Here is a 70,939-nt window from a genome sequence, read left to right on the forward strand (position 1 = left end):
CACTTCACTCAAACTGGTAAAATAATGACACAAGTAGACTGTGATAAGTTATGCACAAATAATGCAATATATAGAGAAACCACTAAAACGCTATAAAAAGAGACACACTCAAAAACACTATAGAGAATTATCACTACTGTACCCCTCTCTCCCCACGGCCTGAGAGAGCAAGAGTGCCCGAATCAGCCGCTGCTTTTACCCCTTCTTCTATAGGTGGGGAACAGACGTCTGTGGGAGGTGTACATGCAGAGGCAGAGCCAAAACCAAAGCTGAACCTCAGGAGCCATGTGAACAAAGACAAGAAAGGGAAATCTCTCCCAGCAGCCTCAGGAGCAGCGGATTAAATCTCCACAATCAATTTGATGTACCCTGCATCTGAGGAATACCTGAATAGACAATGAATCATCCCAATATCAACACAGTGGACTTTGGGAGCAACAGTAGACTTGGGGTTTGCTCTCTGTGACTGATTTCATTCTGATTTTTATGTTTCTCATAGTTTGGTTTTTAGCATGTGTTACCATTGGTGGATTTGTTTATTGGTTTTGTTGCTCTCTTTTTTATTTTTTTTAATAAATAAAAAAAAATCTTTTTCTAACTCATTTTTTCCTTCTTTTTTCTCCCTTTCCTTCTGAGCTGTGTGGCTGACAGGGTCTTGGTGCTCCAGCCTGAGCCTCCAAGGTGGGAGAGCTGAGTTCAGGACATTGGATCACCAGACACCTGCCGGCATCACATTATATCAATCAGTGAGAGCTCTGCCAGAGATCTCCATCTAAACGCTAAGACCCAGCTCCACCCAACGGCCAGCAAGTTCCAGTGCATGATGCCCCATGCTAAACAATTAGTGAGACAGGAACACAACCCCACTCGTTAGCAGAGAGGCTGCCTAAAATCATACTAAGTTCACAGACACCCCAAAAGACACCACCGGATGCAGCCCTGCCCACCAGAAAGACAAGATTCAGCCCCACCAACCAGAACACAGGCACCAGTCCCCTCCCCCAGGAAGCCTACACAAGCAACTGAACCAACCTCACCCACTGCGGGCAGACACCAAAAACAATGGGAACTAACCTGCTTAAAGGAGACACCAAACACACCAAGTTAAACAGAATGAGAAGACAGAGAATTATGCAGCAGATGAAGGGGCAAGGTAAAAACCCACCAGGCCAAAAAATTAAGAGGAAATAGGCAGGCTACCTGAAACAGAATTCAGAGTAATGATAGTAAAGATGAACTAAAATCTTAGAAGTAGAATGGAGAAATATAAGAAAGGTTTAACAAGGACCTATAAGAACTAAAGAGCAAACAAACAATGATGAACAACACAATAAATGAGATTAAAAATTCTCTAGAAGGAATCAATAGCAGAATAACTGAAGCAGAGGAACGCATAAGTGACCTGGAAGATAAAAGAGTGGAAATAACTACCACAGAGCAGAATAAAGAAAAAGAATTAAAAGAATTGAGGACACTCTCAGAGACTTCTGGGACAACATTAAACACATCAACATTCGAATTATATGGGTCCCAAAAAAAGAAGAGAAAAAGAAAGTGTCTGAGAAAATATTTGAACAGATTACAGCTGAAATTTCCCTAACATGGGAAAGGATACAGTCAGGCAAGTCCAGGAAGCACAGAGAGTCCCAGGCAGGATAAACCCAAGGAGCAACATGACAAGACACATATCAGTCAAACTATCAAAAATTAAATACAAATAAAAAATATTAAACCAGCAAGGGAAAAACAACAAATAACATGCAAGGGAATCCCCATAAGGTTAACAGCTGATCTTTCAGCAGAAACTCTGCAAGCCAGAAGGGAATGGTAGGACATATTTAAAGTGATGAAAGGGAAAACCTACAACCAAGATTACTGTACCCAGCAAGGATCTCATTCAGATTTGATGGAGAAATTAAAACCTTTACACACAAGCAAAAGCTAAGAGAATTCAGCACCACCAAACCAGCTTTACAACAAATGCTAAAGGAACTTCTCTAGGCAGGAAACACAAAAGAAGGAAAAGACCTACAATAACACACTAAAAAGATTTAGGAAAATGGTAATAGAAACATACATATCAATAATTACCTTAAATGTAAATGGATTAAAATTTCCAACCAAAAGACCTAGACTGGCTGAATGCATGCCAAAGCAAGACCAGTATATATGCTGTCTACAAGAGACCTACTTCAGACCTAGGGACACATACAGACTGAAAGTGAGAGGATGGAAAAAGATATTCCATGCAAATGGAAATAAAAAGAAAGCTGGAGTAGCAATCCTCATATCAGACAAAATAGACTTGAAAATAAACACAATTAATTACAAGAGACAAAGGACACTACATAATAATCAAGAGATCAATCCAAGAAGAAGATATAACAATTGTAAATATTTATGCACCCAACATAGGAGCACCAAAGTACATAAGGCAAAAGCTAACAGCCATATAAGGGGAAATCAACAGTACCACCATAATAGTAGGGGACTTTAATGCCCCACTTTCACCAATGGACAGATCATCCGAAATGAAAATAAATAAGGAAACACAAGCTTTAAATGATACATTAGACAAGAAGGACTTAATGATGTTTATAGGACATTTCATCCAAAAACAACAGAATACACTTTCTTCTCAGGTGCTCATGGAACCTTCTCTAGGATAGATCATATCTTGTGTCACAAATTGAGCCTTGGTAAATTTAAGAAAATTAAAATCATATCAAGTATCTTTTCTGACCACAACACTATGAGACTAGATATCTATTACAGGAAAAAAACTGTAAAAAATACAAAAACATGGAGGCTAAACAATACACTACTACATAACCAAGAGATCACTAAAGAAATCAAACAGGAAATTTAAAAATACCTAGAAACAAATGACAATGAAAACACAATGACCAAAAACCTATGGGATGCAGCAAAAGCAGTTCTAAGAAAGAAGTTTATAGCAATACATTCCTATCTCAAGAAACAAGAAACATCTCAAACAACCTAACCTTACACCTAAGGGAATTAGAGAAAGAAGAACAAAAAACCCCCAAAGTTAGCAGAAGGAAAGAAATCATAAAGATCAGATCAGAAATAAGTGACAAAAGAAATGTGGGAAACAAGAGTAAAGATCAATAAAACTAAAAGCTGGTTCTTTGAGATGATAAAAAAATTAATAAACCATTAGCTGGACTCATCAATAAAAAAACAGGGAGAAGACTCAAATCAACAGAATTAGAAATGGAAAAGAAGTAACAACTGACACTACAGAAATACAAAGGATCATGAGAGGTTACTACAAGTAACTATATGCAAATAAAATGGATAACCTGGAAGTATTGGACACATTCTTAGAAAAGCACAACCTTCCAAGATTGAACCAGGAAGAAACAGAAAATATAAACAGAACAATCGCAAGCACTGAAATTGAATCTGTGATTAAAAATCTTCCAAAACAAAAGCCCAGGAACAAATGGCTTCACAGGCGAATTCCATCAAACATTTAGAGAAGAGCTAACACCCATCCTTCTCAAAATCTTCCAAAATACAGCAGAGGTAGAAACACTCCCAAACTCATTCTACAAGGTCACCATTACCCTGATATGAAAACCACAAAATGATGTCACAAAAGAAAAAACTACAGGCCAATATCACTATGAACACAGATACAAAAATCCTCAACAAAATACTAGCAAACAGAAACCAACAGCACATTAAAAGGATCATACACCATGATCAAATGGGATTTATCCCAGGAATGCAATGATTCTTCAATATATGCAAATCAATCAACGTGATACACTATATAAACAAATTGAAGGATAAAAACCATATGATCATCTCACTAGATGCAGAAAAAAGCTTTCAAAAAATTCAACACCCACTTACAATAAAAACTCTACAGAAAGTAGGCATAGAGGGAATTTGCCTCAACATAATAAAGACCATATATGACAAACACACAGCAAAACAGCATACTCAACTGTGAAAAACTGAAAGCCTTTCCTCTAAGATCAGGAACAAGACAAGGTTGCCCACTTTCAACAATATTGTTCAACATAGTTTTGGAAGTTGTAGCCACAGCAATCAGAGAAGAAAAAAAATAAAACGAATCCAAATCAGAAAAGAAGAAGTAAAACTGTCACTCTTTGCAGATGACATGATACTATAGATAGAGAATCCTAAAGATGCTACCAGAAAAATACTCGAAGTAATCAATGAATTTGGTAAAGTAGCAGGATACAAAATTAATGCACAGAAATCTCTTGCATTCCTATACACTAATGATGAAAAATCTGAAAGAGAAATTAAGGAAACACTCCCATTTACCACTTCAACAAAAAGAATAAAATACCTAAGAATAAACCTACCAAGGGAGACAAAAGACCTGTATGCAGAAAACTATGAGACACTGATGAAAGAAATTAAAGATGATACCAACAGATGGAGAGATACACCATTTTCCTGGATTGGAAGAATCGATATTGTGAAAATGACTATACTACCCAAAGCAATCTACAGATTCAATGCAATCCCTATCAAATTAACAATGGCATTTTTTACAGAGCTAGAACAAAAATTTCACAGTTTGTATAGAAACACAAATGATGCCGAATAGCCAAAGCAATCTTGAGAAAGAAAAACGAAGTTGGAGGAATCAGTCTCCTGGACTTCAGACTATAGTACAAAGCTAAAGTAATCAAGACAGGATGGTACTGGCACAAAAACAAAATTATAGATCGATGGAACAGGATAGAAATCCAAGAGAAAAACCAACGCACATATGGACACCTTATCTTTGATAAAGGAGGCAAGAATATACAATGGAGAAAAGACAGCCTCTTCAATAAGTGGTGCTGGGAAAACTGGACAGGTTCATGTAAAACATTAAAATTAGAAAACTTCCTAACACCATACACAAAAAGAAACTCAAAATGGATTAAAGACCTAAATTTAAGGCCAGACACTATAAAACTCTTAGAGGAAAACACAGGCAGAACATTCTATGACATAAATCCCAACAAGATTCTTTTTGACCCACCTCCTAGAGAAATGGAAATAAAAAGAAAAATAAACAAATGGGACCTAATGAAACTTCAAAGCTTTTGCACAGCAAACGAAACCATAAACAAGACAAAAAGACAGCCCTCAGAATGGGAGAAAATATTTGCTAATGAAGCAACTCACGAAGGATTAATCTCCAAAATATAAAAGCAGCTCATGCAGCTCAATATCAAAAAAACAAGAAACCCAATCCAAAAATGGGTAAAAGACATAAGCAGGCATTTCTCCAAAGAAGATATGCAGATTGCCAACAAACACATGAAAGGTTGCTCAACATCACTGATCATTAGAGAAATGTAAATCAAAATTACAATGAGATATCACCTCACAGCAGTCAGAATGGCCATCATCAAAAAATCTACAAACAATAAATGCTGGAGTAGGTGTGGAGAAACGGGAACCCCCTTGCACTCTTGGTGGGAATGTAAATTAATAGAGTCACTATGGAGAACACTATGGAGGTTCCTGAAAAAACTAAAAAATAGAATTACCATATGACACAGCAATCCCACTACTGGGCATATTCCCTGAGAAAACCATAATTCAGAAAGAGTCATGTACCACAATGTTCATCGACAGATGAATGGATAAAGAAGATGTGGCACATATATACAATGGAACATTACTCAGCCATACAAAGAGACGAAATTGAGTTATATGTAGTGAGGTGGATGGACGTAGGGTCTGTCATACGCAGTGAAGTAAGTCAGAAAGACAAAAACAAATACCGTATGCTAACACATATATATATAATCTAAAAAACAAAAATAAATGGTTCTCATGAACCAAAGGGCAGGACAGGACTAAATATGCAGACGTAGAGAATGGATATGAGGACATGGGGAGGGGGAAGGGCAAGCTGGGATGAAATGAGAGAGTCTCATGGACATATATACGCTACCAAATGTAAAATAAATAGCTAATGGGAAGCAGGCACACAGCTCAGGGAGATCAGGTCAGTGCTTTGTGACCACCTAGAGGGGTGGGATAGGGAGGGTAGGAGAGAGATGCAAAAGGGAGGGCATATGGGGTTATATATTCACATATGGCTGATTCACTCTGTTATACTGTAGAAACTAACACAACACTGTAAAGCAATTAAACTCCAATAAAGATGTTAAAAAAAGAAAGAAAGAAAAAAACACTATAAATAAATCAATTCTAAAAAATATTCAAGTAAGCCACAGAAGGCAAGAAAAAGAAAATAGAAAGACGGCTTCCTTGATGGCACAGTGGTTAAGAATCCGCCTGCCAATGCAGGGGATACGGGTTTGAGCCCTGGTCTGGGAAGATCCCACATGCCGCGGAGCAACTAAGCCCGTGTGTCACAACTACTGAGCCTGCGTTCTAGAGCCCACGAACCACTACTACCAAGCCCGCGTGCCATAACTCCTGAAGCCCACGTGCCTAGAGCCCATGCTCCACAACAACAGAAGTCACCACAATGAGAAGCCCGCGCACCACAATGGAGAGTAGCCCACACTCGCCGCAACTAGAGAAAGCCCGCACCCAGCAACCAAGACCCAACACAGTCGAAAATTAAATAAATAAATAAATAAATTTATTAAATAAAAAAAGAAAAACAAATAATTGGAAAACAATTATAAAATGGGAGACTTACACAATTTTATAGCCTGTGGAAGGAAAAACACATTCACAGACAGATGGACAATATGAAAAGGCAGAGAACTTTGTATCAGATGAAGGAACAAGATAAAACACCAGAATAACAACTAAATGAAGTGGAGATAAGCAACCTTCCAGAAAAAGAATTCAGAATAATGATAGTGAAGATTATCCAGGACCTCGGAAAAAGAGTGGAGGCAAAGATCGTGAAGATGCAAGAAATGTTTTAAAAAGACCTAGAAAGAGTAAAGAACAAACAAACAGAGATGAACAATACAATAACTGAAATGAAAATTACACTAGAAGGAATCAATAGCAGAATAACCGAGGCAGAAGAATGGATAAGTGACCTGGAAGAGAGAATGGTGGAAATCACTGCGGTGGAAAAGAATAAAGAAAAAAGAATGAAAAGAAATGAAGATAGCCTAAGAGACCTCTGGGAAAACATTAAACGCAAGAACATTCACATCATAGCAGTCCCAGAAGGAGAAAATAGAGAGAAAGGACCAGAGAAAACATTTGAAGAGATTATAGTCGAAAATTTCCCTAACATGGGAAAGGAAATAGACACCCAAGTCCAGGAATCTCAGAGAGTCCCAGGCAGGATAAACCCAAGGAGAACCATACCGAGACACATAGTAATCAAACTGACAAAAATTAAAGACAAAGAAAAGTTATTAAAAGCCACAAGGGAAAAATGGCAAATAACATACAAGGGAACTCCCATAAGATTAACAGCTTATTTCTCAAAATAAACTCTGCAAGCCAGAAGGGAGTAGCATGATATACTTAAAGTGATGAAAGGGAATAAACTACAGCCAAGATTACTCTACCTGGGATAGATCTCATTCAGTTTCACCAGAGAAAACAAAAGCTTTATAGACAAGCAAAAGCTAAGAGAATTCAGCACCACCAAACCAGCTCTACAACAAATGCTAAAGGAACTTCTCTAAGTGGGAAACACAAGAGAAGAAAAAGACCTAGAAAACAAACCCATAAAAATTAAGAAAATGGTAATAGAAACATACATATCGATAATTACCTTAAATGTGGATGGATTAAATGCTCCAACCAAAAGACACAGACTCGCTGAATGGATACAAAAACAAGACCCATATATATGCTGTCTACAAGAGACCCACTTCAGACCTAGGGACACATACAGACTGAAAGTGAGGGTATGGAAAAAGATCTTCCATGCAAATGGAAATGAAAAGAAGGCTGGAGTAGCAATACTCATATCAGATAAAATAGACTTTAAAATAAAGAATGTTTCAAGAGACAAGGAAGGACACTACATAATGATTAAGGGATCAATCCAAGAAGAAGATATAACAATTACAAATCTATATGCACCCAACATAGGAGCACCTCAATACATAAGGCAACTCCTAACAGCTCTAAAAGAGAAAATAGACAGTAACACAGTAATACTGGGGGACTTCAACACATAAGTTACTCCAATGGACAGATCATCCATACAGAAAATTAATAACAAAACACAAGCTTTAAATGACACAATAGACCAGATAGATTTAATTGATATTTATAAGACATTCCATCCAAAAACAGCAGATTACACTTTCTTCTCAAGTGCATATGGAACATTATCCAGGATAGATCACATCTTGGGTCACAAATCAAGCCTCAGTAAATTTAAGAAAATTGAAATCATATCAAGCATCTTTTCTAACAACAATGCTATGAGATGAGAAATCAATTGCAGGGAAAAAAACGTAAAAAGCACAAACACATGGCGGCCAAACAATACTTTACTAAATAACCAAGAGATCACTGAAGAAATCAAAGAGGAAATCAAAAAATACCTAGAGACAAATGACAATAAAAACACGATGCTCCAAAACCTATGGGATGCAGCAAAAACAGTTCTAAGAGGGAAATTTATAGCAGTACAACCCTACCTCAAGAAACAAGAAAAATCCCCAATAAACAATCTAACCTTACAACTAAGGGAACTAGAGAAAGAAGAACAAAGAAAACCCCAAGTTAGTAGAAGGAAAGAAATCATAAAAATCAGATCAGAAGTAAATGAAATAGAAACAAAGAAAACAATAACAAAGATCAATAAAACTAAAAGCTGGTTCTTTGAGAAGATAAGCAAAATTGATAAACCTTTAGCCAGACTCATCAAGAAAAAGAGGGAGAGGACTCAAATCAATAAAATCAGAAATGAAAAAGGAGAAGTTACAACAGACATGGCAGAAATACAAAGCATCATAAGAGTCTACTACAAGCAACACTATGCCAATAAAATGGACAACCTGGAAGAAATGGACAAATACTTAGAAAGGTATAACCTTCCAAGACTGAACCAGGAAGAAATAGAAAATATGAACAGACCAATCACAGGCACTGAAATTGAAACTGTGATTAAAAATCTTCCAACAAACAAAAGTCCAGGACCAGATGGCTTCACAGGTGAATTCTATGAAACATTTAGAGAAGAGCTAACACCCATCTTTCTCAAACTCTTCCAAAAAAATTGCAGAAGAAGGGACACTCTCAAACTCATTCTACGAGGCCACCATCACCCTGATACCCAAACCAGACAAAGATACTACAAAAAAAGAAAATTACAGACCAATATCACTGATGAATATAGATGCAAAAATCCTCAACAAAATACTAGCAAACAGAATCCAACAACACGTTAAAAGGATCATACACCATGATCAAGTGTATGGTTTATCCCAGGGATGCAAGTATTCTACAATATACGCAAATCAATCAATGTTACACACCATATTAACAAACTGAAGAATAAAAACCATATGATCACCTCAGTAGATGTAGAAAAAGCTTTTGACAAAATTCAACACGCATTTAAGATAAAAACTCTCCAGAAAGTGGGCATAGAGGGAACATTTCCTCTAGCGTAAGGAACAAGACAAGGATGTCCACTCTTGCCACTATTATTCTACAGAATTTTGGAAGTCCTAGCCACGACAATCAGAGAAGAAAAAGAAATAAAAGGAATACAAATTGGAAAAGAAGAAGTAAAACTGTCAATGTTTGCAGATGACATGATACTATACGTAGAGAATCCTAAAAATGCCACCAGAAAACTACTACAGATAATCAATGTATTTGGTAAAGTTGCAGGATACAAAATTAATGCACAGAAATCTCTTGCATTCCTATACACTAACAAGGAAAGATCAGAAAGAGAAATTAAGGAAAAAATTCCGTTCACCAGTGCAACAAAAAGAATAAAATACCTAGGAATAAACCTACCTAAGGAGGTAAAAGACCTGTACTCAGAAAATTATAAGACACATGAAAGAAATCAAAGATGACACAAACAAATGGAGAGATATACCATGTTCTTGGATTGGAAGAATCAATATTGTGAAAATGACTATACTACCCAAAGCAATCTACAGATTCAATGCAATCCCTATTAAACTAGCAAGGGCATTTTTCACAGAACTAGAACAAAAAATTTCACAATTTGTATGGAAACACAAAAGACCCCAAATAGCCAAAGCAATCTTGAAGGAAAAAAATGGAGCTGGAGGAATCAGACTCCCTGACTTCAGACTATAATACAAAGCTGCAGTATTCAAGACAATATGGTACTGGCACAAAAACAGAAACATAGATCAATGGAACAGGATAGAAAGCCCAGAGATAAACATATGCACCTATGGTCAACTAATCTATGACAAAGGAGGCCAGGATATACAATGGAGAAAAGACAGTCTCTTCAATAAGTGGTGCTGGGAAAACTGGAGAGCTACATGTTACTCCCTAACACCATACACAAAAATAAACTCAAAATGGATTAAAGACCTAAATGTAAGGCCAGACACTATCAAACTGTTAGAGGAAAACATAGGCAGAACACTCTATGACATAAATCACAGCAAGATCCTTTTTGACCCACCTCCTAGAGAAATGGAAATAAAGACAAAAATAAACACATGGGACCTAATGAAACTTCAAAGCTTTTGCACAGCAAAGGAAACCATAAACAAGACCAAAAGACAACCCTCAGAATGGGAGAAAATATTTGCAAATGAAGCAACTGACAAAGGATTAATCTCCAAAATTTATAAACAGCTCATGCAGCTCAATAGCAAAAAAACAAACAACCCAATCCAAAAATGGGCAGAAGACTTACATAGGCATTTCTCCAAAGAAGATATACAGACTGCCAACAAACACATGAAAGAATGCTCAACATCATTAATCATTAGAGAAATGCAAATCAAAACTACAATGAGATATCATCTCACACCAGTCAGAATGGCCATCATCAAGAAATCTAGAAACGATAAATGCTGGAGAGGGTGTGGAGAAAAGGGAACACTCTTGCACTGCTGGTGGGAATGTGAATTGATACAGCCACTATGGAGAACACTATGGAGGTTCCTTAAAATATTAAAAATAGAATTACCATATGACCCAGCAATCCCACTACTGGGCATATACCCAGAGAAAACCATCATTCAAAAAGACACATGCACCCCAATGTTCATTGCAGCCTTATTTACAATAGCCAGGTCACAGAAGCAACCTAAATGCCCATCGACAGAGGAATGGATAAAGAAGATGTGGTACATATATAGAATGGAATATTACTCAGCCATAAAAGGGAATGAAATTGGGTCATTTGTTGAGATGTGGATGGATCTAGAGACTGTCATACAGAGTGAAGTAAGTCAGAAAGAGAAAAACAAATATCGTATATTAATGCATATATGTGGAACCTAGAAAAATGGTAGAGATGAACCGGTTTTCAGGGTAGAAATAGAGACACAGATGTAGAGAACAAACGTATGGACACCAACGTGGGGAAAGTGGTAGGGGCATTGGTGGTGGGATGAATTGGGAGATTGGGATTGCCATGTCTGCACTAATATGTATAAAATAGATAACTAATAAAAACCTGTATAAAAAATAAATAAAATAAAATTTGAAAAAACAGGGATACAGGCTTTAACGTATCAATAATTACATTAAGTGAAAATGGTCTAAATACATATTTTTAAGAATAAAGATGGAAAGAGTGGATTAAAAAGCATGACCAATTTGTATGTTGTCTACACTTCAAATATACAAATATAAGCAGGTTGAAAATAAAAGGATAGAAAAATACACTGTTATGGGCTGAATTGTATTGCCCCAAGTTAATGCTGATGTTCTAATCTGCAGTATCTCAGAATGTAACAGTACTTGGGGATAGGGCCTTTAAAAAGAAAACTAAATTAAGAGGATCATTAGGATTGGCCCTAATCCAATATGGCTGGTGTCCCTAAAGAAGAGGGAATTAGAACACAAAAATACACAGATGGATGACCAAGTGAAGACACAGTGAGACTTTGCAGCCATCTATAATCAAAAGAGAGAGGCCTCAGAAATAAACAAACAAGCTACTACCGGGTCCCAGACTTCTAGCCTCCAGGATTGTGAGAAAATAAAGCTCTATTTTTTTAGCCCCCCAGTCTATGATATTTTGTTAAAGCAGCCCTAGCCAATGAATATAGATACCAAGCAAATACCAATCTAAACATTAATCAAAGAAAGCATGAGTTGTTTTAATACCATCACATAAAGTAGACTTCAGACCAAAGAATATTACCAGACACAAAAAAGGGCATTATATAAAGATAAAAGGGCCAGCCCAGAAAGACATAGTAATCCTAAATGCATATGCATCAAACAGCAGAGCTGCAAAATATGTGAAGCAAAAACTGACTGAACATGAAGAAGTAGAATATTTCACAATTATAGTTGGAGACTTCAACACCACCTCTCAAGAACTGAAAGAATAACTAGATATAAACTCATCAAGGATACAGAAGAATTCAACAACACTATCAGCCAACAGGATATAATCAACATTTATAAAACCCATAAATAGCAGAATACACATTCTCATCAAGTTACCACAAAACACATTTCAAGACAGACTATATCCTAAGCCATAAAACAAACTTCAACACATTTAAAATAATGGAAATCATATAGAGTATGTTCTCTACTCACAGTGGAATCAAACCAGAAATCAATAATAAAAAGATAATGGGAAAATCGTCAACTACTTAGAAACTAAACAACAGACTTCTAAATAAACCATGGATCAAAGAAGTCTCAAATAAATTAAAAAATATATTGAGCTGAATAAAAATTATGTCAGAATTTGTGGGACACAGCTAAAGCAACATGAAGAGGGAAATTTATAGAAATTTTATGCATACATTAGAAAACAGGAAAAAACTCAAATTAGTTATCTAAGCTCTAAACTCAAGAATGTAGAAAAAGATGAGAAAAGGAAACCCAAAGGAAGCAAAGGAAACCCAGGCCAAAAGAAGGAAGACAATAATAAAGATAGGAATTGAAATCAATGAAATTTAAAACAGAAAAACAATAGAGGAGATCAAGGAAACAAAGAGCTGGTTTTTTGAAAGGTCAACAAAATTGAAAAACCTCTAGCAAGACCGACCAAAAAAATAACAGAAAAGAAACAAATCACCAATAACATAAATGAAACAAGGGCTATCACTACAGGCCCTGTAGCCATGAAAATGATAATAAGAACAAACTAAGAATAACTTTACAGAGATAAACAGATAACCTTGACATTAGATGAAATGGACAAATTCCTCAAAAAACACAAACTATCACAACTCACACAATTTGGAATAGGTAATTTGAATAACTCTACAACTATTATGGAAATTGAATTCATAATTTAAAAATGCCTCCAAGGGACTTCCCTGGTGGCTCAGTTGTTAAGAATCTGCCTGCCAATGCCGAGGACATGGGTTCAATCTCTGGTCTGGGAAGATCCCACATGCCACAGAGCAACTAAACCCGAGCACCACAACTACTGAGCCCACGTGCGACAACTACTGAAGCCCATGTCCCTACAGCCCGTGCTCCGCAACAAGAGAAACCACCACAATGAGAAGCCTGCATACCGCTACGAAGAGTAGCCCCTTCTCACCACAACTAGAGAAAGCCTGCGTACAGCAACGAAGACCCAACACAGACATACATAAATAAATAAATAATTATTTATTTATTCAAAAAAATGCCTACAAAAGATTACCAGGCACAGATTATTTCATTGGAGAATTCTACCAAACACTTAGAAGAGAATTAACATCAATTCTACACGATCTCTTCCAAAAAATGAAAGAGGAGTGAATATTTCCAATTAATTTCATGAAACTGATATTACCCTGATACCAAAACCAGGTAATGACTACAAAAATAAAACCACACTCAAGAGTACAGATACACAAATCCTTCATAAAATATTAGAAAATACAATTCAGCAACATATAAAAGGAATTATATATTATCACCAAATGGGGTTAATTTCAAGGGTGCAAGTCTGATTCAACATTAAAAAATCAATGAATGTAACCTACCATATCAATAGGCTGAAGAAGAAAACTCATAAAATCATATCAATTGATCCAGAAAAAGCACTAGATAAAATTCAACACCCATGTGTGAATAAAGCTCTCAGACATGTAGGAAGAGAGGAGAAATTTCTCAACTAATAAAAAGCATGTACAAAAGAAAAAAAAATCCCTACAAATAGAATCATACTAAAGGGAAAAGGCTGAATTGTCCCCACTAAGATTGGGAAGGACAGAAGAATGTCTACTCTCTCCATACTTATGCTACATAGACCTAAAGTTCTATCCAGGTCAATAAGGCAAGACAATGAAACAAATTATATACAGATCAGAAAGGAAGAATTAAAACTGTCCCTGAGAACCCTCTTGCACTGTTGGTAGGAATGTAAATTGATACAGCCACTATGGAGAACAGTACGGAGGTTCCATAAAAAACTAAAAATAGAACTACCATACAACCCAGCAAACCCACTACTGGGCATATACCCTGAAAAAAACATAATTCAAGAAGAGTCATGTACTACAATGTTCTTTGCAGCTCTATTTACAATAGCCAGGACATGGAAGCAACCTAAGTGTCCATCAACAGATGAATGGATAAAGAAGATGTGGCACATACATACAATGGAATATTACTCAGCCATAAAAAGAAACGAAATTGAATTATTTGTAGTGAGGTAGATGGACCTAGAGTCTGTCATACAGAGTGAAGTAAGTCAGAAAGAGAAAAACAAATACTGTATGCTAACACATATATATGGAATCTAAAAAAAAAAGCCAAAAAGGTCATGAAGAACTTAGGCACAGGATGGGAATAAAGACGCAGACCTACTAGAGAATGGATTTGAGGATACAGGGAGGGAGAAGGGTAAGCTGGGACAAAGTGAGAGAGTGGCATGTACATATATACACTACCAAATGTAAAACTGATAGCTAGTGGGAAGCAGCCGCACAGCACAGGGAGATCAGCTCGGTGCTTTGTGACCACCTAGAGGGGGGGGATGGGAGGGTGGGAGGGAGGGAGACGCAAGAGGGAAGAGATATGGGGATATACGTACATGTATAGCTGATTCACTTTTTTATAAAGCAGAAACTAACACACCATTGTAAAGCAATTATAGTCCAATAAAGATGTTAAAAAAAAAACTATCCCTGATGCAAGGATAAAGAAGATGTGGCACATATATACAATGGAATATTACTCAGCCATAAAAAGAAATGAAATTGAGTTATTTGTAGTGAGGTGGATGGACAAAGAGTCTGTCATATAGAGTGAAGTAAGTCAGAAAGAGAAAAAAAATACTGTACGCTAACACATAAATATGGAATCTAAAAAAAACAAAAGGTTCTGAAGAACCTAGGGGCAGGACAGCAATAAAGATGCAGATATAGAGAATGGACTTGAGGACACGGGGAGTGGGAAGGATAAGCTGGGATGAAGTGAGAGAGTGGCATGGACATATATACACTACCAAATGTAAAACAGATAGCTAGTGGGAAGCAGCCGCATAGCACAGGGAGATCAGCTCGGTGCTTTGTGTCCACCTACAGGGGTGGGATAGGGAGGGTGGGAGGGAGATGCAAGAGGGATGGGACATGGGGATATATGTATACATATAGCTGATTCATTTTGTTATACTGTAGAAACTAACACAACAGTGTAAAGCAATTATACTCCAATAAAGATGTTAAAAAAACAAAAAAAAACCTGTCCCTATCTGTAGATAACATGATTGATTATCTATGTAGAAAATCCCAAGTAATCTTAAAAAAAAAAAAACCTCCTAGAACTCCTAGAACTCATAAGTGAGTTCAGCAAAGATGCAAAATTCGAGATAAATATACAAAAATTGTTTTTATTTCTATACACTATTTTATTTCTATTTACTAGCAAGGAACACAGAGACACCAAAATTTTAAATATACCATTTAAAATTGCTGAAAAAAGAGAAATAGGTGCAAATCTAACTAATATATATATGTGTGTATATGTGTATATATATATATGTATATGATTTGTATGCTGAAAACTACAAAATGCTGAGGAAAGTGATCAACGAAGATTTTAATATATTGAGAGACATACTGTGTTAATGAGTTGGACAACATAGTAAAGATGTCAATTCTCCTTCCCCAAATTGATTATAGGTTTAATGGAATTTTTATCAAAATCTCAGTAATATGTTTGTAAAAATGAAGATTATTCTAAAATTTACATGGAAAGGAACTAGAATAGTTGAAAAAAATTTGGAAAAGTAGAATAAATTGGGAGGAATTAGTCTACCCAATCTCAAGATTAATTACATACCACAAGATTAATTACATAGCAAGATTGTGCAGTGCTGACAGAGGGATACAAACACAGACCACTGGGACCAAATAGAGAACTCAGATATCTGATTAGGGGTTAATATCCAAAATATATAAAGAACATATAATAACTCAATAGCAAAAAAACCAAATTTTAAATGGGCAGAGGATCTGAATAGACATTTTTTCAAAGACATCCAAATGGCCAACAACTACAGCAAAAGAAGATTAACATTACTAATCATCAGGATAATGCAAATCAAAACCACAATGTGGTATCACCTCACACCTGTGAGAATGGCTGTTACCAAAAAGATAAGAAATAACAAGTGTTGGAGAGGAGGTGGAGAAAAGGAAAACCTTGAGCACTGTTGGTGGGAATATAAATTGGTGTGGCCACTATGGAAAAAAGTATGGAGGTTCCTCAAAAAAATTAAAAATAATAAAACTAACACACGATCTAGCAATTCTACTCTGGAAATTTATTTGAAGAAAAATGAAAACACCAATTTGAAAAGATATATGCACCCCCATGTTCACTGCAGCATTATTTTCAATAGCCAAATATGGAAAAACCTGAGTCCATCGATGGAGGAATGTATAAGAAAACGTGATATATATCTATATATACCTGTGATATATACTACACACACACACACACACACACACACACTGGAATACTATTCAGCCACAAAAAGAATGAAATCTTGCCACTTGCAACAATACGGATGGACTTTGAAGGTATTATGCTAAGTGAAATATGTCAGAGAATGACAATGTATGATCTCACTTCTATGTGGAATTAAACAACAAAAACAAGCCAAGCTCACAGATACAGAGAAGAGATTGGTGGTTGCCAGAGGTGGTGGATGGGGGACAGGAGAAATGGGTGAAAGTACAAAAGCTACAAACTTCCAGTTATAAAATAATTAAGTCATGGGGATGTAATGTACAGCATGGTGACTATAGTTAATAATACTGTACAGTTTATTTGAAAATTGCTAAGAGAGTAGATCCTAAAAGTCCTCATCACAAGAAGAAAATTATTTTCTAATTGTATATGCTGATGGATGTTAACTGGACTTACTGTGCTGATCATTTTGCAATATATACAAATATTGAGTCATTATGTTGCACTCCTGAAATTAATATAATGTTATATGTCAAGTATACCTCAATAAAAAAAAATAGAGGACCTAGAAATAGACCCACACAAATATGCCCAGTAGAGTTTTTAACAATGGCGCAAGTGCAATTCAATGGAGGAGAGATAGGCTTTTCAACAAATGGTGCTGGAGCAATTCGATATCCATAGGCAAAAAAATGAACTTCGCCCTAACCTCACACCTTATACAAAAACTAATCCTGGGGATGAAGCTGTGGGAATGGAAAGGAGGTGATGGATTACAGAGACAATGAGGGGATATAGTCCACAGGCTGGACTAATTGTTTGTAGGGGATGGATTAAGAGCTTTAGGCAGGAGTGAAGCAAGAAGGAAGAATCCAGGATGAACTTGATTGTTGGACTAGAAGCTATTTGGGAGAGTGGGGCTAAAAGATGCTATGTCCAGATCTGGACACAGAAAGCTCCAGCTGCCTATAAGATATCCTGGTGGAAAAGCCCAGTCAACAGTTCACAACTGGGTCTAAAGCTCAGGAAAGACATATGACTGTAATAGAGATCTGGGGGTCGCTAGTCAATAGGGAGAGGATAACAAGAAAAAGGCAAGCAGTGGATTGAGTCCTGGGAACATTAACACTTAGGGAGATAGAGAGAGAGGATCCAGCCATAGGTAGTAAGAACAAATGCAGAAAGATAGGAAGAAAATCAGGATAAATGGCACCACTTCCTGAGAGCAAAAGGGAAGAGAGAGTTGTAAGAAGCATGGCTTGGTCAGTGGGGTCAAATGCTACAAAGAAGTCAAGTATGATAAGGATTGAGAAATAGCCACTGCACTAACATTGAACTTTTGCTTGATGGCTTCCATGGAGGAGTAGAGCCAGAAGCCAGTTGCATTAATTTAAGGAGTAAATGGGAGGCAGGGAAGTGGACATTTGGGGCAGAAAAGTTTGGCTCAGATATAAAGGAAAGAGGAAGGGGAGTAGCTAGAGATTGTGAAGGCATTCAAGGGTCAAGGGAAAGTTGTTAGGGGGCATTGTTTGTTGTGCTCACAGGCAGAGGGGACGATTCCAATAGAAAGCAGAAGGCTGGAGATATAGATGAGATTGGAATGCGCATATATCAAGATATCTTATAAAATTCTCATAGTCATAGCTTTTGTTCAAAGCCTGAACGAGGTGCTTTTCTACTAAGATCAGAAACAAGGTAAGGATATCCCCTCTTCTTTTCAATATCATACTGGACATTCAAACTAATGCAAAAGGACAAGAAAAGGAAATAAAAGGTATACAGATTCAGAAGAAAAGCAAAACCCTTTGTTCACATATGACATGATAGCCCATATAGAAAATTCCAAAGAAGTGACCAAAAAAATCATGAAACTAATAAGCGATTAAATCAAGATTGCAGGATACAAGGTTAATATCCAAAGTCTATTGTTTTCCCAAATAACAGCAATGAAAAATTAGAAACATAAAAATTAAAAACATAATACCATTTACATTAGCACACATGAAAAAATACTTAGGCTTAACAAAATATGTTAAGGTCAATATGAGGATGTCTACAATATTCTGATGAAAGAAATCAAAATTAAATAAATGGAGAGCTAGTCCATGTTCATGGATCAGGAAGCTCAATATTATCAAGATGTCAGTTCCTCCCAAATTCATCCGTAGATTCAATGCAATTTCAATAAAAATCCCAGAAAGTTATTTTATGGATAATAACAAACTGATTCCAAAGTATATATGGAAATGCAAAAGACTCAGAATAAGTCAACACACTATTGAAGAACAAAGTCAGAAGATTGATACTACCCAACTTCAAGATTTATTTTAAAGCTACAGCAATCAAGACAGTATGCTACTGGCCAGAGAATAGAAAAATAAATCAATGGGACAGAATAGAGAGCCAAGAATGAGAACCACACAAATAAAGTCAAATTATCTTTGACAAAGGAGCAAAGATAATTCAATGGAGAAATGATTGTTTTTTTGATAAATGGTGCTGGACTAACTGGATATCTATCTCAAAAAAATGAATCTAGATGCAGACCTTATAACCTCCACAAAAATTAACTCAAAATGGGTCATACTCCCAAATGTAAAACACCAAATGATAAAACTTCTAGATTATAACATAGGAGAAAATCTAGATGACCTTGGATAAGGCAATGGCTTTTTAGGTACAACACCAAAGACATGACCCATGAAAGAAAAAAATGAGAAGTTGCACTTCATTAAAATTAAAAACTCCTACTCTGTGAAAGACACTGTCAAGAGGATGAGAAGACAAGCCACAGATTGGGAGAAAATACTTGCAAAAAAACATATCTGATAAAGGACTGTTACGTAAAATATACAAAGGGCTGGTAATACTCAACAATAAGAAAATGAACAACCTGATTTAAAAAATGGTCAAAAGACCTAAATAGACACCTCACCAAAGAAGATATACAGATGGTAAATAAACATATGAAAACATGCTCAACATCATATGTTATTGGGGAATGCTAATTAAAACGAGACACCACAACATACCTATTAGAATGGTTATAATCCAACACCAATTGCTGGTAAGGATGTGAAACAACAGGAACTCTCATTCATTGCTGACGGGAATAAAAAATGGTATAGCTATTTTGGAAGACATTTGAGTAATTTCTTACAAAACTAAACAAACTCTCACCATATAATCCATCAATCATGCTCATGAATGTTTACAGCAGTTTTATTCACAGTTGCCAAAACTTGGAAGCCACCAAAATATCTTTCAATAGGTCAACGAACAAACTGAGGTACATTTAAACTATAAAACATTATTCCACAATAAAAAGAAATGAGCTATGAAGCCACAAAAAGAAACAGAGGAACCTTGAATGCATATTGGTAAGTGAAAGAAGTCGACCTAAAAAGCCTACGTATTGTATAATTCCAGCCACATGAAATCTCAGGAAAGGTAAAACTATGGAGTCAAAGGTCAGTGGTTGTCGCAGGTTTGGGGGGAGGAAGGAATGAATAGGTGGAGCATAGAGCAGTAAATAGGGCAATAAAACTATTCTGCATGATACTGTAATGGTGGACACATGTAATGATACATTTGTCAAAACCTGTAGCATGCACCTCACAAAGTGTGAACCCCAATGTAAACTATGGACTCCAGTTGATAATGATGTGGCAATGCTGGTTCATCAATTGTACCAAATGTACCACGCTTGCGAGAGATGTGGATGGTGGGGGAGGCTGTGTATTGTGGGGAGAGGAAGGCGGCCATATGGGAACTCTCTGTACTTTCCACTCAATTTTGCTGTGACCCTGACACTGCTCTAAAAAATAAAGTCTATTGAGAAATATGCAAAACATTCATCATCCAAGTATTTTGTTTAGGCTCCAGCAGGTGCAGGAACCGCCAGACAGAGCATACCCCATGTCAGCAGTTGACAGCACAAAACAGAGAAGGTTACCTTAGAGCACTTCCTCAGAGGCCAAAGGGGACTTTCTTCTTTGCTTATTTTTACAGCTGGTGGAAGAAAACATTTAGTTCCTTGGAGGCCCAGGGACAATCAAACGAGGCAGCTGTGGGCCAGCTTTCTGAGAAGCCTTACAAAAGCATGGCAACATCCAGACTTCTTGTTCCCAGGGCTGCCATCAACATCATGCCATTGCCAAGGAAGCCAGATGGAGGACAGATCAGCTGGCACCCGGCGTCGTGCCCTTTTCCTACTTGGTCGCTCACCTGCCCCAGCCCACTGTTGATGTGTTCCTGTTTTGGTTGTACCTTTTAAGCTTTTCCAGAGCGCTTGTCACACACAACAAGAAAACATGCTGTCACCTTCCCTCTCCAACTCTCTCTGGTCAGTGGTTCTCAACCTAGGCTACACATTGAAATCATCTGGGGGGGCTGAAAAGGCTAACACTACCTGGGCCCCACCTGCTGAGATCCTAATTTGACTGGTGTGGAAATGGGTTCCCACGTGATTCTAATGTGCAGTCAAGGTTGTAAATTACTAGTCTCAGCGAGTCCCTGGGGTTCACACAGGCTCCTACACTCCACCCAGTCATACGAAGGGGGTTGTTTCTGGTTTCAGAGACACTCTTCCATGCCCCATCCCATCCCCAGCACACACAAGAAGGCTCTAGGAAACATTCTTTCAGTCAATGTATTCACTAATCATCATGGATATGTATTGAGCACCTATTATGTGTAAGCTAGATGCTGGGAAACTACATACACTTCCCTCAAAGAGCTCAGTATAAAAACATCATCAACCCAAAGACCTCTTATACAAAGGACTAAGTTCTAGGGTCACTATCTAAGGTGACAGTTCGTAGAGATTCAATTTGACAAGTCTCTGCCCTGGCTCAGTGCTCTGTCAGCCACAAGGAGGAGGAGGCCTCTTTGTAATTCACCCAAGGTACCACACATGCTAGTTGGGGTGCTGGCCTCGTGTAGAAGGACCTGAGCCAGGCACTAGCACCATGCCTGGTGCATGGGAGGTACTCTGTATTATTCACTGAGCAACTACAATGGGCTGCACAGAAGTGTTCATAAGAGGGATTAATTCTGTCTACAGGGATGAGGTTGAGAAAGTATGAAGAGGTAACAGTTGAGCTGAACCTTGAGGAACGGCATGCCTGGTGGGGAAACAGGAGACCAGCATCCCCCCAAGATGGGTTGACCTACAGAGTGGAGAGTGGGTATCTGAGGCATTTATATCTGCTGGAGCACTGCATGGAGGGGCTGCATGAAGCAAGCAAACAAGGGAGAAGTTGTGAAGGGCTTATGATGGAGTAGGGACTTGTACCCACTGTGGAGCAGTGGGAGGATTTTCATCTCACAAGTAGCACAATCAGACCCTGGTTTCTTCGATTACACTGGTAGCCATGTGGAAAAGAATGTAGGGGACGTTGGGGCCACCAAAGACTCCAACTCAGAGTTGTAAAGGCCCTTAGGATCCTTGAGAATTCCCAAGGGAAATTTAAAGTTAGATCCCCAGGAATTCTCAGGATTTGACTCTTCCTCCCTCAGCCCCCATACACCCTGCTCACACTCTACACCAAGGCTACTAAAGGCTCCATCTGGGTTTTGTTGGCTATTAGTACCTTTGCAGTGGGTGCAGCAATGGCTTTGTCTATACTTCTTCAGATGATCTGATGTGATCAAGAGTCAAAGAAGAAACAAAGTCTTGAGAGGATTTGTATCCTGAGACTTCCCCCATCAAAGCTGTCCACAACCAACTGACAGAAGACCTTGACCAGAGGGAGAACAAATGATAAATTTTTACGGGTATTCCATTCTTCCTAGAGAGCACTATGAACCTTGAAGAAACACTTCTGCAAAACCAGAGAGAAAATATGCTACCCTACATTTCTTAGGGTGTTCCTATATTTTAGGGACTCAAGAGTGAGCAATTTCTTTTACCCTCAAAAGCCCATCAGATACCCACACAGTCTAAATATAAAGTTGTCATGTTCATTTCATGAAATTTACTGCTCAGATAAGTAGAAATGTAGGATTATTGCATGCTCTTCTTTCTACATATTCTTTCATGAATTCTGAATGTCTTTGTTGAACTGTAAAATAATTTTTAGTAGATTATCTTCTTTAATTTAAACCAACAAAAAATAAACTCCTAGGGCCCACCTCTCTTACTGAATCAGAATCTCTAGGAGCAGAGCCCAGGAATCTGTATTCTAAGGAGCTCCCAGTTGATCTAACTCATTGCCTCCCTGGCTTCAGGCATCTACATAACCTTTGCCATATTCACAGTGCCCTTTTGCTATTGTTCACTCAGGTTGTTTTAGGTCAACTTAAAAATTGTAGTCATCCTAAATAATATCCATTAAATCACGGTTTTGATGCATCGTGTTCTAAAATGGTACAGTAAAACACCTAACTATTTAAAAAATCCATTGTGGACTAGCTGAAGGCAGCCCCTGCTCCACCCCCACTAATTCAAAGCTGTAAGTTTAGAAAGAGTGGGTTCAGCTGCGTCTGGGCCCATGTGATTCAAACTTTGTAGTCTCTTCTCCCAGTACCCCTCTTCCTAGGCATGGGTGCCCTCACACAGCCCTGTGGAAAGCCCCTCACTGCCAGGATGCACCCCTGTCCTTCCCCCAGGTACCCTCTCCTGTCACCCCAACCAAACTGGCTTTTTATATCTGAACTTTGGACAGTATCACTACAGCACATTAATAAATGCTAAAATAAAATCTGCAGGTTCAACCCCTAGTAGCAAAAGTGCTTTGTTTTCCAAGAATGGGATTCTTCTCAAACGGATATGTTCATACAGCCCTTTGCATCAGCACCTAAAAACGGCACCCGTTTCTCCAGCTTCATTTCTTTTCAATCTTCCTCACTCACTCTGCCTCAGCCACACTGGCTTTTTTAGTCCTTGGAACACACCTTACTTTCTCCCTCTTAACATACAAGCTTATTCCTACCTCAAGGCCTCTGCATTTGCTGGATTTCTTCACGTCACTGCCACCTACACATTCTTTCGGTTTCAACTCAAACGTCACTGCTTTCCCAGAGGCAGCTCCTGACCAACTCAGCAAAATCTACACCAATTCCCCACAAGCGCTCCCCTCCAGGCATCCTCTATCACAGCAGTTTTCAACCAAGGGTGATATTGCCTCTCAGGAGACATTGGTAATGTCTACAGACATTTGCAGTTGTCACTACCTGGGGGGCACAAGTGTCCTCTAGTGGGTAGAGGCCAGGGATGCTGATAAACAATCCTATAATGCACAGCACAGCCCCCTACCACAAAGTGTTATCTGGCCCCAAATGCCATGCTTGAGAAGTTCAGCTCTACCGGTGTATATCATTTTTCCTTATCATTACCAGCACCAGAATTGATGGTGTGGGGTTTTCTTTCCTACTGAATTGGAGCTCCTTGGGAAGGAGTTCAGCGCTGTTCTCTGTTCCATCCACAGCCCCTAGAGGAGTGTCAGGCACACCTGACTCTCAAATCTTGCCCCATTTGCCCTTGTCCTGGGAGTCCACAGCAAGTTGAAGATGGCTGGCCTTGACTAAATGATGAGAATAAGAAAACAAGTCAATTTCCAAAATGAAAACAAAAATGTGTTTTATTAATGAGTGTACGTACAAATCAAGCTCATGATGAGGAGTCCCTTACACTTGCATGTACTCACAAAATTATCTTCACAGCCATTAATGAAAGATTGGTTCCTCTACTTTTAAAGATGTGCAAAATTTCCTAAGTTCAAATATATAGCTTTAATTATACCAGTGTCCTAAAGCCCCAAGATCGATTGTAGAAAATGAAATCTCAATGGTCTCAGAAGATCAAAAACAAAGGTAAATTCATTATATAAAATTGGTACTTTTACAGAAAAGAATTTAGTATTAACTAAGTACCTCCCCTTCCTTCCCTCTAACCCATTCTCCCTCTCAGTTATTGACAAATTTTTGTACAGTGTAAAATGATAGCCAAATTACCCAATATCAACTTTTCAAAAATAGAAACATTATTCAGAAAAATAATAAAAGGTACCATATAGCAAGAGACTTATGAATGCAACACCGTTGAAATTATTTACTGAGCACTGATGCTAGATCTCCTATCACTACCAACTCCACACACACACAAAAGAAACCTTTGCATTTCTATAGTGTTTTTCACTTTTATTTTTCTCACAAAGAATATGTCATTGGAATTACCACTATACACCAATGTATGTTTGGAAATAATTCTAAGAGGTGTAAAAAAAATTTAGCACAACCTTGTAAATCATCTCTACTTCATTAAAAAATATATTAAAAACTTAGGCATAAAGAATGATTTATCCTAATGTCATCCAATGTTACTGCTAAGAGTTAGGATTAGAACTCAGGTCCTATCTCTAATGCTGTGTACCAGCTGCTTTCTCCTAGGCTCGACATCTTGTTTCACAGAATGCTACTGGGTACACCAGTAGTCATGGTGCTCAGGGGTTTTAAACAAATTTTGGAAATGCTGGATTAAATAAAGTTGATCAAATTTCCACAACCTGTAATGTGCCATCACAAAACTCCAGGAAGGATATGGAGAATAGAGCATGCATCAAAAATTCAAAGCCCCACAAGCCACAAAGCAGGTAACAAACATGAGCCTGCAGGCAAGGCAAGGGCTGGGGGGTGTGGGGGTGGGGTGGTTAAGGGATGTGGTGCCATCTAGTGGGGCCCTGGCTGCATAGGGATGCAGTCTGATGTTAGCTCTTTTCAGAGAAGTTATACATCTTGACATTAATTTGAAATCACTATGGTTATACATGTTGTCTTGAATTTTTAAAAAAAATCCCTGTAGTTGGAACATAATTTTTTAAACTAGATCAGTCTGGTCTCACTTGAGAAAACTAGTATACAATATTTAGCAATCTTCTTTGCCCCTATAACTTTTATCCAGAGGTCCTGTTAATTTCCCAGAACTCCACAGAAGTGCCAAGAACATTGCCTTCAAAAACAAGCATCCAGCCCTCATGGACCACTTTGGTGTGAGTAGCTCTGATCACCTCCCAAATAACTCAAGCATGAGTTGTTTCAGGGTTTACTCAAATTGAAATTAATTTCCAGTCTTGTTAACTGTTCATGTAGAAATGCTCCTAGTGACTAAAAATATCCTTATTGTTAGCCTTTGTCTAACTCTTCTGGAAAAACCAAAAATTTAATTGAGCTGTGAAAAAGATATAACACAGGAATTGATTCAATATGAAAAAGACCCTTTATCCTTCCAAAACAATTTTAAAAATCAAAGTGGTGTGAGGACAATTCAGCATTTCGGTTGAAACTGGTAACACTCTCAAACAACACTATTATATTTGCAAACTAGCTTTTCTAAGTCAGAAAGCCTCTTTTACTACTCCCTCCCCCTCTTTTTTCCTTTTATTTCCACTCTGCCTCATTCTAAAAATTACATCAGAGAGTCTGCCAGTTGTCTACATAAGTGCCTAGAACTGTGGCACCAATGTAGCAGAAATAGCATAAATCATATGGCAATTGATTTTTTTCCCCTGGTGTCTCCATGGTCCACTCACTATGCTAGCTTCTTCTAACTGCTAAAATACCCATCCTGGTCCCAGGGAAAGCATTTCTATTTCCAGAGCCCTGAGAAACCAGATCTACCTATAATGGCAAAATCACATTCACTTCTATTTTCCCATTGCATAAATCAAAACCTGTACACTCCCATGATTTGAAACCCTTGGGGGCCCTAAGGAATATAACATTTTAAGTTGCTTGATTAAAAAAAAAAAGACAATCATGAAACGCTTCCAAGTTAAGTCCTTTAAGTCCCAAATTGGATTTGCTGATTTTAAGTGGTATTCAGCTCTTCTCGACAGCTTTGGTAATTGAGGTAGTAGTGTTTATTCTGTCTCCCCAAGGAGAATTCTTGATAGAAAACAGGATTCATAGGGTCTAAAGAGAATGTACAATTCTAAGGAATAAATTTCATGTTTTGGAGAGAGCTCTGCAATGACCAGAAAGATTGAGCCAGTTTTAGTATAAAAAATTAGGACAATGTTACAGAGGTTGACGGTACACAGATGAGCTAGACTCACTCTACCCCATGTCACTGACTGGTTGGAATGCCATGGGAAACTGACCGAAAAATTGTCCTGCTTCATGAAAGGACTCTGGCACAGTGATATCTGGTCACTGTCTTCCACAGTCAAGGGCATAACACCTTAGAAGCCCACTGGATCCATGACTTAATGAAGGTCATCAATAATGTAGATATTGTCTTCTGCTCGGACAGGCTTCAGAGCTGCATTTTTCAAAGCTCCAATGTGAGAATCCCTCAACGGAATCACACTACGGAAAGAATAACATGAGTAAGAGAAAAGCAGACCACTTCTCAAGTATGAGCAGTGCATTTGTTTATGTTCAAGCAAGATTGGGTATTTGCGTTTCCCAGAACCCCATCCACACAGCCTATGAAATAAATAGAAGCTTTCAGAGTTGTGAACATGAAATTTCAGGAAAGTCTGTTTAATAAGCAGGTAGAAAACCTCAGCAGTAGTTTCAAAAACCTCAGACTGCTCTCCTTCTAGAGTCTCATGTAATAGAATAGAAAAATTGAAAATCTAGGGACTTCCCTGATGGTTCAGTGGTAAAGAATCTGCCTTCCAATGCAGGGGACGCAGGTTCGATCCCTGGTCGGGGAATTAGGATTGCACATGCCGTGGGGCAACTAAGCCTGTATGCCAGAACTACTGAGCTTGCAGGCCTCAATGAGAGAGCCCTCATGCTGCAAACTACAAAGCCCACATGCTCTGGAGCCCACGTGTCACAACTAGAGAGAGAAAACTCATACACCACAACTAGAGAGAAGCCCATGCACTGCAACAAAAGATCCCACATGCCTCAAAGAAGATCCCATGTGCCACAACTAAGACCCGATGCAGCCAAATAAATAAATAAATATTAAAAAAAACAAAGAGAGAAAATCTAAGAAGACAAATATCAGACATCAAATTGAAGTACTAAACCAGGATACATATTCTCAAAGGTGGCTAGGAAATGGTTTGGCTAGAGTTTTTCCAGCTGTGGACTGTGACCCTTTAGAGAGGGTTATTAAATCTAGTTAGTGGTCTATATCCTGTTTTTAAGATAAATATATATAAGTATACAAAATATCAGAGCATACTGGTATATTAAAATAGTATTGTTTCATCTAAGTGTATGCTAGATCATGGAGTCAAAAATCTTACCATGCCTTAATGGTTAAAATTAGAAAGCCATGGGTTAAATGACTTTTATAACACATATGCTCACACATCAAGTGTATGAATAGGTCATTTGTGGAATTTTGATATTGCTACTATTTATAATTTGTAGTGTATATAGTTACTACTTTTTATTAGTTAAGCCTGCCCAGAAATGATATGAGATGTACTGCATCTTCACTCAGCTCTGATCTTTAAACAGATTAGTCACACATGTGTGGAAACCGTTTAGGTGTCAGTAGCTCAAAATGAGTCAATGTGATATAGGTGCCCCAAAAATAACTTCATGGGGAAATGCTCATTTTTCTTTTTGCTTTGCTTTGCTTTTCCGTATTATAGAGTATTTCCTAAAATAAATATTTTCTTTTCTAATTAAGTGACAAAAAGTGAAACTTTAAAAAAAAAGTTAACAGCAAAAGGACAAAAATAAACTAAAAGGATGCTATCTTTCATGCTTTTCTGCCTGTAGGGAGTATTTTTTTTTCTTCCATTCTTGGAAGCAGATAGTCAAAATTTTCTATAAGTATGGGGTTTGGACTCTAAGAGACATAAGATTGAGTCTTTTACCTGCTGTGGGGTGTGACCTCGGATGTCACTTAACATCTCTAAACCTGTTTTCCAATCTGTAGACTAAGAATAATAATAGTGCCTGTGAGGGGTTTACAGGTTAACTGCTGTGAAGGGTATGACTGCAATAATAAAAGCCAATGTTTATGGAACACTTGCAATATGTTTGGCATAGTTCAAGGCATGTTCTGTGGATTGGCTCATATGATTAACTCAGACATAGGAAAGACTATGTAATAACATCCAATGAAAGAGAACTAGGAATAACAGCTGGCAGCTTAAGAGGGATGGATTTGGAATTGAAGAAAGACCTGTTTAAAGCCCAAGCTGGACAATCACAGAAAGACAAACAAAATGAAAAGGCAGAGGACCATGTCCCAGATGAAGGAACAAAATAAAACCCTGGAAAAACAACTAAATGAAGTGGAGATAGGCAACCTTCCAGAAAAAGAATTCAGAATAATGATAGTGAAGATGATCCAGGACCTCAGAAAAAGAATGGAGGCAAAGGTCAAGAAGAGGCAAGAAATGTTTAACAAAGGCCTAGAAGAATTAAAGAACAAACAAACAGAGATGAATAATACAATAATTGAAATGAAAAATACACTAGAAGGAATCAATAGCAGAATAACTGATGCAGAAGAATGGATAAGTGACCTGGAAGACAGAATGGTGGAAATCACTGCCGTGGAACAGAATAAAGAAAAAAGAATGAAAAGAAATGAAGACAGCCTAAGAGACCTCTGGGACAACATAAAACACACCATTTCCATTATAGGGGTCCCAGAAGGAGAAGAGAGAGAAAGGACCCGAGAAAATATTTGAAGAGATTAAAGTCAAAAACTTCCCTAACGTGGGAAAGGAAATAGCCACCCAAGTCCAGGAAGCGCAGAGAGTCCCAGAAAGGATAAACCCAAGGAGAAACATGCCGAGACACATAGTAATCAAACTGACAAAAATTAAAGACAAAGAAAAATTATTAAAAGCCACAAGGGAAAAACGGCAAATAACATATAAGGGAACTCCCATAAGGTTAACAGCTGATTTCTCAACAGAAACACTGCAAGCCAGAAGGGAGTGGCTTGATATATTTAAAGTGATGAAAGGGAAGACCTACAACCAAGAATACTCTACCCGACAAGGATCTAATTCAGATTTGATGGAGAAATCAAAAGCTTTACAGACAAGCAAAAGCTAAGAGAATTCAGCACCACAAAACCAGCTCCACAACAAATGCTAAAGGAACTTCTCTAATTGGGAAACACAAGAGAATGAAAGGACCTACAAAAACAAACTCAAAACAATTAAGAAAATGGTCATAGGAACATACATATCGATACTCATCTTAAATGTGAATGGATTAAATGCTCCAACCAAAAGACACAGACTCGCTGAATGGATACAAAAACAAGACCCATATATATGCTGTCTACAAGAGATCTACTTCAGACCTAGGGACACATACACACTGAAAGTGAGGGGATGGAAAGAGGTATTCCATGCAAATGGAAATCAAAAGAAAGCTGGAGTAGCAATACTCATATCAGATAAAATAGACTTTAAAATAAAGAATGTTACAAGAGACAAGGAAGGACACCACCTAATGATCAAGGGATCAATCCAAGAAGAAGATACAGCAATTATAAATATATATGCACCCAACATAGGAGCACCTCAATATATGAGGCAAGTGCTGACAGCTATAAAAGAGGAAATTGACAGTAACACAATAATAGTGGGGGACTTTAACACCTCACAACAATGGACAGAACATCCAGACAGAAAATTAATAAGGAAACACAAGCTTTAAATGACACAAAGACCAGATAGATTTAATTGATATTTATAGGACATTCCATCCAAAAACACCATATTACACTTTCTCCTCAAGTGCACATGGAACATTCTCCAGGATAGATCACATCTTGGGTCACAAATCAAGCCTTGGTAAATTTAAAGAAACTGAAATTGTATCAAGCATCTTTTCCAACCACAACACTATGAGATTAGAAATAAATTACAGGAAAAAAATGTAAAAATACACAAACACATGGAGGCTAAACAATACGCTACTAAATAACCAAGAGGTCACTGAAGAAATCAAAGAGGAAATCAAAAAATACCTAGAGACAAATGACAACAAAAACACGATGATCCAAAATCTATGGGATGCAGCAAAAGCAGTTCTAAGAGGGAAGTTTACAGCAATACAACCCTACCTCAAGAAACAAGAAAAATCTCAAATAATCAATCTAAACTTACACCTAAAGGAACTAGAAAAAGAAGAACAAACAAAACCCAAAGTTAGTAGAAGGAAAGAAATCATAAACATTAGAGCAGAAAAAAAAATGAAATAGAAACAAAGGAAACAATACCAAAGACCAATAAAACTAAAAGTTGGTTCTTTGAGAAGATAAACAAACCTTTAGACAAACTCATCAAGAAAAAGAGGGAAAGGACTGAAATCAATAAAATTAGAAATGAAAAAGGAGAAGTTACAACAGACACCACAGAAATACGCAGCATCATAACAAACTACTACAACAAACTCTATGCCAATAAAATGGATAACCTGGAAGAAATGGACAAATTCTTAGAAAGGTATAAGCTTCCGAGACTGAACCAGGAAGAAATAGAAAATATGAACAGACCAATCACAAGTAATGAAATTGAAACTGTGATTAAAACCCCTCCAACAAACAGAAGTCCAGGACCACATGGCTTCACAGGTGAATTCTATCAAACATTTAGAGAAGAGCTAACATCCATCCTTCTCAAACTCCTCCAAAAAATTGCAGAGGAAGGAACACTCACAAACTCATTCTACGAGGCCACCATCACCCTGATACCAAAACCAGACACAGACACTACTAAAAAAGAAAATTACAGACCAATATCACTGATGAATATAGATGCAAAAATCCTCAATAAAATACTAGCAAACAGAATCCAACAGCACATTAAAAGGATCATACACCATGATCACATGGGATTTATCCCAGGAATGCAAGGATTCTTCAATATATGCAAATCAATCAATGTGATACACCATATTAACAAATTGAAGAATAAGAAACATGTGATGATCTCAATAGACACAGAAAGAGCTTCTGACAAAATTCAACACCCGTTTATGATAAAAACTCTCTAGAAAGTGGGCATAGAGGGAAGGTACCTCAACATAATAAAGGCCATATACCACAAACCCACAGCAACATCATTCTCAATGGTGAAAAACTGAAAGCATTTCCTCTAAGATCAGGAATAAGACAAGGATGTCCAGCCTCGCCACTATTATTCAACATAGTTTTGGAAGTCTTAGCCACGGCAATCAGAGAAGAAAAAGAAATAAACGGAATACGAATTGGAAAAGAAGAAGTAAAACTGTCACTGTTTGCAGATGACATGATACTATACATAGAAAATCCTAAAGATGCAAAGCAATCCTTATCAAATTACCAATGGCAATTTTTAAAGAACCAGAAAACTACTAGAGCTAACCAATGGATTTGGTAAAGTTGCAGGAAACAAAATTAATGCAGAGAAATCTCTTGCATTCCTATACACTAACAACAAAAGATCAGAAAGAGAAATTAAGGAAACAATCTCATTCACCATTGCAACTAAAAGAATAAAATACCTAGGAATAAACCTGCACAAAAAGGTAAAAGACCTGTACTCAGAAAACTGTAAGACACTGATGAAAGAAATCAAAGATGACACAAACAGGTGGAGAGATATACCATGTTCTAGGATTGGAAGAATCAATATTGTGAAAATGACTATACTATCCAAAGCAATCTACAGATTCAATGTAATCCCTATCAAATTACCAATGGCATTTTTTACAGAACTGGAACAAAAAATCTTGAAATTGTATGGAGACACAAAAGACTCCAAATAGCCAAAGCAATCTTGAGAAAAAAAACCCAACAGATCTGGAATCAGTCCCTGACTTCAGACTATACTACAAAGCTGCAGTAATCAAGACAATATGGTACTGGCACAAAAACAGAAATGTAGATCAATGGAACAGGATAGAAAGCCCAGAGATAAACCCACACACCTATGGTCAACTAATCTATGACAAAGGAGGCAAGGATATACAATGGAGAAAAGACAGTCTCTTCAATAAGTGGTGCTGGGAAAACTGGACAGCTACATGTAAAGGAATGAAATTAGAACACTCCCTAACACCATACACAAAAATAAACTCAAAATGGATTAGAGACCTAAATGTAAGACCGGACACTATAAAACTCCTAGAGGAAAGCATAGGAAGAATATTCTTTGACCTAAATCACAGCAAGATCTTTTCTCACCCACCTCCTAGAGTAATGGAAATAAAAATAAAAATAAACAAATGGCACCTAATGAAACTTAAGAGCTTTTGCACAGCAAAGGAAAGTATAAACATGATGAAAAGACAACTCTCAGAATGGGAAAAATATTTGCAGAGGAATCAACAGACAAAGAATATCTCCAAAATATATAAATGGCTCATGCACCTCAATATCAAAAAAACAAACAACCCAATCCAAAAATGGGCAGAAGACCTAGATAGACATTTCTCCAAAGAAGACATACAGATGGCCAAGAAGCACTTGAAAAGCTGCTCAGCATCACTAATTATTAGAGAAATGCAAATCAAAACTACAATGAGGTATCACCTCACACCAGTTAGAACGGCCATCATCAGAAAAACTACAAACAACAAATGCTGGAAAGGGTGTGGAGAAAAGGGAACCCTCTTGCTCTGTTGGTAGGAATGTAAATTGATACAGCCATTATGCAGAACAGTATGGAGGTTCCTTAAAAAATTAAAAATAGAATTACCATATGACCCAGCAATCCCAGTACTGGGCATATACCCAGAGAAAACCATCATTCAAAAAGACACATGCACCGCAATGTTCATTGCAGCCTTATTTACAATAGCCAGGTCAGGGAAGCAACCTAAATGCCCATCGACAGATGAATGGATAAAGAAGATGTGGTACATATATAGAATGGAATATTACTCAGCCATAAAAAGGAACGAAACTGGGTCATTTGTAGAGATGTGGATGGACCTAGAGACTGTCATACAGAGTGAAGTAAGTCAGAAAGAGAAAAACAAATATCGTATATTAATGCATATATGTGGAATCTAGAAAAATGGTATAGATGAACCAGTTTGCAAGGCAGAAATAGAGACACAGATGTAGAGAACAAACATATGGACACCAAGGGGGGAAAGCGGGGGCGGGGAGGGATGAATTGGGAGATTGGGATTAACATATATTCACCAATATGTATAAAATAGATAACTAATAAGAACCTGTTGTATAGCACAGGGAACTCCACTTCGCTCTACGGTAGAAACTAACACAACATTGTAAAACAACTATACCTCAAAAAAAAAAAAAAAAAAAAGTCCAAGCTGGACCAAATGAAGCAGGCTATTTGGATTTGGAAGTAGGCAGAGATTTCCTACCATTACAGACAGGTGTTTGGGGAAATGACTACATGAATGCATATAAAGAGGATTTCACTTTTCACTGGGCAGTGGGGTAGATTTGCAAAAAATTCAAACGCTATGAGGCCCAACAACTAATGTAACGGAACAGAGCAGGCTGGGCATGTAACAATGGGGATGGTGGGAAGGGTGGGGAGCTGGAAGCATGTGCCTTAGCCTTTGCCTTTGTATGTCTTCAGCCTGGAGTCATCTTCCTCCAGATCTTTGCAGAACTGCCTTCTGCTCCTTTGGGGCTCACTCACATAGCCTATTGCCCTGCTCTGTATTCCCCATGGCATTTCTCTGCAAGTTCTAAAAGTACCCTGCTTATTCATTTATACGCTTCTGTCTGTTTTGTCCATCTCTTTGGAATTTAGTAGGCATTCAATAAACACTCAATAAACAAAGCACTGAATGAAATCAAATAACAAACCAAACAACCCATTCAAATGTCCCATCAAACAAAATCTGCAATTTAGTTCTCTTGCTCTAAGCGGTCAGGTTTGACGTATTGTTTCTGGAGCAGTTCTGGTGCAATTCCAGGGAAATACAGAGATGCTAAAAATATCACTGGAGGGGCTTCCCTGGTGGCGCAGTGGTTGAGAATCTGCCTGCCAATGCAGGGTACACGGGTTCGAGCCCTGGTCTGGGAAGATCCCACATGCCGCAGAGCAACTAGCCCCATGAGCCACAATTACTGAGCCTGCGCATCTGGAGCCTGTGCTCCACAACAGAAGAGGCCGCGATAGTGAGAGGCCCGCGCACCGCGATGAGGAGTGGCCCCCACTTGCCGCAACTAGAGAAAGCCCTCGCACAGAAACGAAGAGCCAACACAGCCATAAATAAATAATTAAAATTTTTAAAAAAGGCAAAACTCCTTAAAATATATATATATATATATATATATATATATATATATATATATATATATATATATATATATATATATCACTGGAAGGTTGGACAGCAATGGAGGTGCCCATATACTAGATTTTTCAGGATCCAGAGTATAAAATGGAGAGTTCAGAAGGAAAAGAGAGGGAGAGAGAAATTATCCTTATTTTTACTAGAGTAAGAATATCAAAAGGCATTGACACAAACTCTTTCAACCTTACCGTAGTAGCTCCACCTTGTTACCCAGGCAAAAATATCCTAAATTGGGGAAGAAGTGAGAGAAAATTAAACATGTAAGACACAGAGTTCATGAGATTTTTTTTTCCAAACAAGTATATTATTACTGTTATTACTTTGATATGAACAAAATCTGTACAGACCTCAGAAGCTGAAAAAATTAATTTACAAGAAAATATTTTTTAAAAGAAGGGGAAAAAAACCAATCTGGACCCTCGCCTGATAACTCCAGGTAACTTTTTTTGAATCTGAAGGAGCCAAATAAGCCCCTTAGTGTAAAGTATCTCATGCTTACTAATAGTTTAGTGTATTCACCCACATGTCCCAACTTACTTTAATGCAATTATATTTCACTGTAAAAAAAATGGGGGATTGTGATTCTTCCATAGGTGACAGGTTTTACACACACGCCCAACTGGTGGAAGGAGACCAGGAGGCCCTGGATGGCTGCCTTGTGAACCCCTTTGTTCTACTCTTAGCCCTGAAATCATGTATCCCTCTCAATGTCCCATTTGCTTCTTCTGTTAAGTGGGTGTTGTAACACCCTCAACAATTTCACCCCCTATAGGGACAAAACTTGGTTCTTGAGGGAAGGGGGAAAGGAGGAGTGAACACATCTTATATATTACAATGGTTTGCTGCCTTCCAAACCCCAACTCTACCCAACCAATGCTTATTTCTCCATATTTAATTTCTCCTATGGAGAATTTAAATATCATGTTTCTCTCTATGGGACAATAATTTTAAGATAAAGAAAAAATAAAAAAAGAACAAGGTAAAAAACAAGGAAGTTATGTGAAATTCAAATCAGGTGGTGTGTAGGGCTACAGGCAGTTTGGCTCAAGAAAACTCCCGCAGGCACAGTCCTGAGGTGACTTACTTTTGCTAATCATGAAAACCAAAAATGTGAGCAATGATACCAAGGCAGTAACACAGATTCCAATGTAGACTCCCTTATTGGTGCTTATCCATGGATCTTGTGCCAGCGTCACAGGCTTGATCAGCAGATCAAAAAAAAAAAAGAAAAAAAAATCTTAGAATTATTGGTAGAAAACATTTCTGAAAATAATGTACACAGACACACTTATCTTTATTGGCCTTTGGCTAGTTCTGGATCATGAGGGGTAAGACCAAATGATTTAAAGTTATAACCATGTGGTGAAATTCTAAGACAATTTAGAATTCAAAATGTATTTGGGGATGGTGGAAATGTTTTATCTCTTGCTTGTGGTGGTATTTACAGAGGTGTATACGTTTGTCAAAACTCAAACTGTACACTTCAAATGAGTGTGCTTTATTATATGTAAATTATACCTATTTTAAAAAATTAATAAGTTATTTTCATAAATAATCCTCTTATGATATTAAAAAAGAAAACAACAATTTTTGTTCCTATATAAGTTGATGTGGTGGTGTTATCTCCAGCTATGTGAATGTGTTCAATTATTAAAATTGGCCCTTGATTACAAAACTTTTTTTTTTTTAACTAGAATTCAAGATTCCATCTATGTCTTTATAAATGGACTTGAAAGTAGATGCTCATATACATGGCCCTGCTTAACAATTAAAATGCTGCACAATTGGAAAGAAATACAACTTTATTTAAATCTCCTAGTATGGTTCATAAGGGATCATCACCTCCCGGAATAAAACTGAAATACGCCATGCATCATGTTCAGCCCCTTTACATAACTTAACTCTAATCCTAAAGAGGCCCCACGGGGTAGGTATTTTAACAGAAAGAAAGTGAAGATCAGAGAAAAAGATTAAGTCTCAAGTCTCTTCCTGCATAAGAGTTTAATCTCTGGAGTCAAAATTCCAGCTCTTTTACTTAGTTGCTGTGTGACCCTAGACATGTTATTTATCCTCTCTGACCCTCTGTTTCTCTGTCTGTCAAATGCAGATTAAATAGGGTTCTTGGGAAAGGTAATTTAGGTACTTCTTGATCAACACTATGAGGAACACAAAGGGTGGTGACTTAGCATATGAGCTGTCCTTGCTTAAAGGGGGAACAGCCAGTGTCTTGGGAGGGAAAAGCTGTGTAATTACCTTACTTGTGGGGGGTAAAGTGGTTACATGGAACATGGAGTTACAGGAAGCAGGCTTTGCTTCCTTTTAAAAAATATTATGTTACATGAAAACCGCAGTTTCATTTTAGAATGTGCAGCTAAGCATAAAGAAAGGAAAACAACAATCAACCATAATCCCAACATCCAGAAACAGCCACTATTACCATGTTTCATTACATACTCTTCTAGAATTTTATCCTAGTGTTTTTCTTAACAGAAGCAGTTACTATATTCAATATATACTACAGTATATACACTATACACACACACACACACACACACACACACACACACACATTTTTTGGTCGTGCTGCACGGCATTTGGGATCTTAGCTCCCCAACCAGGGATCGAACCAGCACCCGCTTCATTGGAAGCGCAGAGTCTTATTAACCACTGGACTGCCGGGGAAGTCTCTACACTATTTTGGAAGTACATGTTTTCATTTAACAATCAACACTGTCTTCTCATGTCAGTAAATGCACTGCAGTGACAACATGCTTAATGGCAATAAGCGGGCATGCTTAATTGACTAAGTAATTAATCCCTTATTATTGAACATTTAGGTTGTTTATAACATTTTCATGAGTATAAGTAGCAGCAATGAACATCTTTTCTTATACATCTTCACGTATTTGTTCAATTCTCCCCCTAATATGGAGTTCAGGAAGTTGATTTACTGGGTCGAAATATATGCTGCTTGGTTTCAGGATACCTGGGAGACACCTTGACATCTTCAGAGTCAAGACACAAAAAGCCCACGATTTTGCCTGTTGTGAACTTGCTCCTATATTGCTTCTACTTGCTGCTAAACATACCTGTCCTGCCAGTAACTGAGGTAAAGAACAATCTCATCATTCAGAATGTTTGTTTCTTTTTTCTTAATCCAGCTATAACAATATAACAGTCATTTACATTGTGGCAGTTCTGCTATTTAACAGGCATATACAAATTCAGCACATATCCATCAGATCAATCAGTGCCCATACCATGAGTTGTTAAAATCTTCAATATCACTCCTATGTAGTGGCGCTCTCATTGTCACTAAGGTATGCAACATAAGGCCATTTGATTTCACACTAAATAACCCCACTTTGCCTGAGCTTGAATTTCTCTTACAATGGCCATGCTGCAACTTCTCTCCAATTGTGATCGGGATTACTCTCATACCTGAAGCTCTTTAGGTTTGTTGCTTCTAAGAAATATTTGCACATAGTAAAAGGAAAGTTGGTTCACCCAAGGGAGCCAACAGTAAAGGACCTATTGATAACTTCTTCTAACTTAGAAAGATGAGGTTTTGATGAACATTATAAGAATAAAGCCCCTTAGATTTTTCTCAATGTAACTGTGGAAAAAGTATGACAACATCCTATAGAATCACAAAGTTTTTCAAGATGTTAGGACCTTAATAAGTCATCATATGGGGAGGTTTATGTATAGAAAGATTCAGAAGTGGCCTCAAAATTTCTATATAGGAGGACAATTGGGTTGAAAGGGTATTAGGGGGCTTATGTTTAAGCAAGCACACTTTCATTTATATAACACTTTTAGTTGGGATGGCCCCCATTCCACCACATCAATTCAAAGCACGTTATTTCTCTAACGATCACTGAAGTCGCCCTTGGTATGTAACATTAACGCAAGATCCTTGAATTAATTCACACTTTTTTTCTAATTTTCTGGGCAGGAGAAAGTCTGTAGTGTGTGTGTGTGTGTGTGTGTGTGTGTGTGTGTGTGTGTAGACAGTAAAATATCACTTTTCAGGTATTTCTGACAACTAGTGAATCTATATAAACTTTTTAAGTTAATTAAAGCATCCCTATTTAAGAGTCAAATTCTTTTCTTCCTTTATTTGAAATGTGTGGACTAGTCTTACAATAACAATCTCTAAATGTAACTTGCTTCCAGGGAGACATAAAAGTGAATCTGGCTAATAAAGTAGGAAGGAATATGCTTACAGTTTGATTGTTATGCCAAAGGGCATCTGGAGACTGGGTCACAGTGCCATACCCATCTGCTCAACAAGAAGGAAAATGAATTAGAAAGACAAAAAGTATTGAATTTTCACTGCAAACACCAAATATATTCACATTGCCTTCTGGTAATGAATGAAAAGTTGAATAATCATATGGCTAAATGCTGTAGGCTTGCAAGAGTTATACCAAGTTACTAACATTTATTAATTTAACCTGTAAGGTTGTGCTTCTTAAACCATTTTGTCATGAACCCTTCCAAAATGAACACTTTTTTTTCTCTCTGTGGAAAAAAATGCACGTACACAGAAAGTTTACATACAATTTTAGAGGAGTCATAGTGGCCCATTATCAGAACTAGGTTAAAAATTGCCACTTAGGGCTTCCCTGGTGGCACAGTGGTTGAGAGTCCACCTGCCAATGCAGGGGACACGGGTTCGTGCCCCGGTCTGGGAAGATCCCACATGCCGCGGAGCGGCTAGGCCCGTAAGCCATGGCCGCTGAGCCTGAGTGTCCGGAGCCTGTGCTCCGCAACGGGAGAGGCCACAGCAGTGAGAGGCCCGCGTACCACAAAAAAAAAAAAAAAAAAATTGCCACTTAAAGTTATGTAATCAATATTTTCATGACAGCTAAGAAGCTGCCAGTGAGGATGCTCAGAGGCCATTGCACATCCAAAGAGCAGAACCACCCCGTTCAAAATAGTTGTTACGTTGGTTTTACATTCAAAATGTGTGTGAAATGTACTAAGATATCTGAAATAGGTGGCATCCAACTCCTATATTATATGCCACAGTGCCTAGACATTGTTGCAGAAGTGCTTTAGAAAATACGTTATATCAGCCCCAAGGCCAAAGTATCTTATACTACCTAAAACCCCAATATAAAAGGATATCATGCCTAAAGTTTTGAATATCCAAATTTTAATAGTGTTTGAAATATCTCTTTTGTTATACAGAACATATACTGTTGGCCCTCCTAAGCAACTATAGGTCAAATACAGGTTTCTCTTTTTACTGAGCACTTTACATCCTTATACCAATTTTTTAAACCCCATTTTATTGATGAGGAAACAGATCTGAAATGGTTAAAGTTTCCAACTCTAGTAAAGGACCATAGCCTCAGCTCATAACCACCACACACATTGCATTCCTATTCAGTGAAAATACTGCAGGTCTTACAAATTCCCTAACTACTGACAAAGCTATAAAAATGTCACTGTCCAGGCTTCCCTGGTGGCGCAGTGGTTGAGAGTCCGCCTGCCGATGCAGGGGACACGGGTTCGTGCCCTGGTCCGGGAGGATCCCGCATGCCGCAGAGCGGCTGGGCCTGTGGGCCATGGCCGCTGAGCCTGCGTGTCCGGAGCCTGTGCTCCGCAACGGGGGAGAGGCCACAACAGTGAGAGGCCCGTGTACCGCAAAAAAAAGAAAAAAAAAGTCACTGTCCAGTGGCAATGAAACTGGACTAACTATATCCCCCCAAATTTTTACACTTTACATTACTGTGTCTACATTTTATTCATTCCGACACTACTTAGAGAGCCAAAGACAATATCTACAGTTTAGGCTCTGTGTATGACTTGTGTTATAACCTTAAGTAAGTCCTTCAGGTACAGAATGGATGATGTTGCAAAAACAGCATAAAAAAAAAAAAACAGCATGGATTTGAGTCAAATAAAACTTGACTTCAGTGCTGACAATGTCCCTTGGCAATGTGACCTTGATCAGGTCCTTTGCATATACATTTATGTATGTATGTATGTATTTGTATATATTTATATTTCTAGCTGGGGTAACCTTGAACTACAAGCTGTTGATAGCACTTGTCTGTCTCATAAAGTTGTCACATTAGAAGATGCACCAAACACCATATTAGACAAATATCAGCTATTACTATTATGTTATAATGAAAGGAGCAATAGGGGGAGGAACACAGTACAATGGACTTTCCAAACATCACGTCCTTCCTTCCTCACAAACACGCAATGAGGAATGCAACAGCTTGCCCATGGGCACGCAGCTAGTAACTGACAGTTGAATTGGAAGCTGTCAATCCCCAAAGCAGAACTAAAGAGCCTCCCCAGTCTGGCAATGGCAATGAGGAAGGTCTGCCCTGAAAGAATTAAATAGGTAATATATGACAGTTTGCTGGCACATCCATCTGTCAAAAGGTGGGTAGCAGGCCATATGATGCCCAAACTTCCTTCCAGATTAACATTCTTTGCTTTGTGAGGCTTTAACCCACAGAATTCTGACTGGGGCACTTGTAAGGATTTGGCTGGAGAGCCTCACAGACACTGACAAGATGGCAGCAGTCACAGAAGTCATGGGGACACAGCTCCTCCAATGTCTGTTCCATGCCGGAAAGCTCTACTTTGATCAGGTTTTAGTGACATATTTTAGAGAATGATTCTCCACTCCTACTTTCTTCTTCCTCATCGCATAAAAGTGTGGGTTGCAGCTGCTCCTACTGCTGTCACTTGGTATTTTAATCTACTTTTACTTTGTTTCTGTGCCCGGAAGCAGTTCACACTAAGGAGCCCACTTTCAAAACCAAATGTCACCTTTGGCTAATCCCAAGTGAATTGGTCCCTCTCTGAGTTTCACTTTGGGTCCATTTTAAACTAACCAGCTTCCAGGAATGACTGGCAAAAGGTAGGCCATACTGGGGGTCCACTACAGATTGGCAACTCCTGAGCACGATGAGCCATATGCATGAGGAGTCTTGCAAAGCTTGACCTTGTTTGGATGCATCACAGGCACAAGGACACATAAGCTAGCTCTGCATTACAAAGGGGTTCCGCATGTGGCACTCCCCAAATTTACCACCATAGGTAATAGAGGTAGCTGGGAAAGATGACAGGACTCAGCATCACCTTTCTCCATCACAGGAAAGACAGGTCAATCTTACATCTCAAAAGAATATGGACCTACCCAAATTGGGGAGAGTGGGGAAGACTTTTGGAGGGTGGAATAGCAGAATCTCAGTGGGGCATGCCTCTTTGGTGCCAGTGTCATGTGTCCTCAACCCATCTTAAAGTGTCCATGTGAAATGAAAACTTGACAAGGCAGAAGGGGAGCCTCCTGGCTCTACATATCCTCTGGGTCTTAGAGGAAGCATAAACACAGGTGACCAGTTTGGTTCGGACCAGCTTAGTTTGGATTTAATTGTTTTAAGGCTCTGGCCCAAGGGAGTAAGCCCAATACTAAGTTTGAAGTCAAAGCTGGTTCATTTAATTTAGAAAAATACTGATATGCATGTGGATGTTCCCAAATGATATAAGCTGTCTATGCCGCTCAGTTGTATGTATTTCTGGACATTCTAAGTAATAGTCATAATTGCCACTAAATCTATCACTTACCTTTTAACGGTGTCCCAAGATCTTTATCTCACTAAATCTTTGCAAGAATTCTACAAAATCAGTAACATTCCATCCATTTTACAAAGGATAAAAACTGATTCAAAGAGGGTAAGACGTTTGTTCAAGTCGCATAGCTGACTGGAGTAGCCAGTGTTGGCACTCAAGGCAGATCTGTCTTATTCCAGAATATGTGTTCTTAACAATGTGCCAATGTTCATCAAAATTTGAAAGCTCCCAGGTGTTCAGGAAAGAAACGGAAGTTACCTGTTGAGCAAGAGTGCGATGGTGAGCCGGTTATATTTGTTTCTTGCCGTGTGGTAGGCTGGGTTTCCGCTCTCTGCGTTGGAGAAGATAAAGAAGCTACTGGAATGACAAGAATGGGAGAATGGTGTTCAATTTGTGGAGGAAAATTTCCACCCCCAAGAAAAGTAAAAAACAAAACTAAAATCAGGAGTTACCCTTTGACTCTTTCTTAGAAAATATTCAAGGATGGCCTTCAGGTGTTATACTGCCATATAGGTATTTCATTATCATGAATAAATCTGATCTAGGGAATGATCTGGAGAGCTTATCAATAGACAGAATTATTTCACTTTTTATACTCCTAGGATCCCCCTAGAGCCTACAACAGTGCATCTTATGTAGGACACCCAACTAAACTTTTTTTTTTTTTTTTTTTTGCGATACGTGGGCCTCTCACTGTCGTGGCCTCTCCCGTTGCGGAGCACAGGCTCCGCAGGCTGCGCAGGCTCAGCGGCCATGGCTCACGGGCCCAGCCGCTCCGTGGCATGTGGGATCCTCCCGGACTGGGGCACGAACCCTTGTCCCCTGCATCGGCAGGCGGACTCTCAACCACTGCGCCACCAGGGAAGCCCTAAACTTTTATTCATACCAATGACGTTGCACTTTTGTGGAGCAGGGCCTTGAGGTGGGCACTAATCCACTCTCCCCGCATCACAAGAACCCCAGTCTGGATTTCTTCACCTTATTCAAGTTCCTAATTATCCATCCACACATCTTTCCAGGGAGATGCACACACTGACCAGCACGGAAAACATACTGAGAATATTTAACTCCTTGAGGTCCCTTTAAGGTGACAGTACTGTCCAATGTCTGAGTCTTGGTAATGAGCCTCAAAGCAATGTTCCTGGTACCTTGGCTCCTTCTGCAGTTGTGTTTTGGTCACTCTTTTTATAAGACTGATTTCCTGTGTTATCTGATTCATCTTCCATTTCTCACCAAAAAGCTTCACCAAGAGTTCTCAGGGTTATGTTTCCTTTTCCTTTCTTGAAATCTCTTCTTTATTTTCTATCAGACATTTCACGTTACCTGCAGAGTTGATCACTTGCCTCTTTATAAGATCTTTACATCCCTTCCTCTTAGAGCACCACAGAAAATTAGAGCAAGTTAGTGGTGCTGGCTGGACAAGAGTTCCCAAACCTGGGCTTTCCTCATTGCCTCTCACTGGTCTTTCTCTTTCCACTCCCCCACCATGGTCTTCACATTTCAACATCATCTCTTCTCTTGTTTTGAACTGTCTTTTGTTTTTGGTGGGGTTTGTTTGTTTGTTTTTGCTTTCCTCTAATGCTCAAATCTGTAACAGGATGTGTCTCTCTTTAGGAACAATAGGAACTAAGAACAGGATGAATCAGAAAGTCAGATGATCAGCATCTTCAGTCAACTTAAATCCATGCAAAGGACCTCTTGAGCTTAACTCCATCCCCTAGTTTGGGTCTATGTGGTCATCTTTCTTTTCTTCTCTGCTCCTACAACTTTACATCCAACCAGTGCATGAATATTTTAGGCAACTAGCATGGACGGGGCACAGAGCACAGAGAGGGAATGGATGTAAAGATAAATTCCCCTGCCCTGGATCTGCTCCAGTGTTCACCTCCTTTCTATATTGTAAAGTTAACTCTAAACTCAAACTCTTTAGGAAACTATCAGGATGCCTCTAAGACTCAACTAATACTATCCCCCAGGAGGTCACATAAACAAACACTTTCCTTCTGAAACTCGGCTTTAAACAAAGGATGTAACTTACACATGTTCACCAAACAAGGAGCACTAAGCCATCCACCTCTGCAGGCACAAACTATTAAGAAGCTAAATCAATATTGAGAAAGTCAACAGATGCTCTAGTGTGTCCTCTGCCTGGAACAAAACTATTTTTCTTACAAAGTTTTATGGCTCTAAAATCCCAGTTTTAACCTAAAGATGTCTCTTTAAAACTCAGTTCAAAGTCCAATCCTTCAGATCCCTCCTGGTTGAATATAGACATTATTCAACAGGAATGAAGGGAAATCAATATGTTCCATCAGACTTTCTCGGCTAAAAGGTTGTGACATTTGTGTTATTCCTCAGGATCCAGGGCCACTTTAAAGTGCCAAAGGGTTGTGGAGGCTTTGAGAATCTCCACTAAAAAGTTACATTTTTAATCCGAAAAATAGAAAGTTTGAACCTAAACATGTCCTCAGAATGGCAAGCTATTTCCCCAGCTTTAAGTCAAATTATTCTCCACTTGTATTAACCTAAACTTTAATCTAACAAAAAGTTGAACTATGAACTATGTAGCCAGAATTGAAAAAAAAAAAAAAAAACGTGTGCACTCTAAATCCCATAGTCCTTAAATCTGATGTTTACTTTGTCATCAGTATAAATAGCATTACTCTGCTACATAAATAAACTAAAGGATGCCAGAAGCAAAACTGTGTAAGTCACCGACACCCTGACACCTGAAAAGACAGGGTAATTGTATGAAGGCTTTTCCAGTGAGAATGTCAGATCAGGACAAATTCATCCAAACATAAGCTCTATGTTCATAATAGAAGGCAGCAAAACCCCAACATTCAAATTAAAGGGGACAATCTTGACTCAACCATTTCCTATTCGTATGACTGTCAACACTGAACTTAGACTCTGTGCCTCGGTCCTCACAAATGTAAAATAGGATTGAATCACACCTACAAGGCATAGGATTGTCATAAGAATGAAGTGGCTTAATACTTCTAAAGCAGTTAGCATGGTTCTAGGCACAGGAAACAGAGTAAACATTAACTTCACTGAAATCTTATCCTCAAGTGTTGGGTGAGACTTCAGAATGGATTAAATGTTCTCTATTCAGAGCTCCTTGTAAGGACAGAATCTCATTCACCTGACCCTGTTCTGGCATTCCCTATTTTTCCTCATAAGTCTGTGTTCAACTGGGCCAAATCCCCACCATCCTCCTTAGATGTCCAAGATCAGTGGTCTGGCTTTTTTATTCCTTTTTATTTTTATTTTTTTGCTATTAATGAATTCCTTTGAGAATCTGATAAAAAGCTATAGGGTCCCCTCACTCTGAAGATGATTATGCATACAAAAGGTGACTATAACATGGGACGGAGGTTCACAGATTCTGTGAAGCCAGGTTTGGAAGCCTGTTCAAATCCTTACCCCAGATTGCACTTCTGCCTTAACACAACACCCTGGATGGTCTATATCCTCTCCTTTAAAGCCTGCTGGGCTCAGAAGCACATCTGTTTACCTGGCTGGAGGTTCTTTGTGTGTGCTGGCACTGGAAGAGCAGAGGTAGAGGCCCTCGTTGTCGCTGGAGCAATGGTGACCGTCGTTGTTGGTAGAGCAGTAGTGGTCGTCATTGGTGGTGGAGTAGTAGTAGTGGTAGTTGTTGGTGGAGTAGTAGTAGTGGTAGTTGGTGGAGTAATAGTAGTGGTGATCGTTGTTGGTGGAGTAGTATTAGTGGTAGTTGTTGGTGGAGTAGTAGTAGTGGTAGTTGGTGGAGTAGTAGTAGTGGTGATCGTTGTTGGTGTAGTAGTATTAGTGGTGATAGTTGGTGGTGGAGCAGTAGTGGTCATCGTTGGTGGTGGAGCAGTAGTGGTTGTCATTGGTGGTGGAGTAGTAGTGGTGGTAGTTGGTGGAGTGGTAGTAGTAGTAGTCGTGGTAGTTGGTGGAGTAGTAGTGGTGGTGGTCATTGGTGGAATAGTAGTGGTCATTATTGTTGTCGTAGGTGGAGCTAGAAATCAACATAAAAGCAAGGATTCATCAAGCAGCAGGAAACAAGAGTCGAGTGCTGGGCCTGTGCACCAACACAACCACTGGGACTGTCCCCAGGCAGAAGTGAGCACTTATCTCCCATGAACTCAGAGTTCTCCTCATTGGTGAACTACAATCTGTGACTGAGGAGGGAGTGAAGACATGTTCACAACAAGGACACAGCTGCATTGAAAGGAGTATATATGGAGAGGCTTGGAGATAAAAAAATGACACCTGGGATTTGTATCATAGCCCTTTGAAAAGACTAGTCCCGCACATCAGATTTATGTATCTTCATAAACGTCTGTGAGGTAGGGGAAAAAGTCTAGAGCCCGAAGCCGTGTTTGTCCTCAGTGGCATGTAACTAGGACCTAAATAGTAGTTCCCAAGAACCAGAATATTTACCAAATAAATAACATTCCATTCAGTCAGTCCTAAGGGTACCCTCCCAACAGACCTGCGTCCTAATTGTGGATTAATTCACACCATTAACATACGCTAGATAACATAGATGCCTTGTGCGTTTGGTTTGAAGGTGGACTAGACCTTTTAAGGTTCCTTCCTTCCTAAGGGATAATAACAAAAGGTAATGACTTTGTCTCTTTCCAGAGTCAGAAATGGTATAGGACTCCAAACCACTTACTGAAGTCCTCAGAGCTACCCAGAGAAGAACTGCAACTAGGATTAACCCAAAACACAGCGCCTGGCACAAAAGCAGAAATTGTAGGATTGAATCAAGAATGTGTACATTTTTCTCACCAGGCATCTTTTTTGCCCACAAGAAGTATTCTTAAATTTCAACTCTACTAACTATAAATTAGAACCTCAAATCTTTTGAATAGGAGACAATTGGTGTGAAAACTCTTTTGAGGGATTGAAGTCAATTTAATTTGGAAACTAATTTTTGCCTTAAAGAAGAAAAACGTTTTTTTCAACAAATATTTATGAGTGTCTATTATGTACAAGGCATTAGTAAATGTTTTAGGCTTTGGGGGTCCTGTGATCTCAGTGGTAATTGCTCAACTCTGTCAGTGTGAAAACAGCCATAGACAGTATATAAACTAATGGGTGTGGCTGTGTTCCAATAAAACTTTATTTATAAAACTGTTGGTGAGTCTGTTTTATAATCCGATCTGGTCCTAGGGCTACAGTTTGCTGACGCTGCTCTAACAGTGTAGTCAGAGGTTTTTAAGAAGAGTGCAATCCAATCCCCTCCCTTCAGTTTGAAATCAAATCTAGAGAAAAAAGGAAGAAAGCAAAAAAGCCTGATCAAAGGCTATAAAAAGGAAGAAACCTAATTGGCTTGTTTAACTAATGTGTCTTCCTCAGTGGTAAGTATTTCCTGAGGAAGAATCTAGGAAACTAAGGGTAGAGGAGCTGCTGAGGAAGAGCCCTAACAGAAGGTTGAAAAGTAAGCTGATTCTGTGAAAAGTGCAAGAAAACTTAAGCAAAGAATTGGATTGGAGGCAGAGAGTCACTTTGGCTCAGTTACGGACCCGTTTCCCACTGGACAGAGCAGTGGCTTTGTAAATATTCATCTATTAAAGAATTTCTAAGCACTCTAAAAGTCCCCTACTGGGACCTCCCTGGTGGTGCAGTGGTTAAGAATCCGTCTGCCAATGCAGGGGACAAGGGTTCGAGCCCTGGTCTGGGAAGATCCCACATGCCATGGAGCAACTAAGCCAGTGCGCCACAACTACTGAGCCTGCGCTCTAGAGCCCGCAAGCCACAACTACTGAAGCCTGCGTGCCTAGAGCCCGTGCTCCGCAACAAGAGAAGCCACTGCAATGAGAAGCCCACGCACTGCAATGAAGAGCAGCCCCCTCTGTCTGCAACTAGAGAAAGCCCGTGCGCAGCAACAAAGACCCAACACAGCCAAAAATAAATAAATAAAAACAAAACAAAAACAAACAAACAAAAAGTCCCCTACTAATTTCTTTCTCTATTCTTTTTTAAAAATATTCAGCCAGACCAATCAGATAATTTCACAACTCCAAAAATAATCTCTTCTCCACACGTTGCCTCATCACGTGTCTATAGCGCCAGCCTCTTTTGGCTTCCTTAAATTGCCTCCTACATATAGGTTCCCCAGAGTCAGCTATTTTCTGTATCAGAATTGACCTTATTTTACCTGCCTTTATAAAGGACACAAGCCAAGTACAAAAGTTGGGAGATTGCAATATCAAGTTCATTTAAATCAAAAAAGAGTCATAGCTTATGAAGGCCACAGGTATTGGATTCTGTTGTCAATAGAAGACTTTAGTGGGAGAAGATTCATTGGGAAAGAGCACCAGAAACCAGGAAATCCTGAAGAACCTGCTCCTTTCATCAAATGGCAAGAAAAATTAGGATGTCTACATCAAGGTGGAAAAATGTAAACTTCCCAGATTTTTGGATTTTATGAAATTCTTAAAAGCAACAGGTGAACGTTATTGAGATGCAAATGTTTTCATACTGCAATAAGGCCATTTTATTTTTTCAACAGTCAATTTAGTGATATGGTGTGAAATATGCTTCAAAAAATCCAAGACAGGACAGAGGGAGGGGGTGAAACTATATAGGCTTATACAATGTATATGCAACAAGACTGAATTGATAGATTGTTAAAGCCAAATGATATATCTACTTGACAGGACCTTATTTACCTATTTTATACATATGAATTCTCTATAAGTCTTGAAATGTTAAGAAAGGACACTTGAGAATTCTTCTAAGACATAACCTCAGAGAAAAGGGCAGTTCTTCAAGTGGAATAAATTTACCTCCATAAAAATGTTCACTATATTTCACTGTAGAACAGTGAATGCTTTTTCATGAACCAACTAGCATTTTTGAAGCACTGCTTTAGGAGATAGTTTGCTGACTGGGAGGATCCTAGACTATGGTCTTGAATCAAGGTTAGTCTTTTTTTAAAATTAATTTATTATTTATTTTATTTATTTTTGACCATGTTGGGTCTTAACACTTCATTCTACACAAATAGAAGTTATTCTATTCCAAAAGTTATTAGAAAACAAGATTATAGGAACCTCCTCTTTCCCTATTAAAGAAGAGAAAGTTAATAACAAACAGAAAACTCTTATCTCTGGGAACCCACAGGAAGTGAACAAAGGAAGGAGGAAGACAAGCTCACCTGGCTTTATACTCAAGTCTAGGGTGATTTTTATATCATTGAACCACCCTCTCTTCTCAACACGGCAACAATACAAGCCACTGTCAGCCTGGGCTGCATTCTCTATGGTCAAAGACACATCCCCTCCACCAATGTTTCCGTTTAGCTTATAACGTTTGTCCTTCTGAAAGGTGACACTGTATCCATTAGTCCAGATAATGTCACTTCTGCAGTGAGTTAAAGGACATGCCCCTCGGCCCCAGCACATGCTCATAACTTCTCCACCATAGGTGCAGGGTAGCCTGACAGACTGACCCACCACTCCAGTCACTCGTGGGTAAGACGTTACACCATCTGTAAATAAAGAGAAACCTGAGCATGAGGTCTCAATATTTTAACTTTAATTTCATTCTCATTTTTTTTCTTTATATAGCTTCTTTGGTTTGTAATCATCTGACTATATCTTGAGTTTTAAAATTTAGTATAAGCATTTTTCTATGTTAACATATTCTTTAGCAGCATTACTATTTACTAGATATATTTGTAGATAAAACATCATATAAACGTTTTTCTGTATTCAGGATTATTTCCTAATAGGAAAAGATTTCCAAGAAAGAAAGTATCAGGATAAAGGGCAGAAATATATTCAGTCTCTTGGTGAATATGACCAAATTTCTTTCCAAAAGGTTTGAAACAAATGATACTCCAGTAATGCATGAGTGTTTGTGTACTTCATCCTGTGTTTGACAGCTATCTGCTTCTTTAATAGGTAATACATACATGTGGCTTTTCCTTTCCCCTAGATTCAATCACTGTCTCAGTTGAAATCCGTTTTAAAAAGTCTACGGCGGGGCTTCCCTGGTGGAGCAGTGGTTGAGATTCCGCCTGCCGATGCGGGGGACACGGGTTCGTGCCCCGGTCCGTGAAGGTCCCACATGCCGTGGAGTGGCTGGGCCCGTGAGCCATGGCCACTGAGCCTGCGCGTCCGGAGCCTGTGCTCCGCAACGGGAGAGGCCACAACAGTGAGAGGCCTGCGTACTGCAAAAAAAAAAAAAAAAAAAAAAAGTCTATTGCATTTAAAATTTTGATTTTCAATTTTTATTGCAATTTTAAAAATTGCTATTGCAAATAAAGTCACCTCACAACCCCTCTCTTATTAAAAAAAAAAAGCAGAGCTAATGTTTTACTTAAAGCATCATTGACTAGAAGGCAGAAGCCTAGTAAACTCTTTAGAAATTAGTTCTTAGAAAAAAGGGTTTATAATAGTTTCAGGAGGAACTGAGGCTTATCATGCTTTACGATCAATCCAAAAAATTTAAGCAGGGATCCTTTCTCGTGAGTTGATGACAGCCCTGCAATGCAGGTGGTAAGGTCCTCTTACCCAGGTGAAACCAAAAAATTGGAGAATATTCGATCAAATACTAAATTTTGCCTCTTAAAAACAAATAGGCAGGAAAACTCTCTCCTGTGGCAGTGGCTTAAAAATCCCTGCATTGCCAAATGCAGTCTGGGTGGTCCGTGAAAGAAATCTGAGATTCAACAGTTAATCATAGTTAAGACTGAGCTGTGAGTTTGGGAAATGCTCTGGGAATAAAACACTCATTGTTACATAAATTAAGAGTCTATATTTTTCACTAGAATTCTGAAAATATTTAATTTTGCTTAATGTCATTTTTGGACTACAAAGGTAATACATGTTAATTATAAAAATTTAAGGTTTTTTTTTTTTTTGCGGTACACGGGCCTCTCACTGTTGTGGCCTCTCTCGTTGCGGAGCACAGGCTCCGGACGCGCAGGCTCAGCGGCCATGGCTCACGGGCCTAGCCGCTCCGCGGCATGTGGGATTTTCCCGGACCGGGGCATGAACCCATGTCCCCTGCATCGGCAGGCGGACTCTCAACCACTGCGCCACCAGGCAAGCCCAAAATTTAAGTTTTAGAAGTATAATTTAAAAATGTACTTTCCTCACATTCCCACCTCTAGAGATTGTTTTTAAAACTTAGGATATGTCTATTTCTAAAATTTTCCCCTATCTCGTAGACTGTTTTGAATTAACATAGTTTTCTTTAAAAAAATTTTTTTGGCCACACCGGGAGGCATGTGGGATCTTAGTTCCCCAACCAGTGATCAAACCCTCGCCCCCAGGAAAGTTAAAATATTTTCCTTTTAAAAGAAATAGTTGCACATGTTTAAAAAAATCAAAAGGCACAAAATGGTACAATAAAGCACTCGTCTCCTTCCCACCCTATCCCTTTTTCTTCTTCCCGTCCCCTTCCACACCGTGATAACAACTGTTACTCTTTCCTACATGCACTTGAGTAGTTCATGCATACACAGCCATCTACCTACTCCTTTTTTTGGTTTCAACACAAATGGCAGCACATGTCATCCTGTACTGCATTGTGCCTTGTTCACCTACCCATAGATTTTGTAATTCTTAGCATTTATGAAATTTCTTTGGTTTAAGGTGTCAGCCTGGTTCTTTATTCACTAGTTGACCCCATTACCTTCCAACAAAGCCCAAGAACATCTACTCTCCCCCACCACACCCCCCCACACACCCCCACACTCCCCCTTCCTCAGCGCTTCCAAAGAACAGCCCACTTATTCACTTACCTATCAGAAGGAGTATGAGGCCCAGGATGGCTATCCACGGATGCATGATGGTACCGGCCTGAAGGAAAGACAGAGCACGCGGGTTGGTGTGCCCCCAAACCAGATGGTATCAAAACGAGTCTTAATTCTCAGATTGCAACTTCTCCTTTCACCCTGATGGGGGGAATCACATAAGACTACCTGCTGGAAAAAAGACCATGCAAAGGCTTCGGGTCTGTTACCTCCAGTGACTGAGGGCTCTGCCCCTTCCAACAGAAAGGCAAAGGTGTCCTCTGAAGCAGTCCCCTCTTCCCCAGCTCCTTTCCTATACTTAGAGTCCAAACTGACTCCAGGTGCTGACAGAGGAGATAAGGGAGCAAACAGGAAGGAAACCAGAGGCCGGCTTAGCCAAGGACACCAGAGCAAAGACCAGACTTCCCGTGGCAAAGGTGCACTTACCCTTTGCCTCGAAGATGAGAGTCAACTGGCCTTCTGGCGAGGGCAGGGGACTTCCTTCCTGCTCTGTGGCCACAATGGCTAGTCCCCAGCCTCAGTCAAATTGTCAAGTGCCCACTGATATAAAAATGCACAACATGAGAGTTGTGAGTTTCAGTTTTCTTTGGGGACTTACTGAGGACTATCTTTGGCCCAGGAGACTGCCTTCCAGAGAGTTCTGAGGAACCTCTCCCAAGAGACAAAGGTGGAGAGATAAGCATATATATGATTTTGGAGAAGTACAATCAGGCACACATCTCGGTGGAAGGTTGCCGCTGGTCACAAGGAACAGATATCTCAGTTAATGACTAGTGCTTTTCTAAGTACGGGAAGATGAAAGAAATTTGGATTCATAAAATTTTCTCCTGAAAATATCTAACTATCTGAAGGCCTGTTCAACCAGTTTTCCCAGAGCACAGAGTGCCATTCCTGATCACTGCCCTGAACTCCTTTCAGGGTGTATTGAACATCAGTGACTACAGTAGCTAGTGACTTAAATCTTATAGAATCAGATGGAGAGTGACACTGTTTAGCTGGCAGTGCCCCCTCATGGTTATAAATTCAATCATTATTTGGGAGGCAGTTCAGGACCATTTTATCCCACGGTGCTAAGAATACTCTTTCCTCAGTCAGGCCAGGATTCTGTTGATCCTCAGTTTGCTATTATTGGACTAGGCACTGCTAATAGTAGCTAAAAGTCTCTGGACCACCTGTCTTACTAGTCTGCTACGGTCCAGGCAAAGATTCCCTCTTGTTGCTTCTTCCCATATCGAGAGTTACACTATTACAATCTTGAGTTCATAAAGAAATATATATATGTGTATGTCAATCATTTCAAGTTGCCTAGTCATCATTTTTATCAGAGGCTCAGTCACGTGTTTGGTAATGCAAGAAACAACAATCTTGTAAAGTACGCAGAATACAAATAGTATAGCTAGTAGCATTAATAGGGTCATAAGTGAATATTTAAGCCAAGAGCTTCCATTAGGTGCGGTCCAGTATATTCCCAGCTCATCTGACTCAGTCTCTCCTGTACCAATTGCTATCTTAAAAGTAATGAAATATTGGTATTGTTCATAAGGCACCCAGCCTAATTTCCTAGTGTTATTAGGCTGATTATCCTTAGTTTATAACTGTTCCCAATATAAGGGAGCTTTTTAAACTTAAATGACTTTAGTCTGGTGGTAGTCATATAAATCCACCCCATAACTGAAGGAGGGTCCCTCCTAATAAATGGGAAGTTATATTCTTTGACTGAAGTTTAGCTTGTTCTTATTGAGCTTGAGTAACTTTAAAAGAAAATTCATATGTATAACCATGGTCAGAGCAAGTACCATTGACTGGCCAAGTGAGAGGGTCCCATCTAGTAATATCAATATAGCTCAAACAGAACTATAACTTCTTTCTTCTAAAATAAATTTCCTAAGGGCCATCCAATTAGAGCCTTGGAGAGGAGAAATCCACCAAGGAAACCCAGAAATACTGGATGTAGGTAATTGGCCATAAACCCAACAATTGGATTAATTTCTAAACTCTGTGTAGGATTTATGCCCATGATAGAAAAACATGGATTTATGCAAAAGTCCAAGAAATTATTATAAAGAATTATATTATATAATTATATTCATATTTCTATAATTTTACTTGTATGATATTATTATCTAATGTAATTATTATATTGAAAACATGATAAATAAGCATATGGGTCAGGTCTGGCATCTAGGAATAGCCATCTACTTCTGATGTTGTCTTCTTCTTGTCTTGGTGTGAGTGCAGTTTCTCCTCTGTTTGAGCATTGTTTTAAGGTGAGTTTGAGGTCAGCAGTTCTCTCTATAGGCCAGTCCAGTGCAGGGGCCCTTTCTAAGTGGAAAATATGAATCCAAAAGTCAATTTCCTTCAGTCTTTCTGTGCATGAGCTAGTTAAGAGTACCTGATAAGGGTCCTTCCATCTAGGTTGGAGATAATCCTTTAAATGATGCTTTTTCCAATATGCATAATCTTCTGGTTATAGTTCATGGGGCATCTGATCTTCATCCAAAGATAGATTACCGTGATAAGCTTCAGAAACAAACTTAGAGTGTCCTTTTAATAATTCAGTTAAACTTTACAATAATGTAACATAACAACAGGCGACTATCTGGTAAGTGAGTCTTAGGCAGTAAATACAGACCTCAATTAACAACACTAGAATTTAATATCCACTGAAACATAATTTTTCTCTCTAAAATTACCCTGATTTCTATCAAATATAGACAAATTAAGAGTAATTTGTTTGCAAAAATAAGTCTGGTTTCAATAAACTTGGCCTGATTATTTACATAAGTGTAACTGATCATACAGGCTCTTTTTTAAAATTGGCTTTGCTGGAACTTTTTATAAAGAATCTCAGATTGAATTTTTAAAAGGCTTCTCAAGGCCAGAAAAGCCATCCCATGGGCTTGCCATCAGATCCCACCTACAATATCTACAGATTTGGGTGAATTCCTCTCTTCTCAAGGTCCCAAAATATCTTCAGATTCCTGCATCTGTCAGGAGGTGGCCTCCCTTATTCACTTGATAAGGCTGCTAGTAACATAAGGGTTTACAGTTTTGGAGGAATCAGGTAGAAAGAAAAGATAAATGTTTCAGTTCTGCTTACGAAGGTATCATTTACCAAATTACTGTAAGTCATAATTAGCTTAAAGGGAAAGGTTTCCTTATATCTGGAAAACAGATTAAAAGGCAGTAATATTTCAGAAAAAAATTATAAAAATTATAACCATATTGATCAGTTCACTGAGTCCTATGTAACTAATTTTTGATCTTTTGTTAACAGTTTTGTTTTTTTTTTTGCAGTACGCGGGCCTCTCACTGTCGTGGCCTCTCCTGTTGTGGAGCACAGGCTCCGGACGCGCAGGCTCAGTGGCCATGGCTCATGGGCCTAGCCGCTCCGCGGCATGTGGGATCCTCCCGGACTGGGGGGCACGAACTCATGTCCCCTGCATTGGTAGGTGGACTCTCAACCACTGCGCCACCAGGGAAGCTCTGTTAACAGTTTTATGAAGAGTTTTACAAGACTGTGCTTGTCAAAAGTCCTTTCTATGAATTTTCTTTAAGATGAAACGTTTTTGCAAAGGCATCAGAATCAAACAATAACTGTCTATGAATGACAAAGATTTTAAAGGGCATGGTTAAGGATCTGATTGCAAAAACTACGATGAGATATCACCTCACACCAGTCAAAATGGCTATCATCAAAAAATCCACAAACAATAAATTCTGGAGAGGGTGTGGAGAGACGGGAACCCTCCTACACTGTTGGTGGGAATGTAAATTGGTACAGCCACCATGCAGAACAGTATGGAGGTTCCTTAAAAAACTAAAAATAGAGCTACCATATGACCCTACAATCCCACTCTTGGGCATACATCCAGAGAAAAACATGGTCCAAAAGGATACATGCACCCCCAATGCTCATTGCAGCACTGTTTACAATAGTCAAGACATGGAAGCAACCTAAACATCCATTGACAGAGGAATGGATAAAGAAGATGTGGTACATATATACAATGGAATATTACTCAGCCATGAAAAAGAACGAAATAGTGCCTTTTGTAGCAACATGGATGGACCTAGAGATTGTCATACTGAGTGAGGTAAGTCAGACAGAGAAAGAGAAATATCATATGATATCACTTATATGCGAATCTAAAAAGAAATGATACAAATGAAAGAATTTACAAAACAGAAACAAACTCAGACATAGAGAACAAACTTATGGTTACCTGGGAGAAGGGTGGAGGGAAGGGATAGTTAGGGGGTTTGGGATTGACATGTACACACTGCTATATTTAAAAAGGATAACCAACAAGGACCTACTGTATAGCACAAGGAACTCTGCTCAGTGTTATGTGGAAGCCTGGAGGGGATTTTGGGGGAGAATGGATATATGTATATGTATGGCTGAGTTGCTTTGCTGTGCACCTGAAATTACCACAACATTGTTAATTGGCTATACTCTGATATAAGATAAAAAGTTAAAAAAAAAAGATCTGATTGTGATGCAATTGGCAAAGAAATTTGTTTCATAACATTTTAAGGTAATAATCAGTTATGACTGATAACATTTTACTAAGACATACCAGGTTTTTAGGAATTCCAATAATTTCTGGAATATCTATATTAATAACATTTCCCCCTAAAATATAGCCTAAGAATGTTTATCACAATTCATTTGAAATGCTTCCCATGTAATTTAACATACCAAATAAGACTAATTAATTTAATATTTCTCTCTTTGTTAAGGAGGGAAAACAATTCCCTTGAGGTATTCCAGGGCCTTTTGGAAAACCTCAAAGTTAGCTAGAGGTCAAATAAACTTCAATTAGAATGTGACCTTTGGGAAGTTTGCCAAAAATATCAAAAGACTTTAAAACACTTGGCATCATAGGTCACTGTGAAACAATACTCATTCACTTAACCAAGAGACAATAAAAGATTTCAAAGGTAAATACAGAAAGTTATAACAAATTACTTAAAACATAAAGAAAATTTACAATCTGTTATAAAAAGCAGATCAATATTCTAAGAAAACACTCCCCTCTTAATAAAGAAAAAAACAAATTCAGATTTTGTACCATTTTACCTTTAATACTGAAATTCATTTGCTCAGTTAAATTTATTCTAATCTTAGTTCTGACCACATAAAAAACTCCCCTCTAAAGTTTCTTATTTTTTCTCTCAAACCTTCTAAAATTTTCTATACCCATATTAATTTGTCTCTTCTTTCCCATTTGGAAATAACTAGTATTAGGACAAAATTATTTTCTTTTTCTTTAACAAAATGCATTTCTATTTCTTATACCTTCTTTTTTCTTGCATACAAAGACGTTTTCCATATTAACTTAGTAGTCTAATTACATATATTAATTAGAATTCTCAACTTTTAAAAACCTTAATTTCTAGTGAAAACTAAGAAGTAAGCAATTATGAACTGTCTTTTACATTAGCATTCTATAGATTGGCAAACTTTAAATACTACTTATAATTTCTAAAAAACATGTGATTTCTTAAAGAAAATGTCTCCAAATGTATGTGGCACCAAATGTGTTTATTAATAGTCCTAAATATCTTTAATTTCTCTGCAAAATGATGCCTATGTTCAGTAATTAATGTTCCAGTTACCTTATTTTATTGGGGAAGGACATCGGTATTTAATAAATTTCCATCACTTAATTTAGCAAAATTCTAAAGTTTCAAGTTACCAAATATCTAGAGAGACTATTTTCAAGTAGACATTCCTAAAAGATAATTATTTCTAAAGAGTTTACCTAAAAGTTCTTATCTCACTTACATTTAATAGACTTATAAAAAATTTCATCATACCAAGTTATTTTTCTTGCTGACAGATATAAGAACTTATTCTAGTAAATCTAGGTACAATAAAAGTATTATATTTATGTTGATGGCTCTAAAGACATGTCTGTATTAATTAAACCAACAAGCTCTAACTTTTATACCAAATATTAATTTAATACTGAATATTTCTCAGTTCACATGAACCTAAAATTCATCTGGGCTAGTTTATTATATATTTCTGAGAATTTATATAAGCACTTAATTTCCTTTAAGTCAATTAAATAGAGCTCATTTACAAATTAATTTTGGTAATACTCTCCAGAGGTAGAGACCTATCATATCTATAAGGCACACACAGACATGTAGTTTCATCTTAAAAACTTAGTCACAAATCAGTTATTACAATATAAAACTCACTCATTTTTAAATAACAGTTGGAATAAGTTGTTTACTTGCTGGAATTTAAAAAAGTCTTTCCCCCTTTTTTCTCAGTTTCAGGAATTGAAGATGGTCTAGATAAGATAATAGATCCTGAGAGCCCTGGTAGAACATTGACATCTCAAGGCACAGGGAGAGAAATGCAAGCTTCTCCTAGAAGGACTTGTTCCCTTAGAGTCAGAATTCTTTAAAGACGTAGGCTGACATTCTGAAGCCCCTACTTTAGGAAAGACCTTAGGCCAGCTTCCGACCTAATCACCCAGTCCAGACTGCTCCAGGCTCTTTCAAACAAAGTCCTCCAATATCTTTCAACTGGGTGGGGGTGGTGACAGTTAGGGGCAGGCATTTATTATACACCACCAAATAAAACTCAGGATCATCAACCGATTATCAGGAGATCTGAGAACCAGAAAGTCCTACTCAAATTCATCTGAAGACGCTGAGGAGGCAGACAGACAGAAGGACAATGGGGCCTGCTGGTACCAAGGGCTCTGGATCCTAAGTTCAGGCAAAGGAGAGAAGTCTGCTCTGCATCCCTGTATGGTCCTCAAAACTGTCAACTGAAACAAAAATGCACAATGTGTCTGTGAGTTTCTGTTTTATTGGGGGACTTAATGAAGACCAGGAGACGAGCCTCTCAGAGAGCTCTGAGGAACTGCTCCAAAGAGGTGGCCTTGCGGGGAGGGGAGGTCGGTATATTTGTGATTTTGGAGCCGTGCAGTCAAGCACACGTCTCGGTAGAAGGTTGCTAGTCACAAGGAATAGCTATCTCAGTTAATGATTTTAGTGCTTTTCTAAGGTCGGAAAGATGAAAAAAAATTTGGATTCATAAAATTTTCTCTTAAAGATATCTATCTGAGGACCTGTTCTGCCAGTCTCCACAGAGCACAGAGTGCCTCATTCCTGATCTCTGCCTCAAACTCCTTTCAGGGTGTGTTGAAGGTCAGCGACTGTAGTGGCTACTGACTCAATTCTTGTAGAGCCAGGTGGGGAGCGACATTCTTTAGATGACACCAGAATTAAGCAAAAATGCAAATCATTATACCTCACCATTCATGCTACAGGATGCAATGTCGCAGACCACATCTTACTGAGTGATATCAGGAGAATGTTTCAGGAAGAAGAGTCTGGACTAGACTTGGGTTCAGATCCTAGCTCTGCCACTTACAAAGCTGGGTATCCCTGTGAGTTTTGGAGTTCCTCCAAGCCTTGATTGCTTCCTTTGGAAAATAGCACTAAAAATACTTGCTCTATCTCCCTCAGAGACTTTTCATTATGAGCAAAAGGGCTGTAGGAGAACTTAAAAAACTAAACTTAAATATGCACTGATACTAGCTAAGGTTTTTGGAGAATTTACTGTGTAGCAGCCTCTGTGTCAAGCGCCCAAGTGAATTTAATCCTCACAGAACCCCTTAGGCAGGTGCTGTTATTAACCCCATTCATGGAAGAGGAAGCTGAGGCTTCCAGAGGTTAAATGAGCCTAGATTCCAGATGAGGTCTTCTGACTTTTGCTCTTAATCATTAAACCATACAAACAAGTATAAGCCTGGCTAGTGTTTCATTAACTCTCCTTCTGGTCTAAAGATTCATTAATTTTCTCTCAGGGAGGCACTGGTGCTCCGTTTCTAGGCTTCTTACAGCTCATGACAGGCTTCCTGGAGAAGCTGACGATGGTGTTGGCATCCTGTGGTCATGGGTCCTGTACTGCCCAGAAATGTGAACCCTGCTCCCTAGCAGCCTCTGAACTCGGAAGAGGCCTAAAGCCTGATGCTGTAAACTGGAGGCCCAAAGACTATATCTGGCCTGCAGAAGTACTTTTTACACAGTGTTTAAAATTTTATTTCTTAATTAATAGCCAAAAATTAAAAATCCAGAGTGCTCATGTGAGAACTCAGCTTTTTGTTTTTTTGTGAAATAAAATGAGATGGCAGGGCTCCCCTGGTGGCGCAGTGGTTGAGAGTCCACCTGACAATGCAGGGGACACGGGTTCGTGCCCCGGTCCGGGAAGATCCCACATGCCGTGGAGCGGCTAGTCCTGTGAGCCATGGCCGCTGAGCCTGTGCGTCTGGAGCCTGTGCTCCACAACGGGAGAGGCCACAACAGTGAGAGGCCCGCGTACCACAAAAAAAAAAAAAAAAAAAAAAAAAGAGATGGCAACACACGGCCTGTACCACACTTTCACCTTAGAGCGTGCCCTCTCCAGCTTGCCCCTGCACCAGCCCTGCCTGGGGGTGCTTCAGTCTCTGAAGAAGGCCTTGGTTGGAGGAGGCCCCTGCCTTAGACCTTCCTTCACCTACTTGAATACAAGCCCCCTCCTGTTGCTGGGCCTTCACACAGGCTGTCCCCTGAACTATTTGCTGAAAATCACCTCTTCCATAAAACCAAGAGGTATGACCATATGTCTTTAATAGCCCAACTAGCTTTACGATGCCATGCACTTGAATTCAACTAGGTAACAAGAGGCGTTCTCCCAAGGAATAAGCATATTTCTGGATACCAGCTTTCATCTTGTTCTCTGCCTTTATACACTTGAAGGGGACACTACTGACCCCACTTCAATCACCACCGAAGGTCGGGGGGAAAAATTCTGAAATGCCTCATGCAAAAATAGGCCATGCCTTATTTATCTGGGAGACAAAACATTTTATGGCTACTTTTCTTACACTCTCAGACTTGGCCAAAGCCCAGTAGATCAGTGATAAAAATTTTCTAATTTAATTCAATTCTACCACACTTATTATTAATATATTGAGGCTAACAGGGCATGATTCAACACACCAAGGATGAAAAAAATCCAGAATTGTGCAATCAGGCAGAGACACAGGTAAGTGAGCAACTAAGAAAATTGAGCAGAATGATGTAAACGATAAATATATAATCAGACTGTGTCACTCCTCAACTTACAACCCTCCTATGTTTGTTTCAGGAAAAAAAAAAAATCTAACTCCTTACCCAGATTTACAAAGCCCCAGTGATCTGGCCCCTGCCAACATCTCAGATTTCTTCTACCACTCTCTCCCTGCCCACAGGGCTCCAGCCACATTGGTTTCCTTCAAATGTATCCTTACTTTAGGACCTTTTCCCTACCAGTGCTTCTGCCTATATCCACATTCCTTCATCCCATCATTTTCAGATTTCTTCCCTTCATTCTGATCCCTGCTTAAGTGTCACTTTCTCAGACATTCCTTTGGTCCCTCTATCTAAAGTAGCCAACCAGTCACTGTCTGTTTCAGTTCTCTACATTTATTACCTTGTTTCTTGTGATATATATTGTGTACATGTGTGTATGTATGTATGTGTGTGTGTGTGTGTGTGCGTGAGATCCATCTCTCTTCCCTCTTGTACAGTGATATCCAACAGAACTGTCTGTGCTGCTGGAGTTATTCTATATGGGTGTCGTGCAAGCACTTGTAATGTGGCCAGTACAACGAAGGAATTAATTTTTTTTCCATTTAACTTGATTTACCTTTAAGTTTAAATAGCCAAATATGGCTACTGTGTTGGACAGCACTCAACACTAGACCATAAACCCCTTCAAGGCAGGCCTCCCCTTTTCATTCTCTGCTTTATCCCTGAAAACTTTTTAGGGACCCCATAGGTATCGACTGAATAAATTATGGAAGCACAAAGGCACGGGGAGAGACCGTTCACTGACTGAGGGGGTGAGAGGGAGGAATGGGAGGAAATCTCTTTTAAAAGTGACATGTGAGCTTCACAGCTGGAGAATGGGGAAGGGGCAAAGGGTGTTTTAAGTGGAGGAAATGATGAGCAAGCGCCAAGATAGGGACACAGAACCAAGGCTCTGAGATGTGAAGTAACTGTACAGTTCCACAGGATTGGATTTTCTGACAAGCCCATCTCCCACGAGAGCCCCCACTATGTCCTAAAGGTTCCCAAACAGCACAATGGATTTTTTTGTTTTTTAATTTGAGCTACTCAACCTCCATCCATCGCAACTCTTTAGAGTCAATTTTGTGACCCTTAGAAGGATACATCCCAGTTGAGGCATAGGTTCAGGCAGCAAACATGAATTTCCAGCTGCTTACTCCACAGGAAAAGGAGCCCCATTGCAGGCACAGAGGAGTGATGGGGTCAGGCTCACCTTTGAGAAGGAATGCTGGGGCTGCTAGGGTGAGAAGCATGAGGACCTGTCAGGAGGCTATTGTAGTATTTCAGGAGAGAGGAGGGGAGAGCAGCTCAGGGTCTGGATGTTTCAAAACAGCAGGATTTCCTGCAGGGTGTGGAGTAGCAGCCTAAAGATGACTGCAAGCGATTTTGGCCTGAGCAACTGGAAAGACTGGAGGTGCCACCAGCTGAGACAGGGGAAGCTGTGTGTAACACAGTTTGGAAGGAAACATTGTGGATTTTGGACATGTTGAGTTTGAGATTTCTTAGACACCCAAGTGGAGACTGTTAGAGTCCAGGAGAGGGGTCTGGGCTCAAGGTACATATTTGAGAGTCATCAGCATAGAAATGGGATTTTAAAGCCATGAACCAGAGTTGATGCTCAGGGAATGCCCTCGGCTTAGGGACTAGATCCTGGGGCCTTCTGCAAAAGGTGGAGGTGGAAGAGGCACCAACACACACAGAGAAGCAAACCAAGGAAGCAGGAGGAAAAGGAAAAAGTAAATGGGGGGCTTCGCTGGTGGCGCAGTGGTTGAGAGTCTGCCTGCCGATGCAGGGGACACGGGTTCGTGCCCCGGTCCGGGAGGATCCCCCATGCCGCGGAGCGGCTGGGCCCGTGGGCCATGGCTGCTGAGCCCGCACGTCCGGAGCCTGTGCTCTGCAACGGGGGAGGCCACAGCGGTGAGAGGCCCACGTACCGCAAAAAAAAAAAAAAAAAAGGAAATGGGATCCTTGTGCAGCTAAATAAAGCAAATGCATTAACAAAGAGGCAATGATCATGAATCAAATGCTGCAAAGGCAAGGGATAAGATTTGCCTATAGGACAGAGCAACATGGAAATCATTAATGACCTTGGTAAAAGCAGTTTCGGTGAAGAGTAGTTGAATGATTGTTCACTTTCCCTATGTATGTTACATCTCAGGAAAAAGGTTTAATGGAATGTGAAAGTCAAAAGAGAAATAAAAATTGAAGACAGGGAACTCTTTCAAGGAGTTTTGCGTCCAAAAAAATAATGATAAGGAAGGGGAAGTTTGGAAGTAGGGTCAAGAGAAAGTTTTCTTAAGATGATAAAAATAACAGCATGTTTGTATTATCTGGAGATGACTCAGTGGAAGAAGAAGTATTGATTTGGGAGAGGTAAAATGTGTGGAGCAATAGAGGGACACAATTCATAGTCCAATTAGGGAATTCTGCTTTGACATGACCAGGGATAGCACATCCGACTAGGGACTCAAGCACGACCATTTGGAAGCACTGAGCTGCCACTGGATGTAGGGGGCATGAAAGCAAGACCAGCCCAAGAAGCCCATGCTCTCTAGCCACCTGCAGCTGCCGGCTATGGGGGAGAACCCACATTTGAGGATAGCTATTTTTTAAACTTTCTCCAGTATCTAAATAATCCAATCAATTATCTTCCCCACCTTAAAGCATTCAATGGTTCCCCAAGGCCAAATTCCAAACTCTAAAAGCTGCCCACCTTCCCAAACTGGCCACACCCTTCTACGCCAAGCCTCACAAAACTCCAACCAAGTCAAACTTTTGTACTTGCTAATCTTTGCAAGATCAAGTTTCTAACACATACAAGAATACTACCAAATCTGCAAAAGTCAGAAGCCAATACTAGGCTCCTCCTTCACACTTTACACATATTTTAAATGTACAAATCACAGAAGTCGATGAACAAAACTGCTAATATAGCTATGCTCCAGACACACATACTCCCATTTCCATGATATTGTATAACACCCATCTAACAGATGAGAGGCTCAGCAAATGGGTGCATTGACTCTAAGTCACACAGCTTTTTTTTTGGCCCTGCCACGTGGCATGCAGGATCTTAGTTCCCGGACAAGGGATCGACTCCATGCCCCCTGCAGTGGAAGCTCGGAGTCCTAACCACTAGACCGCCAGGGAATTCCCCACACAGCTTTCAAGAGAGCCTCAATAAGTATGCCTTCTTCCAAAGGTACCACTCCATTCTGCTGAGGTTTCTTTTTCCCCTCTGTTCCCCTCAATGATGTTGCCCAGGAAAAGCTTAAACAATTCCAGTGTGTAAGTCCATGATTCCATTTAAATGAGAACCTATCTCCCAAGAAACCCAAATCTATTTTATATGAATTACCCCAATTTCTATTGGCTCAGTCATCATTGTCCTAAGACCCCATATAATAACGAGAAAGTTCAAGCAGCAAAGTTCCAGTTTTCTCTTCAGCATAAGTTTCCAGAGGATTTACTTACCAGTGAGTTAGGAGGTAGTTTTCCAGCTCCTCTGGTGGTCTGTCACTGATTCCTTCTCTTTTCTCTTTATGGATAAAGATGGAATTCGATTCCTTATCTCTTTGCCACACCTTTACATAAGAATGTTGGGAAGTATCTTTAAAAGTCAAGCTTCTCCAGTCTGTCAGTCTTTTTGCTGGATTTGATCCACTTACTAAATAGATTACCAGGAGATCTTAGTGAGCTGGAATAGTATTTGTTCTCTGCTAGGCTGCTTTTATTTTTTATTGAAGTATATTTGATGTACAATATCATATGTTACAGGTGCACAATGCAGTGATTCACAATTTTTAAAGGTTATAATCCATTTAGAGTCCTTATAAAATATTGGCTACATTCCCTGTGTTGTACAATATATCCTTGTAGCTTATTTTATACCTAATAGTTTATACCTCTTAATCTCCTGCCCCTATATTGCCCCTCCCTCTTTCCCTCTCTCCACTGCTAACTACTAGTTTGTTCTCTATATTTGTGAGTCTGTTTCCTTTTTGGTTATATTGACTAGTCTGTTTTATTTTGTAGATTCCACATATATGTGCTATCATACAGTTATTTGTCTTTCTCTGTCTGACCTATTTCACTTAGGATAATACCCTCCAAGTCCATCCATGTTGTTGCAAATGGCAAAATTTTATTATTTTTTATGTCTGAGTAGTATTCCATTGTATGTGTGTGTGTATATGTATATATATATATACATATACACACACACCTTATCTTCTTTATCCATTCATCTGCTGATGGACACTTAGGTTGCTTCCATATCTCGGCAACTGTAAATAATGTTGCTATGAATATGGCATTGCATGTTATCTTCTTGAATTATTGTTTTTGTTTTTGTTTCAGATTTATACTAAGGAGTGGAATTGCTGGGTCATATGGTAGTTCTATTTTTAGTTTTTTAGAAACCTCCATACTGTTTTCCGCAGAGGCTGCACCAATTTACATTCCCACCAACAGTGTATGAGGGTTCTCTTTTCTCCACATCCTCACCAACATTTTTTGTTGTTGTTGTTCTTTTTGACAATAGCCATTCTGACAGGTGTGAGGTGATACCTCATTGTGGTTTTGACTTGCATTTCCCTGATGATAAGCAATGTTGAACATCTTTTCATGTGCCTATTGGGCAACTGCATGTCCTCTTTGGAAAAATGTCTATTCAAATCTTCTGCCTATTTTTTAATATGGCTGTTTTTTTGATGTTGAGCTGTATGAGTTGTTTATATATTTTGGATGTTAACCCCTTATTGGTCATATCATTTGCAAATATTTTCTCCCATTCACTGTGTTGTCTTTGTTTTGTAATGGTTTCCTTTGCTGTGCAAAAGCTTCTAGGTTTAATTAGTTCCCATCTGTTTATTTTTGCTTTTATTTCTGTTGCCTTAGGAGCAGATACAAGAAAATATTGCTATGTTTTATGTCAAAGAGTGTTCTGCCCATGTTTTCCTCTGGGACTTTTATGGTTTCTGGTCTTACATTGAGGTCTTTAACCCATTTTGAGTTTATTTTTGTATGTGGTGTTAAAGAATGTTCTAATTTCATTCTTTGACATGTAGCTGTCCAGTTTTCCCAGCACCACTTATCGAAGACTGTCTTTTCTCTATTGTATATTCTTACCTCCTTTGTCATAGATTAATTGACCATAATTGTGTGGATTTATTTCTGGGCTCTCTATTCTCTCCCATTTATCTATGTGTCTATTTTTGTGCCAGTACCATAGTGTTTTGATTACTGTAGCTTTGTAGTATAGTCTGAAGTCAGGGAGTGTGATTCCTCCACCTCTGTTCTTCCTTCTCAAGACTGTTTTGGCAATTTGGGGTCTTTTATATTTCCATATAAATTTTTAAATTGTTTCTAGTTCTTTGAAAGCTGCCATTGGTATTTTGGTAGGGATTGTATTGAATCTGTAGATTGCATTGGGTAGTATGATCATTTTAACAATATTAATCCTTCCAATCCAAGAACACAGTATAACTTTCCATCTGTGTCATCTTCAGTAGTTTTCCAAGTACAGGTCTTTCACCTCCTTAGGCAGTTTTATTCCTAGGTATTTTTATTATTTTTGATGTAGGATGTTTTCAAAAGATTCAATACAGGTCTTAATTTGGGGTCGGACTCTAGGCCTGAAAAGTAATATGGACTTTGAGACTGTTTATACATGAAGGGACCTTTAACTACCTGGAGCCAAACCCCTTGATTTATATGTGAATAAACTGAGGACCAAAGAGAGGAATAGAGAAGAGGACCCTTAGAAGTCACTCGGGGCAGATGCAGAAGTGAAAGCCAGGTTCTTCTCCCTCAACAAACATTATTTCACCAAATATTTATCGAGCACACCATACTAAGCAATGGAACATTCTAAGTAGACAAAGCAAACCCAGAGTCTCTATCCTTGAAAGTTTAGGAAAACAAGTCACCACCTTCAGTAAGAATGAAGCCATCATAGAAAACAAATTTAGGGTTACCAAAGGGGAAAGTGAGGGGATAAATTAGGAGTATCAGATTAACAGATACACACTACTATATCTAAAATAGATAAGCAACAAGGATTTACTGTACAGCACAGGAAACTATATTATCTTGTAATAACCTATAATGGAAAATAATCTGAAATACACACACACACACATATATTATATATATATATACTGAATCACTTTGCTGTACACCTGAAACTAACACAATATTGTAAATCAACTATAGTTCAATTTCAAAAAAAGAATGGAGTCGAGCTACACTGTGCCCTAATACAATTTATATACCATGATATAAATTGTATATCAGATATTAATACCATGTCCATTGATGCTTGGGGTTTTGAAGTTGTGAGTGACAAGAATGCCAGAAAATGGCATGTGAGCTGAGCTCCTGCTCACACAGCTAGAGGGCACTGCCTTGTGTAAAGCAGAACGTCTCCCCAAGAACTTATGAGATGATGGGTTCTTTTTCTTCCTTCCCAAAACCAAAACAATGCTTTCTACTTAAAAACACTGACAACAGATTTGTTTTGGGATGAAAACTTTCAGTTTTAGCTAGTGTGCCTTGCTGCAATAACACATGATTGTGAGCCATTTCCTCTACATCCATTTTAGGGAAGATGGGTGGATCAAAAAAACATAATAGCATTGAGCTTTTATCAGATAGGGTTAGGGGAATTCTCTAAAGGACTCAGCAGTCTCCCAAACCAAGACCACTGCATGACTTGGGCACCAGTTGAACTCCTGTGCTAGTAGCAATTATTCAAAATGTATGCTGAGCTCTGTCAAAACCTTTGTCAAGGCACCCTGTTGGTGGTGAGCATTGGGACTTAACACAATGTTGACAGAACCCTCTGCTTGTTAACTATCTATGTTGATAAAGAATGTCGACATTTTATTGGGACACTCACATGGAACTATTTCCAAGACATAGTAAGTGAAAAAAACAATTCTATTTCATGGGAAATCTATTTCATGGGAACGCATTTTTGTAAAACACTGCGACAGAATGACAATGTATGTATATGCATATGTACCTGTATGGAAAAGTCACAGGAAAGATGTATGTGGATACCGATCAGACTATTCAGAGTGTCCTCTGTGGCAGGGAAGCATGCTGAGGCAAGGGGGACTTTCAGTTGAAGGCTATATATTTATGTATCATTTGAGCATTTTACAACAAGAATGTACCAATGTACTGCTTATATAATACACGTAAAGGGTTTTGACTAAAGAAAACAAAAAACACGTCCCCAAACTGCAGGTTCTTACAAAAGTGGAAGTCTTTTACATTCGTGTAACATGTTTTTCACTGCCTAATTACAACCATCCTTTTCTTTATCCCAGATAGACAGAAAAGAAAGCAATTTAAGTTGCCTAAAGCAACATTCAGACATCACCAAGCCTCCAGAAAGATGAACGATTATAAAATAATGCTTTAATAAATATACAAGGGCTTACACTGCAAATCACATGTTTTTCTACAAAGTAGAAAATACATTGGGTCACTATATGTTTTTTGGAGGTTCGCTGTTGGAATCCATGTCACCTGTATCACTTAATTCATTCACCCAATTAATATTTATTGAGCGTCTGCTATGTGCCAGGCTATCCTTATTCAATGAGAGTCAGCTGGAATTCTATAGAGCTAAATTAAAGAAGTGGTGAAGACAAGGATTAGTATTTTCAGGAAAAAGAAAAAGAAATCACCAAAAACTGCTTTTCTGCATCACTCAGAATCTAGTATGCAGGTCTGCCAAAGCTTATTGCCTTTTATTATAATCATTTGCTTGGCCATCATGCTGTCCTGATGGACTCTGACTTCCTTGAAGGAAAAACAAATCTTTGTAGTATCTGTGGTGCCTGTATTGTGGCTTGAGTCTGCAGTACAGCAGGCATACATTCATTCATTCAATCCGCCTACAAATATTTATTTGGCACCCACTACAGGTCAAGCATTGCACTAGGTCCTTAAGATATAAGATAAGTGACAGTTACTTTCCAGTTGAGGGTTGGGGGAGACACATCACAAAAATGTAAACAATTAGAATTTCAGATTCAAACTACGTAGGGAATAAACTGGAATAGAGATGGGCAGGTTGGCACTTTTGATAGGGTGTTCAAGGAAAGCTCTTAGATGATATTTAAGATGATATTTCTCAAAGATGAGAAAGAGGCAGCTCTGCAAACAGTCTGAAAGAAGCATTCTAAACAGAGGGACACAAGTTCACTAAAAAAGGTGCTGGAACCAGAAAGAACTTGGTCTGTTCTAGAAGCAGAAAGGAAACCAGTGTGGATGAAAGAAAAAAAAAAAAGGAGGGGTTGGTGAGGTCAGAAGAAATCCAGGCCCTGGTGGAGCTGTTGAAAGGTTTTAAATAACAGAGTAATTGAACCTGGTTGATGAGTTTTAAAAAAGAAAAAGAAAATACTTAGGCTGCTGTGTGAGGAGAACAAACTATTAGGAAAGCAAAAGTGGAAATGGATGGATGGAGTGGAGGGAGGGGAGTAGGGAGGGAGGAAATAAATGAGTGAATAAATATTAACTGTGACTACAAAGGAATAAGGCCTACGAGAGTCACTTGGCCTAGATATTTTAGCTTAAACTGATTCTTAAGTCAAATTTCAAAAACCAAAAACAAATTACTTTGAGTGAAAGGAACACTGTTGAAATAAATTGTTTTCTAAAATGACTGCCTGGGCTTCCCTGGTGGCACAGTGGTTGAGAGTCCGCCTGCCGATGCAGGGGACATGGGTTCGTGCCCCGGTCTGGGAAGATCCCATATACCACGGAGCGGCTGGGCCCGTGAGCCATGGCCGCTGAGCCTGCACCTCTGGAGCCTGTGCTCCGCAACGGGAGAGGCCACAACAGTGAGAGGCCTGCGTACCGCAAAAAAAAAAAAAAAAAAAAAAAAAAGATAAAATGACTGCCTTGAGAAAGATAATATGCATTTAGTAATACACTGACTGGTATATTTGTTCAAAAATATACTACTGTTCTATTGTCATGATACTTCAAATACAATCACATCCTTTGACACAGCATTTCCATATCCAGAATCATATACTTTGGAAGTACACAAATGCACATGGGTTTTTGAATAAAGGATGTTCCTTGCAGCCTTATTTGAAATGGGGGAAAAAAAAACCAACTAAACATCTATGCATGCGGAAGTGATTTAATAGGTTATGCACATTTGTTCTACTTAATACT

At 38.8% G+C, this 70,939-nt stretch overlaps 1 protein-coding gene across 1 annotated transcript; it reads right to left on the reverse strand.

The window, feature by feature from the left end:
- Positions 1-27,230: 27,230 nt before the first annotated feature.
- On the reverse strand, positions 27,231-52,646 carry LOC308616382 (hepatitis A virus cellular receptor 1 homolog; the record flags this gene model as incomplete). Its single annotated transcript, XM_081232631.1, has 5 exons — positions 27,231-27,333; positions 35,427-35,463; positions 36,323-36,437; positions 49,842-50,338; positions 52,601-52,646. The coding sequence occupies 5 exons, from the start codon at positions 52,644-52,646 to the stop codon at positions 27,231-27,233; spliced, it is 798 nt and encodes a 265-aa protein (XP_081088757.1).
- Positions 52,647-70,939: the final 18,293 nt, after the last annotated feature.

The sequence above is a fragment of the Mesoplodon bidens genome (genome assembly GCF_964165515.1).
Source record: "Mesoplodon bidens genome assembly, chromosome: 4".
NCBI lineage: Eukaryota > Metazoa > Chordata > Mammalia > Artiodactyla > Ziphiidae > Mesoplodon > Mesoplodon bidens.